Source organism: Ochotona curzoniae, unplaced genomic scaffold, assembly GCF_017591425.1.
Source record: "Ochotona curzoniae isolate NIBS_2020 unplaced genomic scaffold, NIBS_Ocur_1.0 contig_599, whole genome shotgun sequence".
Taxonomy (NCBI): Eukaryota; Metazoa; Chordata; class Mammalia; order Lagomorpha; family Ochotonidae; genus Ochotona; species Ochotona curzoniae.
The window spans coordinates 24,718-96,806 of NW_024466489.1; the positions used below are offsets into that span (position 1 = coordinate 24,718).

The 72,089-nt window shown below is 48.1% G+C and overlaps 1 protein-coding gene, 1 long non-coding RNA gene and 1 pseudogene across 2 annotated transcripts; 2 read left to right on the forward strand and 1 right to left on the reverse strand.

The window, feature by feature from the left end:
- Window positions 1–10,789: 10,789 nt before the first annotated feature.
- Window positions 10,790–17,132, forward strand: LOC121162913 (vomeronasal type-2 receptor 116-like). The gene is made up of 5 exons (XM_040990138.1): window positions 10,790–11,089; window positions 12,655–13,461; window positions 14,515–14,742; window positions 15,045–15,168; window positions 16,219–17,132. Exons 1-5 carry the CDS (start codon window positions 10,790–10,792, stop codon window positions 17,130–17,132), a joined length of 2,373 nt encoding a protein of 790 aa, XP_040846072.1.
- An 8,237-nt stretch (window positions 17,133–25,369) lies between these two features.
- LOC121162914 lies at window positions 25,370–36,656 on the forward strand (annotated as a pseudogene).
- Window positions 36,657–54,601: 17,945 nt separating this feature from the next.
- LOC121162915 lies at window positions 54,602–55,711 on the reverse strand. The gene is made up of 3 exons (XR_005884864.1): window positions 55,684–55,711; window positions 55,204–55,416; window positions 54,602–54,688 (listed from the first exon to the last, which is right to left on the reverse strand). It is a non-coding gene; the product is annotated as an uncharacterized LOC121162915 (long non-coding RNA).
- Window positions 55,712–72,089: the final 16,378 nt, after the last annotated feature.

Below are 72,089 nucleotides of genomic sequence, written 5' to 3' on the forward strand. Positions count from 1 at the left end.
AAAGAAATTTCTGGCTCCTGGCATCAGATTGGCTCTATGCCAGTCATTGTGGCTACTTGGGGAGTGAATCAGTGGGCAGACGATCTTTCTCTCTTTCTTCTCTGTTTTTTCTCTGTAAATCTGCACTTCCAATAAAAATAAAATAAATCTTATTTAAAGAAAGAAGGGAAATAAAGAAGGTATTCCAGTTGTTCATGAACAGTATTGAAAATAACTTTCCAGGGTTTTCCTGGAGCTAACCCAGGTGTTGTTGCACGGTGCTAGTCCTAAGGAGTAGGTCAGTCAGTGATGGGGGTGGGTGGACACAAGATTTTTTCTCTGTTTTTTCATTCTTTTGCATGTGGTCTCATATTCTAGAATCTGAAGAGCCATTTTTTGGACCATGGTGACAAAAGCCACAGTCCACTAAACAGAAGAAGAAAGTCAGTGGTTTGCATTCCTCAGAAGCTTCTCATTAACTAGCAGCTCCAAGTTGCTTCTGTGATTAAGGGCAATGCATCATCGACTTAGTTCAACCCCAAGTAATGTGCGGTTCACTTTTGAGTTGATGTAGCAGTAACTTTCAGCTAAATGGAGTAACCGATAAACCTACTCATTTTATTCATGTTTCATGTTTCTTTGAAAAGAATGCATATTCTCTGCTACTTGGACACAGTATGTGAACACAGCCCAATTGTGTTTTCAAATATAGTTTGTGTATTCAATTTCTTTATTCAGCAATGGAGGCTGTGAAGTTTTCCACTATGGTTACACATTGACATTCTTTCTGTAATTCTGTTCTTTTAAATTTACATACTTTATGTGCTATAAGCACATACAAGATTAGACGTGCTCATGTAATTTGTTCTTCATGAAGGGACCATGATTTTTATAGAGAAAAAGATTACAATATATAAAAAGACATAGTGAAACATTTATACAGCACCTCTCATAAAACAAGCACTCTTGTAATTCTTTATGAGGTTAATGACTACACATCATTGTACTATTGTTATTAATAATTATTATATTTTATAATCTTATATAATAATATGTATGTTCATTATGCCTATTTTATGAATGAGAAAGAGGCTACAGTGTACTCTTCACTGGCTTATAACATACAATCCAAATTTGAAACCATATTTGTCTAATAGCAACATTTAATGCATTTCTGCATGTCAAGCGAAGACCTATCATGAAAACATTTCATCCTAATTATGGTGAGACAGATATTAAAGATTTTTAACATACATATTCTGTAAAACATGAACATGTTTAGAGATAGTTAATGGGGATTGGAAATATAATTTCATATAGAACAGGAAAGGGGCAAAACTCAGTTAAGCACATTTGATCAGAGACCTGAGTGAGTGGTACACTGTACCATGTGAAGTTGTGTACTAAAACCAGTGTTAGCATGCAGAGGGTCAAAACCAGCAACTGTGACTAGAGTAGAAGAGCTGAGGAGGGATAGGTTGTGTTATAGTCAGAGATATGACAGCTCCTAATCTTGCTGGGCCTTATGGATCATTGCAGGGATGTAATTTTCAATGAGTTGGCTGACCAGAGTCCCAGGAGGGAATGGTTGACACCCTCTGACTAGGACAATTCAGGTTGAACTTTCATAAAGGGGTTCTAGAGTTGTGAACAGGATACAGGCAAGTCTCAAAATGTAGTGAAGCACTCGGTGGCTTGTTGATATCCAAACTCTGATGAAATTAGGTGAGGGAACAATTGCCCAAATCTGGAAATGACAGGGTGACATTCCAGGAGTTTATTGGGAGGTCATGTGGCAGCCAGTGCTGGATTTTTCAAGATAGAGTGAAGGCAGACTGCACACTCCATCCTTATGGAGTCAATGCCTGGGCTTCCCCATAGGTAGAACCAAACCAACATCCACGGCCAGAGAGGTAACCTTCCTAGATATGGCAGGGTATAGGAGGTGGACCATTAGTAAACAAGCTGAATCTAACCAGGAGTAGGTACCTTTTTAAAGTCTTAAAATGTATTCTTCTCAATCACCTGGGTGAAAAGTTCCATATACCTCCTGAGGAATTCCTGCCAGCTCATTGGCCATCCTAGGATCCTCTCCAGTGTGTTGATGCTTCCATTTGAAGCCTAAAGCTTTTACAACTAATACCAGTGTTCCTCACACAGGATGGTAAATAAGACTCTAGGAGGAAAATGTAGCATATAAGCCCAAATCATTATATCCAGAGGAGGAACACTTTGACCAGGCAAGCTGTTGGAAGAATTCTGTTGAACTATAAGCTGTCATGGGTTGCCATACTAACATATGTTAATATGCCTTACCAGCATTAGTTAATGTTACCTGAATAAAGTGGGGCTGTTTTTAATTCCTTGGGGGCAGGAGGGAGAATGTTTGATATTCAAATCTTTCCCTAATTAGTTCTCTTGATGTGCTTCATACTTTAAATTTCATGGTAAAGGGAGCAGCAGAGTCCAAAAAAGGCATGGTGAAGATGGCATTGGCTAGGTCTTGGCTCCCACTGAAACACAGGACAACTGAGTCAGGGGTGTGAACCAGGGGTCCCTGGGATGAAACACCCAACAGTAAGAACCAGAATGGTTGTGGGCTGTTTGGGCGTGGCCATTGTTCTTGCCAGGGCAAGAAGTGGACTCAGCCTGGGCCCAGGACACACTATTGTGCTTAAGATCTGTCACTGGGAGGAGAGCTGATAGAGGAGCTTGGGGGAACTCCTTTGTCAGGACTGAGTCCCTAAAGTGAGCAGAAGAATGAAGGCTAGTAGTCCAGACCAGGCCTGGTTACAGTACATGCCAGCATATATGTGGGCATGCAATGTGGGGTTAGTTCATAACACCTACTGGCAGATCTGAGAAGAAGTATGGGGTGCAGGACAGGCCGGTTTGGGCAGCAGCACCCACCAGCAGGAGCTGCGACTGGTGTCAGACCAGGCTGGGTCAGAATAAAGCACCAATAAGCATATTCTGAGCTGAGAAGAGCCAAACAAACCTGGGCTGTAGCACCCACCAGTATGCCTGACACTCTGGGGGAGGGTTGTTGAGAGTAGAGGAGTTCTGAGGAATTCCCTAATTTGGGCCACTGCTCCTGCTGGTGAGTGTGAATTCTGCCACTGGGGCAGACAAGGCTGGCCAGGGCAATACTGCACATGGTCTGCATATGAACTGGTTTAGTGGGAGAGCCAGACTGGATTAATTAACTGTATCTACTGATGGAGGCATGGCATGAACCAGAGTAAGTCCATGGGAACCTGTGGAGCACTTCTGGTACCATAGCAGAGGAAGAAGGGCAGAACAAATTGGTTCACGACCCCAGCGAAGCTTGATGTCAAATCTCTGGGTGAGTGGAGACTCAGAGGTGGACTATGTCAGCTTATGGACCTTAGTGGATTCCCTCATCCTTCGATCTACAAGATGAACTGCACGTCAGAACTACCAAAGTCACTTGAACAGAACCTTCAGAACATGCTCCACATTGGGAACCTTGAGATGATGTCAGGTGACCATTCCCCATACCTGGGTATTGAGGTGGTTGGGAGGCTGGGTGTGGCTTCTGCCCTTATTTCTCCTATTCCCCCAGACACAGGAGGAGTAAAAAGATAATACAGAAATAATGATCTTACCCACACTCCCCTAATCCTCAACCCCTCTTATCCTAATCAACTATTTAAACATCATCAAAAATAAGACTAAAAAGCAAATACATAAAAGCAAAGGTGAAAGGAACCTAAAACTCTCAAAGTATGCATTTTAAAGAACCAGCAACCTTTTAAAGAAGAAGAAATTTCTTTTAAAGAATCAACAGACTAATGATAACTTTGAAAAGAACATGAGGCAATGAGAAGTATTGGAAGGTGTCACAGAGATGCCATGACTACCTAAATTTTTAAAAATCCTGAAAAATATCCTACACAAATGAAGACAAACATATTTTTCAAGAGGACTTTCAAAAACCAAACTGGACACACTCAGCATTGTAACAACACTGGAGAAAGCGCTAGAGTTTGTCACGCTGAAGGAAAATGATATTGTGTGGAGTTCAGGCAACGAAAAAACATAAAACAAATAAATACAAAGGGATATTTACTGTTTAACATAACCTTGTATAGAATTAAAACATTTATTTCTAGGTAAGTGTGGGGACATCTATGCTTTTTCTAAGTGAAATGCTCTGAAAAATACATCAAACTGTTCCTCTCAAAATAGAGAGAAGGCCATTCAAGAGAAACTGAGTCCTTCCTACAAGATGAGCCCTTCCTACAATGTGGGTTATCCCAGCAGAGTGTTATCTGTACCAGTAGGAGAGTTGACAGAGTCCTATCATGGGACTACCAAGCCTCTTCTAAATCAGAGACCACACACCAGTGGATCAGAGCAAGCAAAGCTTCTATCCAGACTAAACCAGGGTTGGGGAGAATTTAAACCAGCACCCAAGTCATGTCTACCATTAGAAATGGTAGATGCACTCCAAAGGGCCTTTTTTAACTGCCTCTCAACTCTGGAGAATGGAGATCTCATAACCCGTCGCCTTCACAATGTATACCAAGTAGGTAACCCAGTGACTGCTAGTCCCCCCAACACCACATAGAATAGAAGCCATTAAAGAGACCCTTCTTGTTCCAGTGGCTAGAGGTTAAACAAAGCCCCACGGAATAACTACCCCAACCTTCTACCATCTTCCCAGACTAGACAGAGGGATAGCCACATCAAGTTAACCTCCAGAGCCACCAAGCCCACTGTGGAGTTGCCAAGGAATGTCTCCATCCTGTGACACATGTAAAAATAGCAGCATAAATAAACTTCCTATTCCCATATATATGTACAATTATATTTTCATATAAATCAGTCTCAGTCTGCACTTTACCCACTGGAGAGATGATGAGGACCACCCCCTGATGTGAATATCCACTGTCATCCTCTGTCAAGAAACCAGTAAAGAAGTCCCTGCATTTCCCATGGAGCCATAAGCTGTGAGCATCTCCACACTGAGGGAGCAAGGCCAATGGTACAGGAGGACTTGAGGCCAACTCTTCTTCACCTCAGCCCTCTCTGGTGAGTAGAGAACCCACAGGGATAGCAAGAACATCCACCCATGTCCCTTTCCCTTCATGTCACTCTGACTTCCTCCACAGTGTTCTTCAGAGAGTGTTAGCTTGGAGCTTCTCTCCCTGCTGTTAGCTCAGAGAGAGTCCAAGTCTACATCTTCATAGAAGCCGATTTCTTGGGATGACGGGACAGAGTATCCTTCCACAATGATGTATTTACTTATTTAACTGAAAAGTAGAGTTAAATTGGAATGGGCTGCTGGAGAGGATATTCTATCTACTAATTCACTATAGGTTTCTCCCACATTTATTTCCATATTATTTGCAAGTCAGAGTTAAGCACAATGCTGAGAGAGAGGATCTGCCATGAGTCACTGTGTTCCCCAAATGGCCCCAGTGGCTCTGCCTGGGCTATGAGGAAGCCAGGAGCCTGGGATTTCTGTTATTTGTTATTTTATTTTGATGATGTTTACATAGTTGATTAGGGCACAATGGTCGAGGGCTACAAGAAAGTGGGTAAGAGCATTGTTTCCACATTCTTCTTTTTCTGTGTCTGGGGTATGGAGGCAGGCAAAAGGCAAAGCCCCACCCATCCTGCCATCCATCCCAGAGTCACTGACATGGGGCATGCTCTGTGGGCACTGTTGAAGTGATTCTTATAGTTCAACAGTTCTGAATTGCTGCCAACCCGGCCATTCCAAGCATGATGAAGTCTCTCCAGAATCCACCTTGGAGTCTCCATTTGCCAATTTTCACTGCCAACACATGGCATGTCCTCCATCCTCAGTTGTGGCACCAGGTGCCCTCTGCAGGTTCAAATGGACTGACATATCCTCCACGTGCACCTGGATATGCTGTCCACTGCTCCGTCGGTGCTTCTGAGGAGGCTCAGGTTTTGACACCTGCACTCCATGGTCAGACCATGGAACCTGCACTTCTCTTCATGGTTGGGGTTCTGATATCAGCAAGTGAGTTGGATGGATCCCAAGGAAACATCGTCTGAGGTGATCACAGACCCGATTCTGGTGTGTGCATGCCAGTACAGGGTCTGGCATCATCTGTCGCCCCATCAGCTTATGACAGGCTTGTATTTGCAATTGCTGGGTCGGTTCTATTTCCAGTTTTATTTTCCACTTGAAAACATGGGGATTGCAGTCTGGCTTGATTCTGCCCACCATACACTTGGCCCTCACTCAAACAGTGGGAACTGTAACTAGAGTGACTACAATAATCCCCACCAGGATTACCACCACCCTAGTTCCTGTGCTTGGCAGTATATATAGCAGTCTGGTCCAGTCTGTCCCACATCCCATTCAGTTCTCATACATGGAAATGGGCATGGAAGCAGAGTCAACTGAGGCATTTTCAGGATCAGAAAATTGGCCTATTATAACCAGCTTAATGATTTCCTTTCTTTTAGAGAGCAATACATTATAAGAACTCCAAAGCCGTCCTTGTAACGCTCAGCATTCTACTTCTTAACAATTCCCCATGGCGTTACATACTTTCATCTTGCATATTTACTCAATATTGGATATATGCATTTGGGCAAACATCACCACTATGTACATCCATAACTATTGCACCACCCCATAGCCTGCCCCTCAGCCAGGATGCAGACCCTGGTGTGTCTATGAGACCACAGTTAAATGCTACCATCTGTCTCCTTCAACTTCTATAGCAAAGAAGCATGAAATGTAAACTTCTCTGCACATGCCTCATAATCTCTGACTCTAAAGACCATTTCCCCAGCAGGCACTAGAGACAAGTGAAAGATGTCAGTCCAAGTCACGAGGACAGGCTGGGGCACACAGAGAGGAAACAATGATTGCCATCAACCCCTCACTCCATATGCAATGATGCATTTGGCTGCTCTGTCCATCCCAGCATCAACTCTTTCACAATTGCCAAACCCACTCAGCAGTCCACTGCCCACACCTCCCCTGGCCCCTGTGCACACAAGTTCACAGAGTTGCTGTCCAAGCCTGAGGTGGTCTCCAGGGCCCTATTGGGCCATGGTGCAATCAAAGAGAGCAGGAGGCAAGGAGAGTCCACAACATGTTTTTCTCAAATGTGAATCCCAGAACGGAATAAGACAGGTGCATAGCTGCAAGGCAGGACAATCCCTGGAGTGTCCCATGTGAGAAATTCAGGGCTGCAAGTGCATGCTAAATACAGGGCCAAAGAGGTGACATTGTAACAGTGCAGATCAGCTAGGCTCTGCCCCAAGAGCAGTGTCCACTCCAGCCAGCCCTCTATTCCTCATGCCTGTGCACACACTCAGTATCTGTGTCACCACAGGGGAATCCTGTCAAGATGTGGTCTGTGAGCATCCTCTTCCTGCCGTTGCCCATGCTGCATGTATCACAGGGCATGACGCATGATGAGTGCTTTACCTTCAATAAGCGGAGTGTGACCAGACATGGGGACCTGATGTTGGGTGGCTTTTTCCCCCTTTTCTACCCAGGAAGAAACAGCAGCAGCACCCAGCTCACACTTTCTTACTCTTCTCAGTCTTGGTAAGTTCAAGTTTTTTGTAATTGTGGTTGTGATTGTGAAGGTATGTGCCAATCTTGGTGTTTAATCCTTTCTGAGAGTGCTGAAACAATGTGCAACTGTCACAGTAATATTTACTAAGGAATGCTCAGGTTCTATCAACATTTGCCTTCCATGCCGTGGCTACTTATTTTGCATTTGCCTCTCTGTGCTGTGGGGGGACAATGGGGTGACACCACAATTTCGGTGTCTGCTGCATTAGACAGATCTTCCAGATGCAATGCTTGGATTATCAGATTTAGAGTGTTGGGACCACACATCCTGTGCTGTCAGCATGCATGGAATGGGCATAGAATTAAGGAGTCAGGATGGGTGTCAGTGCTGATAGGAACGCTGTTGTGTGACTGCTTTAAAGGTTGTGTGTTCCTTGATTCTAGCAGCAACCCAGACTGGGTTCCACCCTATGCAAAATACTGAAAAACTACATCATGAAGGTTTCAAATACTGGACGCAATATGAAAACTGGGTTCATCCTTCTTGAGGGTTTACTAAGACACTGAAGATTGTTTTCTAAAATGACACAGAAGCTGCATTAGTCCTAGGGTTACAACAGCTGTGCAGCCTGTTTCTAGAACTGAGATTCTGCCTCAATGCCTCATGAGGGCATTGGGATGAGCAAGTCTGTGCCTGCATCCTTGTTGGTGGCCACAGTGCAGGTTGCTCAGAAGGCAGTGAGGCCATGAGCTGTTTGTTCAGTTGGCATGTGCCTGCCCTTGCCAGTCTTAGAATTTCCTGCATTTCATCTCAAAACATTGCTATACATTGTGTGGCTGGGGATGAGTCAACTGAGGGAGGAGTTGGTTATCTGTGAAGCTGACTTTCACTGTGTAGCCTGTAATCTCTCCCAGCCTGTGGCTTCACACTCTCCTTGTTCTTTCTCACTGTCTGCTTGAGTCTTCCTCTCTTGTGAGGGTGAAGGAATCTCTCCTCTTAGCTGTGCCATATGGGAATCAGTGAGGACCTGCCTTGCTCATGTTCTCTGTGTGAGATTCTTCAGGCCATGCCACACAGAGACAAGACTTTGCTCTCTGCTTTCGTACCTCAGTTATTAAAGTGTCTGGCTGTCCTTGTTTGTGCAGGTCTAATAGCCTTCACATGCTGTCACACCCCAGAATGGCAGGTGCTTCAATCTCACCTATGCCACATGGATCCTGATTGATAAATTGTCCAAGAGTTGAACTGCAGTGCAGTGAGTGTACCTCCCTCCAAGTTCTGAAGCTCAGCTATAAGCCACACTCATTCAATCCATGTTGGGCACTTTATATGACATTTACTTAGTGTGACCACAACAACCTGGTGATGAAGTTAATTTCATAAGTTTCACAAAGGTTTCAGATTGAGGTAACTTGGGTGAAGTAGTGAGTAATGAGATAGTCTTTAATCAAGATTCTTGAATACCTACCAAATCATTGCTGAGTAACCTGTAGATTTTCCTCATCCTTCCCCAAATACCCACACTCTTTCTCAATGTCTGTCTCCCCTTGCCATGGGACAACCAATGTGCCTATGGCTCTGTGTTCTTGCCTGTGATGGACACTTGGCCTGAAGTCACCTAGGGTGCGAGCTTACAGGCTTTCTCTATGTTCAGTTTGCAGCAACATTTGGTGTGTTTTTCTCAAATATCTTCCTATCTATGTGTGCTTCTGTGTAAGAAACGGTGGTTCACTGCAAGAATGACTCAGCAGGTGTGCAAGATAAGCTCTGTCTACTTAGCCTTTAGGAAAAAAGAGTGAAGGAGGTGAGCCTCCAGCTGGTAGCAAGAGCTAAAAGGACCCCTGGAACAATAAATGTGCAATTCACAACAAATAATGTAAATTAGTAGGACCACATGATGGAAACAAAATAGTATTTCAATAACTTAGATTTATAATTCTATTAATGAAGTTAAAGCTATGGATGGGCAGACTTTCCCAGCCAGATTGATTTTTTCTTCATAGAATATTGTGCAGAATCTGAAAAGCTAATGTGTTTAAGTGTGTATAGAATACTACCATTTACCTAGAGCATACGATGGCATTTCAAATTGCAAATGTATAAATGTAAGATATTGTGTGACAGGATCATGAAATGCTGCTTCACTAAAAGCAACACGCTGTCAATAAGAGATTCTATCATCTCTAAGTGGGGGCAAGAAGACAGAAAAAAAATATTATTCAAAGCAAAACAAACCAACAAAAAGCCCCAAAATTTTGAGTGCAACAGAAACATAAATTTCAGTGCAACTAAAGCACTGGTATATGAATATATTACATTCCTATCATTCATTAACATAAAGACCTCTATTAGCATTCAAATGATGGAGCACATTTAGTAAATTAGACAAATCCAAGAGAAGGTTCATAAAACTACAGCCAAGAATCAATAATCAGAAAACAGACTGTCCGTTCTCTTAGGCACATCAAGTGTGAGAGCCATTCTTACATTCCAAGAAGTCATATTTTCACTTAAGAATCATGGTATGCTTCTAAAGCAAGTTAAAACTACGGTATATCAAATATTAAAAGGAACAAAAAATGGGGCAGATTGAGGGAAGCAAGGAATATGTTCATCCTCTTAGAATGATATCTATGAAAATTTGAAATTAGTTTTTTATATTAATCAATGGTTTAACACATGCAGGAAAAGGAAGAACCATGCAAGAGTAAATGATGACATGCTAGTTGAGAATTCAGTGCAGAAAAGTGAATAAATCAAACTAAGTGAACAGCCTGCATGATGTAACCAAGAGTTTGTCAATCAAATGCTGCTGTCTCAAAGTGAATGAGAAGTAGTACAACTGATCTGATCAAGTGAAGCTTTAAGGTGGGGATTGCAGCAAGACCAGTGGAAAACAGCTCAGGTGCAGCTGCTTACAGAGGCAGGTGTCCTGTGATTTTAGAGTGCCAATGAGTCAGGTGGTTTTCAAGTGACCCCAAAGATCACTGACAACAGAAAGCTTGCACTTGCCTTTTTCCCCAGGTTTGAGCACATTGAGACTTATCTGGAGGATTAGTGAAGGGTCATGAATGAACCACTTCCTTCAGAGGGGTCCAAGGGCCACTCTGACATGCGCTGGAGCTCTGAGAACCTTCCTCTCAGCCACTCCTTGTACCAGGCTTATGACAGCACAGAATGGCACCTGCGTCTATCTATTGCTGCTTCAGGGCTAGACTGTGCTATTGCTCTGAATTCCATGGTCTGATCTTTCTCTCTGATGTTGGCTCATGCTTAGGTGGCTGTGGAAAAACTACCAATATGTGTTGGCCTTTTACTTTGCCATCCAGGAGATCAACAAGGATCCCTACCTGCTCCCCAACCTGACCCTGGGATTCCAGTGGTACAATGCCTTTCCCAGTGAACAGTTCACCTTACTGAACCTCCTGCACTGGTTGACTGGGAATACTAGTACTTTACCTAACTACACCTGCCAGACACAAGGCGTGCAGGTAGCTACCATTGTTGGAGCCACTTCAGCAATGTCCATTGAATTTGGAACCCTTCTGGAGCTCTACAAAACCCCACAGGTCAGTGAGTTTTGAATCTGGAAGAGAGACATGTTTGAATCTTTCTAACCCATTTGGAATGAAGATGGCCCAGTGTACACATCTGACTGTGATGTGGGAAGGATTCAAGCATTTTGGGGGGACATGTAATTATTCCTAGTACAAGCAGAATGGGATAAGGGAAAGAGCAGTGAATATCGAATCTGCCTAGATTCCTGCCTAGTGTCCATTTATGCTACTTCCATGTGCTGGTTACCACTTCTGTTTCGTGTTGACACCTGACAGTTTCTAAATGATGTGCCTGACATGCTGAAGTATCCTGTGGAAGGAGAACACTGTCTTTGGTGCTACCACAAATTATTAGTCCTGGGGATATAGACTTCCACTTCTGGTTGTTTTTTGGAACAGATTGATTCTGAAGGTGTGAAGTCATATTTTAAAAGATACATTTATGTATCTAGTTTTAACTCCAAAGGGAGAGATTATAAGAAAATGCACAGAGAGGTCTTTGATCCACTGGTTCAATGCCCACAGTCCCACAGTGGTTCGGTCTCATCCAGGTACAGCCATGAGGCATGTGTTACTTGAGTTGTCCAATGTGGCAGGAAATTTCCTAGTTCTTCAGTCATACATGACTACCTTGATGGACATATTAGCAGGAAACTGGATCAGAAGCTGATTAGCCTGGATTGGAATGGGTGCTCTGACATTGAAAACCAGCAGATTAACCCACTAACCCATGAGAGTGTTGAGATTATACTGTAGTAGATAAGTATTCTTGAGTATAATCGCAGATTTTCTCAGCATTTTCAGAGAGCATGCCACATACCATCGATGTTTCTGATGCACAATCCTCCCATCTTTGTTTTAGAAGGAGAGAGGCAAACAAAGAGCACCCATCTTCTGGTTACACACAAGCATGACAGATGCGTAGAGCCAGGAACACATGCCAGTGAACACTATGACTACTAAATTAGCTATGTCAACATTACTGCCTCCAGTGAACTATCTAGCATCTCAGAAAGATGTCACCACGGACCCCAACATGAGCCAGAATCAAGACAGGTGTCTGTCAGTCATAGCTTACCTTTTTATTAGAAGGAAATTTGCATTGGAAAATTGCTTTGTCCCTGACCAAACAGGATTTAATGAATATATTTAAATGGAAACATTAATTTCCAGCAGTAAACAGTGAGCTCCAAATATCAGGGATTAACACAGTAGAGATTCCTGTCTGTTCCAGAGTCAATTCCAACAGTTTCTACTCTGCACCACCAACGACAATCCACTAGGACAAGGGAAAGACCATGATCTTGGTCTCAGCACAGGTCACAAAGAGGAAGCAGAAATGGATGTATCTTCTTAAAAGCTATGAATGGAAATTGTATTTATTGACCTGAAGAAATGGGCACCCAGCCATACTCTTCGTTGTGACCAGGACAGTAGGTTGTTTCATTTCCACTGTACAATTCCTCTACATTATATTTTGAATGGCTTAGGTCCACCTTAGAATAATTGTTTTCACTCAAACCCGGATTGTTTACCCAAGGCAGATAGAGGTTGATCTTGATTTTCTCTGCTTTCAGCTGACCTTTGGTCCTTTTGATCCCACGTTAAATGATAAGAAGCAGTTCCAGTCCCTCTATCAGATGGCCAGCAGCGACAGCTCTCTGGGCATTGCAATGCTGTCACTGCTGCTGCATTTTGGCTGGACATGGGTGGCGCTCTTTGTGTCTGATGACATGAAAGGAGAGCAGTTCCTGCAGGACATCCAAGCAGAGATGCTGAAGAGAAGAGTCTGTGTGGCCTTCACAGTGAAGCTCCCTGTCACCAAGAGGCTGTATCAAGAGAGTAATCTGACTTTCATGAGCAGGATTCAAGTTTCGACTGCAAACGTGCACATCCTCTATGGTGATGTAAGGGCTCTCGTTACTGTGGACATTTCAGTGGAATTCTTTCTAACCATGGGGAAGGTGTGGGTGATGGCATCCAAGTGGGACATCGTTGTGTATGAGACAGACCACATGCTGCACTCTTTGCATGGAGGCTTCTCATTTTCCCCCCACAGGGAGGAGATCCCTGGCCTCAACGAGTTTCTCAAGACAGTGGAGCCGTCTCTCTTCCCAGAGGACTTTTACTTCAATATATTATGGCTCTTGCATCTGGAATGCTCACCAGCAGGGTCATTTTGTGGACGCATTGGAAACTGCTCACCAAATGCATCCTTGGAGTTTCTTCCACCATACATTGACCTGATGACTCTCTCTGACTCCAGCTATTTAGTCTACAACGCTGTGTATGCAGTGGCCCATGTCATTCACACAATTCTTATGGAGAAAATGGAGCTGGGATCTCTGGGAGAAGCAGCCCAGCCAATGATTCTTCCCTGGCAGGTAACCCTCCCTCAGATCAGCTCAGGCACTGACCACTTGATGTTCTCAGCTGGTGTTTCTTTGGAATACCACGCCATGAAACCTCTTATACTCAAGCTCTGCAGGATCAGGTATAAGGTAGATGGGATCATTCCATGAGTTACATTTCCACGTGTAGCTGTCTGCCTTTGCTGTACAAACCAGTCATCACACATTTTGAATATTTCTTCTGTTATTTAGGAATTATTTTTAAAATGTTCCAGTGTAAGAGACAATGCTACCAAAGGTCCAGTGCAATATGGGATAAAGTTTAAAAGCTAAAAAGTAATGTATTGCTTTTATGGAAAGTGAAAGTATATAGAAATGTTCACCAAACACTTTTTCCTTTCCTTCAATTTCTCTGTATAAAATTCAAAATCCTAATATTTTGTCATGGTTACATCATATATGGATATTCCATATATCCATATATGTGAATTTTTCTGAAAACTTGTACATTCATATCACAAAATGTGGGATTGCAGATAATGTTCTTATTAAGGGGAATGTATGGAATGTCATTTATAAGGCATGCATAGTGGGCCAACACATTAGCTGTGTGCAATCTTCGTAGGTTATATTCACTGCAAACCGATTGCTAAAAATCAGGTAAACAATATTTCTCCATTTGACTGGTGTATTTCCACCAGTCTAGAGATCCTCAGTTCATCCCATTTTGTTGCAAATGTTGACCCAGTATGACAGCAGAAAGTTTATCTATAGTCAATGTTGAAATTAAACACTTTTGACAGAATAGAAATAAATTGCATACAGTTTTTTGAAATGATCAGATATGGACTATGAGCTATTAGACCCACTTCCCTGCAGAAGTACACAGGGTGTTTCTTACAAATGAGGCACAGGAGTTCAATTCATCTAAACTCAGGAAATGTTTGAGCATTCAGAGAAATGTCATGCCCTATCCCATATGAGAATCTGGATAATGAGCACAACAAAGAAGCCTTGTTCAACACCTGTGCCAAAACACAGCTAACTTGGAAACTCACCCTGTCTCCAATTCTGCCTGTCCTCCAGCTCCACCCAGTTCTGAGGAAACTCCAGTTCAGAAACAGTGCTGGAGATGATGTATCCGTGTGTGAACCAAGACGTGGTGTGGCACGTTATGATATTCAGAATGTTGTGAATTTTCCTGCTGGATTGAGCTTGCTGGAGAAAATTGGAGAGTTTACCTATACCAGTTCACATGAGCAGGGGCTGCTCATCCATGAAGACCTGATAGAATGGCCTGCTGCCTTCAAGGAGGTATGGTTCTGTTTGGATGTATGATACCTCCTGGGAGATCTGAATGGAGCTGTTTGAAAAAATTGTGAGGTGAATACTGCTATGTTCTGTTGTTGTAATTGGGAGAGGCTTAAGGAAGCAGCAATGACCATGATGTCATGCTGCAATGAATGCATGGAAAACACGTCCAATTAGGGGGAGAGGGTTCAGTTGTGACCTTCAAGTGAAAATGAAATGTTTGTTTTGAGAGTGAATTCACTGACATGCTTTGGAGTAACTGATAACGCAGCAAATTGTGCCCATGGTTTCTCTTTCCCCTCTAGACTCCTCAGTCTGTGTGTAGCCAGAGCTGTGGTCCAGGATTCAGGATCTTGCCACAGGAAGGAAGACCCATCTGCTGCTACACCTGTGTGTTCTGTCCAGAGAGAGAAATGTCCAATCAGACAGGTAAAGTGTGTAGAAATTCCAATGCATATAGCTTTATTTTCCTAATTCTTTCTCCATGAAAAGCCAACAGAAGAGTTTTACTGGCAGTGTGGGTGTCAAATGCACCATAGCTTTCAATGCATGTGTTCATGCAATCTATTTGTTTAGATTCATTGTAGCCACTTGTGTATTTATCTGGCATTCCTTAGAGGAATGCCTGCCTCAGCACTCATTCAGAATGGTATCAGTGCCTGCCAGAAAAGAGTCCTCATCTGAATGATGCAGGTAGATAAATTACATTAAAACTAAAAAAATGTCAGTGACATAATCACCAGTTTTCCATGAGCACATGGAAACTTGATTATAGCATGTTTTACATGCCAGTTCAGAAACATGTGGAATAGGTTCAGCTTGTGTGATTATCACATTTACATGAGTCTGGATCAGAATTATATTTTCGGGAATTACCACACACGTAATGTCACTTGGAGTATATAGCAAAATCTTTTAAAGTACTGATATGCCTTAACTTGAAAAATAGAATTATTTCTCCATCAATAACTTGATGAATATCACAAAACACCCAGATATCCTATCATCAAACATCTATATTCAAATCCCAAATGAGGATGCACATGTTTTGCAATTTACAATATGAGAATTGAGAGCATTGGTTTTAGTAAGGTTGCCATAGGTGTTTGGGTCTGCTTACGTATGGTAGAGAAGGCTACAAAATTGATGTGCCTAGGCAATATGCAATGGTGACACAGGACTTGACATGAGGGAGATTTAAAGGGTTGGATGAGGTGAAGGTTGGAAGAACCTATGTCCAATGGATCCTCATCAGGTCACAGTATGAACCTACCTTAGCACATGTCTGTTAAGATCACTTTGAATGTGTTTCTTCCCATCAGCAGATGAGCACTCTGCCCTAGCAACAGGCTATAGTGTGCCCTAGTGCACAACACAACTCATCTGTATTTAAGTCACACTGCAGAGCTGACCCATTTCACAACAGAGAATGATTCTGAATTTTAAAAATGGACACCCTGACTCTATCTCTTCCTATAGATGCAGAACAGTGTATCCAGTGCCCAGAGCAGGAGTACCCAAACTTGAACAGGACTCACTGCCTCCCCAAAATGGTGACATTCTTGGCCTTTGATGATTCTCTGGGGATGGCTCTAGCCTGCACGGCTCTGGCCCTCACTCTCCTCACTGTTATGGTGTTGGGGCTCTTTGTGAAGCACCGAGACACACCCATCGTCAAGGCCAATAACCGCAACCTCAGCTACATCCTGCTCATCTCACTCCTCCTCTGCTTCCTCTGTTCCTTCCTCTTCATTGGCCGTCCCAACACAGCCACCTGCCTCCTAAGACAAATCACATTTGCCCTGGTGTTCACAGTGGCTGTTTCTGCCGTGCTGGCCAAAACCATCACTGTGGTTCTGGCCTTCAAGGCCATGAAACCTGGAAGGACCATGAGGCGATTGCTGGTGTCAGGAGCCCCAAACGCTGTCATTCCCATCTGCTTCCTCATACAACTGACTCTCTGTGCCATCTGGCTGGCAACATCTCCTCCCTTTGTGGACACAGATGCATACTCTGAGCATGGACACATCATCCTTTTGTGCAACGAGGGCTCCATCACTGCCTTCTACTGTGTGCTGGGCTTCCTGGGCTCGTTGGCCCTGGGCACCTTCACTGTGGCTTTCCTTGCCAGGAAGCTGCCTGACACGTTCAATGAAGCCAAGTACCTGACATTCAGCATGCTGGTGTTCTGCAGTGTGTGGGTGACCTTCCTGCCTGTGTACCAGAGCACCAAGGGGAAGGTGATGGTGGCCGTGGAGGTCTTCTCCATCTTGGCCTCTGGTGCTGGGCTCCTGGGCTGCATCTTTGCCCCTAAATGCTACATCATTCTCCTAAGACCTGAGAGGAATTGTTTGGAAGGTTTCAAGAAAAGAACATGCTCTAGGGGATTCTAATGCATATTTTTTTCTTGTTCTGCTGTCATATTGTGAGAGGTACGACCCTACAATCATTACTGAACTTACATGCACAGCATACATATTAATAAGTAAAATCATTTGCTTAAGAGATTGTATATACAGCATTTAGCCGAGTAATCTGAGTTAATGACATCATCTTTGGTCTCTGGCTCCTTGTCTGTACTTCTGACCCCTTGGGTCCCTGGAAGCAAGTGCTGAAGGCTCATGTGCCCTGGTTCTTGTCACCCAAGTGAGGATACAAAGTTTTCTCCTTGTTGGTTGTGGTCACAGCCCTGATGAGGCATTGGAATGCATAGATGTGGGGTGTACAATGGGAGACATCTCTGTCTCCATCAATAGCTTTCTGTTGCCTCCATCTCAGAAGAAGTGATGAAGATTGGAAAAGCATTTATATTCAGTAAAATTAAGTCCTGTGGTAAGTGACATTGCATTTGCCCATCAAGGCTACCACAGTCATGTCATTTATAGCTACAATGAAGATAAAATATAAAGACTGAATTGCATTCTGTTCAGCTGTCATGTGCAAATAATGTAATTGTTCATATTTTCTATGACATCCAAGTCACACAGATTTTATATTTTGTACCCCTGGCTTGTGCACTGCAAGTTATGTGTGATTTCTTTGCCAGTGACACGAGGCTTTTTGTGATGTAGTGTTACTGCGTGGGGACACTGGATTGACTAAACGCATCTTAATAAATACTCATTATCAATCTATGTTGGAATGTCTGCATTCTTGTATAGGGGATCTTCCATGGTACAAGATACTGATTCTACACTTGTATGTCCATGAGCCAATGCATTGCTTTATCTTCTGATTTTACTTTAATTTTCTTCTTCCCATTACTTGATCTTGATCTTGATCTTGATGTATGTTGTATTTTGATGGATGTTGAATACTCAACTGTATCTTGATGCATGTTGAATACTCTAGCTATGATGAACCTTTCTATGCTGGGTTAGTGCAGGCTCATTGACAATGCGCATTTCAAGTGGATATAATTTGGCCATTCAGCCTCAAGTTATCTAGAAAAACACTTCTATGTATGCACCAAACCAATTTTTATCCCCTGACAGAATAACTACAATAGATTTCAGCATTACAGCCTATGCTTCTGGACATATTCTTTTTTTTTTTTCCAGTGATGTGTTTTTATTTGAACAACAGAAGGGAGAGGGACTTCTAGATGCATGTAGAGACAAAAGAAGACAGATATCTGTTCTCTGGCTAACTGCAAAATTCCCACCACAGAAAGACAGCAGCTTCAAACCAAATTTTAGCATCTCATGCCATCAGCAGTACTGGTGCCATCACTGGCTTCCTGCCACAGTTAGCATTAGCAAAGAGCTACTGAAATCCAAAGCTGCGACTTTGACCTAGGCATGCCAAAATGGGATAAAGACATTCAAATGATGTTGTAAATACTGGAGCAAATTCTAGCCCTTGTATCTGAGGATGTTTTTTATATAAGTGCTTTTTACCTAGAATACATCTAAAGCATAGTGTTTAATGAAATATTTATAGTATATAAACACAAATTTTAAGCCAAATTGAACAGTTAAAAATGATTGGCATTTAACCTAACACACATTTTCTGAGCAGCTTTTGACGTATTAGGTTACATTGTTGAAGCAAACACAGGTGGGAGACCTCTGTGACAGGTTGTCAAACAGGTTCCAGAGACGGAATGGACAATCAGGATAATTTGCTGGTGGGATCAACTGAGTTACTGCCAAAGAGACTGAGCCTGATTAATGATAGACTACATGATGTTAAAATGAAATAATAAGATATTGAATTATTACATTTTCAGTCAGAGTCACATGCACAAAACACTGTGGGTATAACATAAGCATCTCTTGCCAAGTATGTGACTTTAAGATTGACAGTTTACTCTGATTATAGACATTGCTTTGTTCTAGGTTTTTAGCATTCATCCTGCATGCTTGTTTATGTGCTATGAACTCAGGCTTGATATTGCTCATGTCATGCCAAATGAAATCCAAAGATAGAAAGTAAGCACACAAGAGTCTGGTTTTGTTAGGTAGAGATGAGAGTGAGTGGCCCACTAACAATATCTCAGACTTCCTCAGTATCAAGGGACCAGTCTTTATTCCTTAGGGCCAGTGTCTCTCCGATTGAGAATGCATTAGTACAAGATTGATCCTCTTGGTCCAATAAAGCATTGAGATAATTTGAGGTTAATTTGCTGTCTTTGTGAGAACCACTGGAGTGATTGCTTTTTTTGTACATGCTGTAAAATGTCAGAGTTCTCCAAAAAACAAAAGCATGGGTTGTTTACCACTATTCTTCCTTGGCTGGTTTTGGTCCTGTTTTTATCTTCTCGCTACCTTTAAAGAGTGAAGAAGCACTCTGCTCTATTTTGTAACTTCCTAGTTGCTGCTTTTGCTTTCCTCGTTTTTAAAAACTTTTGGCCTTTAGGCTTCTTATCTGGAAGTGTCGTCTAATGTCTTGAAGGTAAAAGTGACATATGAAAAATGGTTTGCTTGTCTTAAATTCCTTTCTTTTTTCAATCTCAGCCCCCTCATGTCCTAACTACCTTGCTAATCCTGAACTACAATTTTTGTCTTCTCAGCCTCAAGAGCTTGTCAAAAGTTCTGAGCTTTTCATTTATGATCTTGCTCTCAACCAACTTAAAAAAAAAAAGGCAAACACTTTGAACAGAAAAACCCTTCAAAAAGTGGGACTCAATGTGTTTTTTGAGAACTTGGATTATTAAATCTTGGCTTGTCTGGTTATGGTCTTCATGTAGTTTTTGTATCTTATCCAGTTTTGTACATATAGTAGGAAGTTTAACTTTGGTAAAAGTTGCTTTATTACAGGCAGAAGTATAAGGCTAATTTCAGTGATGTACATTACTAGAAAGTCTCATTAGTTTCTTGCTGAGGTGACTAAGGAAGACTAAAGGCTGCTTAGGCAGAGGTTGTATCAATGGGTGTTGAATATTGAGGTTACTATTATAATTAAGATTTTCTTTCTTTTGAACTGAACTTTAAATATTTTCATGGAGTTGGTCATGTGTTTCCTTGTAACACAAATCGATGAGAAAGGAGAAAGTTAGATTGTTCACTTTATAGATACTTTTGCAAACATATTGAGTATATGTTTTTTGTATTCTTTGGTTAGAACGATTGCTGTATTTTCTTTTTTTTTTTTATTTTTAGTAACATTGTATTATGTGAAACAGTTTTGTAGGTACTGGGATTCCCCGCACCCCTCCCACAAACCTCCATCCATGGTGGATTCCTCCACCTTGTTGCATAACCACAGTTCAAGTTCAGTTGAGATTCCTTCATTGCAAGCATACTCCCAGCAAAGAGTCCAGCATCCTATTGTCCAGACAAGCCCAGTGGCCATTTGGGGCAACCCTCCCTGGTCTGAGGACTGAGGTAACAGAGTAAAGTTCTGGTCAGTTAAAAGCCCCAACAAAACATCAGCAACAATACACAGTGTCATGGAATTAATTGACATAGTATTGAGTAGACAATATGTTAGAAATAATGCAAGTTCAATTTTTCAAAACACATGGGTTGAGACAGTATCAATGACAGGTTCAAAAACAAACAGACAAACAAACAAAAAAAAAAGAAAAATTATACAGGTTAGATTAAAGCAAACATGTGGTATCTAACCTTTTGGGATTCACTCATTTCCCTTAGCATTATAGTTTCCAGTTGGGCCCATTTAGCCACAAAGAACTGCATTTTGTTTTTTTTTTAATAGCTGAGTAGTATTCCATGGAGTAGATGAACCAAAGCTTTCTTATCCAATCTTCTGCTGATGGGCATTTCAGTTGCTTCCATGTTTTTGCAATTACTGATTGTGCTGCAGTGAACATAGGGATGCATGTTTGTTTGTCATAAAACAGGTGTTTTGGATATATTCCTAGGAGTGCTATTGCTGGGTCATATGGTATGCAGATTTTGAGTTGTTTGAGTGTTCTCCAGACTGATTTCCATAAAGGCTGTATTAACCTGCATTCCCACCAGCAGTGCAGTAGTGTTCCCTTTTCCCCATAGCCTCGCCAACAAGTGTCATTGGTGTTCTTGTTTATGTGGGCCAATCTTACTGGTGTTAGGTGGTACCTCATCAGTGTCTTAATTTGGATTTCCCTTATTGCCAGGGAACTGGAGCATTTTTTCATATGTTTGTTTGCCATTTGGGCTTGTTCCTTCGTGAAATGTTTGCCCATTTCCCATGCCCATTTCTTGAGTGGCTTGTTTGTTTTGGTGTTTTGGTTGTTTTGAAGTTCTTTGTATATCCTGGGGATTAGCCCTCTATCCCCTACATAGTGCGCAAAGATCTTCTCCCATTCTGTGGGCTGCTTTTTTACTTTGTTGATTGTTTCCCTGGCTGTACAGAAGCTTCTTAGTTTGATGAGGTATAACTTGTTTATTCTATTCTCAACTGCTATTGCTTTTGGTGTCCTTCTTAAAAAGTCAGGACCTACTCCTAGGTCTTGCAGGGTATTTCCTACAATTTCTTCCAAGAATTTGAGAGTTTCTTGTTGTAGGTTTAGGTCTTTTTTCCATGTAGATTGGATCTTAGTGTATGGTGATAGATGTGGGTCTATCTTTTTGTTTCTGCAGGCTATAAGCCAGTTATCCCAACAACATTTACTGAAGAGGCCTTCCCATTTACTTGGACTGTCATTGGTCATTTTGTCAAAGATTGTTTGGCTGTGTCTGTGTGGGTTCCCTTTTGGTGTTTCTATTCTGTTCCATTGATCTTCCTCTCTATCTTTGTGCCAGTACCAGGCTGTTTTGATAACCACTGCTCTATGGTATGTCCATAGGTCCGGAAGTGTGAAATCCTTGCTAACTTCTTGTTCTTTAGGATGGTTCTAGCTATTCGTGATCTTTTTTTTTTTTTTTAACATTTTTCAATATATATATTTTTATTGAAAAGTCAGATATAGAAAGGAGTAGAGATAGACAGAAAGATTTTCTGTCTACTGATTTACTTCCCAAGTGACCACAACAGCTGGAGCTGAGCTGAAACCAGGAGCCAAGAGTTTCTTTCGGTTCTCATGCAAGGGTGCAGCCTTCCAAGGCTTTTGGCTGTCCTTGACTGCTCTCCCAGGCCACAGGCAGGGAGCTAATGGCAACTGGGGCTGTTGGGATTAGAACCAGCATCCACGTAGTAACTCAGTGTGTGCAAGGCGAGGATTTAGCTACTAGGCTGCTACACCTGCCCTTCAGAACATCTTCTATGCTACAGTCTAGAATATTCCAGATTGGATCCAACAGTCCCTCACTGCTTCTATGCAGAGGATCAGAATGCCTCCCACTTGAGCACATGGCAATCACTGACAGAATACTACAGTATCTTGTTTAGTGCACTCAACCCTCTTCTTGCCATTTGGATCTTCTCATTTGCATATATTCCTTCCACCTTCATTCACTTCCAAGGAAATTGAGATACAAGCAGCACTGGAGAGCACATATGTCAGGTGAAAGAAGAAAGCAAAGGCTCAGTAAGATTCCCAAGGTGGGGTGAATTCTCCTGTGGTCTTGGGTTCCTTGTGAACCTTGGAGAATTTTCTTCCAAGAGTCCACCTGGCTGAGATTTGCTCTTGAATGAAGTCAGGAGTGACTTGTTCCTTTCATTTAAGGAGGCATGATTCATTTTCTGTACAAGGGGGTTCTGAGAGGAGTTCTGAATAGATTAGGTGTGTCTTCTCCAGGTCAGCCCGAAATTCCCCTTTCAGATATTGGCTGTGAGTGAGGGGAATCTGCTTCCACGTCTGAGCTCTGTTTCCTTAACTCTAAGGGGCAGGTGCTTTCTTGGGGTCCAACAATCTGAGCCATCTTCCCTCTAGAACATTGTCCCGTAATGGTAACCTTTGCACAATCTAGGCTTTGCTCGTAACACAACACTTCAACTTGAAAACATGAAAGTGTTTTTGTATTCATAGTAGAAGTTCCTCCCTGTTCTTTTGTTTTATAGCAAATGACAACCTACACTATTCTTTGGGATTGAAATGAGATTTTTCGTTCTCTCTTTAGACTGAAGAACAAACTACTGTGTATGTGGTGACCACATTCACATTGTCCACTCATCCATTGATATATACATAGTGCAGTTAATTCCATAATGATAGGAACAAGAGTATAAAATCATATCATATATATGCTATGTTAGTTTCATTCCATCACCATGATGTTCCATTAATGTGAACTCATATCAATATGCTTTCCATGGATTTCATGTGTTTATCTTCTCATTTTTCACAGAGTAACTGAACCTCAGAAAATTCTATACAGCAAGGTCAATGTCATAAGCTTCGTACTCTCGAACTGCTACTAAAGAGTTGGTTGCTGTGTTATTAGCTTCAGTTTCATCACCACAGCATGCTTCTTGAAAATGAAGAGATGTGAATAGTCAGCAGTCAACATTGCCTGTAGGTGTGATAGATAGATTGTCCTAAGGAATCTAGGCAGGAGCCCCTCCCCCCCACCCTGCCATCCATCCCAGGTCCCTGACATGCAGCATGCTCTGAGGGCATTATTAAAGAGATTTTGATAGTTCAACAGTTCTGAATTTCTGCCAACCCGGCCATTCCAAGCATGATGAAGTCTAACCAGAATCCACCTTGGAGTCTCCATTTGCCAATTTTCACTGCCAACACATGGCATGTCCTCCATCCTCAGTTGTGGCACCAGATGCCCTCTGCAGGTTCAAATGGACTGCCATATATTCCATGGGCACCTGGATATGCTGTCCACTGCTCTGACTGAGCTTTTGAGAAGGCTTAGCTTTTGACACCTGCACTCCATGGTCAGACCATGGAACCTGCACTTCTCTTCAAGGTTGGGGTTCTGATATTAGCAAGTGAGTTTGATGGATCCCAAGGAAACATCGTCTGAGGTGATCCCAGGCCCAATTCTGGTGTGTGCATGCCAGTAGAGGGTCTGGCACCATCTGTCACCCAATCAGCTTATGCACATGCTAGTGATTGTAATTGCTGGGTGAATTCTATTTCCAAACTTATCTTTCATGTGAACCCATGGGCATTGCAGTCTAGCTTGATTCTGCCCACCATACACTTGGCCCTCACTCAAAACATTGGGAATTGTAACTAGTCAGAGTGACCGCAACAACACCCACCAAGCTTCCCCCATGCCCCAGTTCCCATGCTTGCCAGTATGTGTAGCAGACTGGTGCAGTCTGTCCCACATCCCATTCAGTTCTCATACATGGAAATGGGCATTGAAGTCTAGTCGAGTTAGACATTTTCAGATCAGAAAATTGGCCTATCATTGCCAGCTTAATGATTTCCTTTCTTTTAGAGAGAAATACATTATAAGAACTCCAAAGTCATGCTTGTAACATTCAGCATTCTATTCCTAAGCAATTCACTGAGGAGTTTCAGACTTTCATTTTGTATATTCACGCAATTGGATATTTATGCATTTGAGCACAAATCACTGCTATGTACATCCATAACTATTGCACCACCCCATAGCCTGCCCCTCACCCATGAAGCAGGCCCTGGTGTGTCCATGAGACCACAGGTAAATGCTACCATCTGTTGCCTTCAACTTCTACAGAGAAGAAGCATGAAATGTCAACTTCTCTGCACATGCCTCATAATCTCTGACTCTAAAAACCATTTCCCCAGCAGGCACTACAGACAAGTGAAAGATGCCAGTCAAAATCATGAGGGCAGGCTGGGGCACACAGAGAGGAAACAATGGTTGCCATCAACCCCTCACTCCATATGCAATGATGCATTTGGCTGCTCTGTCCATCCCAGCATCAACTCTTTCACAATTGCCAAACCCACTCAGAAGTCCACTGCCCACACCTCCCCTGGTCCCTGTGCACACAAGTTCACAGAGTTGCTGTCCAAGCCTGAGGTGGTCTCCAGGGCCCTATTGGGCCATGGTGCAATCAAAGAGAGCAGGAGGCAAGGAGAGTCCACAACATGTTTTTCTCAAGTGTGAATCCCAGAACGGATGATGACAGGTGCATAGCTTCAAGGCAGGACAATCCCTGGAGTGTCCCATGTGAGAAATTCAGGGCTGCAAGTGCATGCTAAATACAGGGCCAAAGAGGTGACATTGTAACAGTGCAGATCAGCTAGGCTCTGCCCCAAGAGTAGTGTCCACTCCAGCCAGCCCTCTATTCCTCATGCCTGTGCACACACTCAGTATCTGTGTCTCCACCACAGGGGAATCCTGTCAAGATGTGGTCTGTGAGCATCCTCTTCCTGCAGTTGCCCATGCTGCATGTATCTCAAGGCATGACGTATGATGATTGTCTTACAATCACGAAGTCGCATGTGACCAGACATGGGGACCTGATGTTGGGTGGCTTTTTCCCCCTTTTTTACCCGGGAAGAAACAGCAGCAGCACCCAGCTCATACTCTCTTACTCTTCTTTGTCTTGGTAAGTTCATGTTTTTTGTAATTGTGGTTGTGACTGTGAGTGTGTGTGGCATTGGTGTTTAATCCTTTCTGAGAGTGCTGAAACAATGTGCAACTGTCACAGTAATATTTACTAAGGAAGTCCCAGGTTCTATCCACATTTGTTCCTTCCATGCCTTGGCTACTTATTTTGCATTTGCCTCTCTGTGCTGTGGGGGGGACAATGGAGTGACACCACCATTTCTGTGTCTGCTGTATTGGTTAGATCTCCAAGATGCAATGCTGGGAATCTCGGAGTTAGAGTGTTGGGACCACACATCCTATGCAGTCAGCATGCATGGAATGGGCATAGAATTAAGGAGTCAGGATAGGTGTCAGTTCTGAAGGAATGCTGTTGTGTGGCTGCTGGTAAGGTTGTATGTTCCTTAATTCAACCAGCAACCCAGACTGGGTTCTACCCTATGCAAAATACTGAAAAACTACATGATGAAGGTTTCAAATGCTGGACACAATACCAAAAAGCGCTTCATCCTTTTTGAGGGTTTAATAAGACCCTGAAGATTCTTTACTAAAAATGACACGAAAGCTGCATTACTCCTGGGTTTAGCACATCTGTGCAGCCTGTGTTTCTAGAACTGAGATTTTGCATCAATGCCTAACGAGGGCATTGGGATGAGCAAGTCTGTGCCTGCATCCTTGTTGGTAGCCACAGTGCAGGATGCTCAGAAGGCAGTGAGGCCATGAACTGTTTGTTCAGTTGGCATGTGCCTGCCCTTGCCAGTGTTAGGATTTCCTGCATTTCATCTCAAAACATTGCTATACATTGTGTGGCTGGGGATGAGTCAACTGAGGGAGGAGTTGGTTATCTGTGAAGCTGACTTTCACTGTGTAGCCTGTAATCTTTCCCAGCCTGTGGCTTCACACTCCCCTTGTTCTTTCTCACTGTCTGCTTGAGTCTTCCTCTCTTGTGAGGGTGAAGGAATCTCTCCTCTTAGCTGTGTCATATGGGAATCAGTGAGGACCTGCCTTGCTCATTTTCTCTATGTGAGATTCTTCAGGCCGTGCCACACAGAGACAAGACTTTGCTCTCTACTTTCATATCTCAGGTACAAACGTGTCTGGCTGTCCTTGCTTGTGCAGGTCTAATAGCCTTCATGTGCTGTCACACCCCAGAATGGCAGGTGCTTCAATTTCATCTAGGCCATATGGATCCTGATTGATAAATTCTCCAAGAGGTGAACTCCAGTGCAGTGAGTGTACCTCTCTCCAAGTTCTGGAGCTCAGCTATAAGCCACACTCATTGAATCCATGCTGGGCACTAGATATGATATTTACTTAGTGTGACCACAGCAGCCTGGTGATGAAGTTAATTTCATAATTTTCACAAAGCTCTCAGATTGAGGTAACTGGGGTGAAGTAGTGAGTAATGTGATAGCCTTTAATCAAGATTCTTGAATACCTACCAAATCATTGCTGATTAACCTGTAGATTTTCCTCATCCTTCCTCAAATTCCCACACTCTTTCTCAATGTCTGTCTCCCCTTGCCATGGGACAACCAATGTGCCTATGGCTCTGTGTTCTTGCCTGTGATGGACACTTGGCCTGAAGTCACCTAGGGTGCGAGCTTACAGGCTTTCTCTATGTTCAGTTTGCAGCAACATTTGGTGTGTTTTTCTCAAATATCTTCCTATCTATGTGTGCTTCTGTGTAAGAAATGGTGATTGACCTCAAGAATGACTCTGCAGGTGTGCAAGTTAAACTCCTTCAACTTAGCCTTTAGGAAAAAAGAGTTAAGTTGGTGAGCCTCCAGCTGGTAGCAAGGGCTAAAAATAATCCCGGGAACAAAAAATGTGCAATTCAAACAAATAATGTAAATTAGTAGGACCACATGAAGAAAAGGAAATAGTATGTCAATAACTCAGATGCATAGTTCTATTAATCAAGTTGAAGCTATGGATGGGCAGAATCTCCAGGCCAGATTGATTTTTTCTTCAAGGAATCTTTTACAGAAACTGAAAAACTAATGTGTTTAAGTGTATATAGAATACTACCATTTACCGAAAGCATATGATGGCATTGCAAATTGCAAATGTATAAATGTAAGATGTTGTGTGAAAGGATCGTGAAATGCTGCTTCAGTAAAAGCAAAACGCTGTCAATTATAGATTCTATCATCTCTAAGTGGGGACAAGAAAAGAAAATAACTTATTCAAGCAAAGGAAACAAACAAAAAGTCCCATAATTTTCAGTGAAACTAAAACATTTTCAATGCAACTAAGGACTTGTTATATTAATATGTTACTTTCCTATCATTCATTAACATAAAGACTTCTCTTAGCATTCAAATGATGCAACATGTTTCAGGAAACTAGAGCCAACAACCCATAGTGAGAAAACAGATCTTCTGTTCTCTTAGTTCCATCAAGTGTGAGAGCCATTCTTACATTCCCAGAAGTCATATTTTCACTTAAGAAACATGGTATGCTTGTAAAGAAAATTGAAACCACGGTAGATCAAACATTAAAAGGAAAAAGAATGGGGCAGAATGAGGGTAGGAGGGAATATGTTCATCTTCTTAGAATGATTTCTATGAAAATGTGAAATTGGTTTTTTACATTAATCAATGTTTTGACACATGCAGGAAAAGGAAGAACCATGCAAGAGTAAATGATGACATGCTAGTTGAGAATTCAGTACAGAAAAGTGAATAAATCAAACTAAGTGAACAGCCTGCATGATGTAACCAAGAGTTTGTCAATCAAATTCTGCTGTCTTAAGGAGAATGAGAAGTAGTACAAATGGTCTGACCAAGTGAAGATTTGAGGTGGGGATTGCAGCAAGACCAGTGGGAAACAGCCCAGGTGCAACTGCTTACAGAGGAACGTGTCCTGTGATTTTAGAGTGCCAATGAGTCAGGTGGTTTTGAAGTGATCCCAAAGATCACTGACAACAGAAAGCTTTCACTTGCCTTCTTCCCCAGGTTTAAACACATTGAGACTTATCTGGAGAATTAGTGAAGGGTCATGAATACTGGAACCACTTCCTTCAGAGGGGTCCAAAGGCCCACTGACATGCGCTGGAGCTCTGGGAACCTTCCTCTCAGCCACTCCATGTGCCAGGGCTGTGCCAGCACAGAATGGCACCTGTGTCTATCTGTCTGATGCTGCTTCAGGGCTAGACTGTGCTATTGCTCTGAATTCCATGGTCTGATCTTTCTCTCTGTTGTTGGCTCTTGTTTAGGTGGCTGTGGAAGAACTACCAATATGTGTTGGCCTTTTACTTTGCCATCCAGGAGATCAACAAGGATCCCCACCTGCTCCCCAACCTGACCCTGGGATTCCAGTGGTACAATGCCTTTTCCAATGAACAGTACACCTTATGGTGCCTCCTGCACTGGTTGACTGGGAACACTGGTCTTTACCTTACTACAACTGCCAGACACAAGGCTTGCCGGTGGCCACCATTGTCGGAACCACTTCAGCATTGTCCACTGAATTTGGAACCCTTCTGGAGCTCTACAAAACCCCACAGGTCAGTGAGTTTTGAATCTGGAGGAGACATGTTTGAATCTTTCTAACACATTTGGAATGAAGGTGTCCCAGTGTACACATCTGACTGTGATGTGGGAAGGATTCAAGCATTTACGGATATATGCAATTTTAACTAGTACAAGCAGAATGGGATAAGGGAAAGAGCTGTGAATATTGAGACTGCCTAGATTCCTGCCTAGTGTCCAATTATGCTACTTCCATGTGCTTGTTAGTACTTCTGTTTCATGTTGACACCTGATAGATTCTAAATGATGTGCCCAGCATGCTGAAGTATCCTGTGGAAGGAGAACATTGTCATAAGATGCCACCCAAAACCTTTAGAGCTGGGGATATGTAGTCCTCATATTGCTCCATTTTGGAAAAGACTGGTTCTGAAGGTGTAAAGGCTTGTTTTAAAAGACACATTTTTGGGCCACAATCCCCGCCGCTATGTTGGGGCAGAGGCCTCGGCCTTCTCCTTTCCCAGGAGCACCTAAATCCCCTCATGGGTGAATACCCGTAAGAGATAACTGGGAGCTGGGGTATATTCCTTGTTCTTTTCTGGCTCCGGAAGCCAAATGCTGGTGGCAGGACAGGTTGGGTGGGTCCCAGTCTCAGGGCAAGTGTCAGGCTTAATCCCACCCCCCATGGTGGCACTTGTCTGGGGCACTCCTGCGGGACAGAACCCCTTTGGGGTCTCGGCCATATTCCCCGCAGCAAGGCAGGGGCAGAGGCCTTGGCCTTGGGCAGCCAGTGCACCAACTGGTGCCAGTCTCTGCCTTCTATCTGCCCAGCGGCAAGCTCTGGGGTTTTTATGATATGAAAAACCTGCTAAGGGACACCCATAAGTAAGACCAGCATTTTGTAGGTTAGGCACGGATTTCTGGTGATTCCCAGGAACAGGGACATGAAACCTTAATGCAAGTATGGGACTGAGACCTGAAGGTTTGGACTAAGCAAACTTTAGCCCACAAGCATGATGGAACACAGGGTGGAGCTCAGGACATGCCCAGCTAGGTTTTGGTACCAACTGGTCCACATTAACCACAGAGTTAAGCCATGGTGTCTAAGGCAGTAGTTTTGACAGGTGGAAGGGGCTGCGGTTGGGTCTGGATACAGTTGTCTCCCTTGGCACAAGTGTGGACTGGAACAAGACATACTGGGCAGGGCCAGACCGCAACACCTTCTGGTGCTTTGGAGGACCAGGGTAGATGTGGGACAGACTAGGCTAGGTCTCAACCCCAACTGAGACATATACAAGTTATATGGGGTTTGGACGAGTTGTGACTGGGCTGAAACATCCTACAGCAAGAACCAGAATGGGATGAAGGCCAGTTAGGAAAGGCCACTGTTCCTGCTAGGACAGGAGGCGAACTGTCACTTGGACCCATTGGTATGCACGAAACCTGGCACTTGGACGGGTTCTGATGGAAGAGCCCAGGCAACTCCTCTGGCAGGACACAGACCCTGCAGGTCAGCGCAAGAAATATGGAAGGTAACAGCCAGGAGGTCATGGAAAGTGTCCCACTGGCATGCATTTGACATGGTTTGGGGGCAGACCAGACTGAATCTGTTCACATCATCCAGTGGTAAATCTGAATGCCAGAACAGAGTATGGGTCGAACCAGGTCCGGGTTGTGACAAAAGCAATACACAATTTGGAATGCCAAGATGAAGTATCATGAGCCGAATGCAGCCACAGTGCCCAACCAACACACGGGTCTTAGGGTGGGTGGGAAAGTGGGTGGGGCTTCTACCTCTATATCCCCCTTTACCTAAGATATATGAAGGAAGTGGTATGAAATTGATGGTCTTGCCCACTCCCCTTTAGCCCTTGAAGCTTTTTTACCCTAATACAATATGTAATGATTGTCAAATATAATAAAAATATGTATCTGTTTAAAAAAAGATACATTTATGTGTCCACTTGAAACCCCAAACAAGGGAAAAGTGAGAGCAGGGGCTAGGCATATATAAGAGCAATCAAGGGTCTTTGATCCACTCTTTCAACGCCCACAGTCCCACAGCAGGTAGGTCTGATCCAGGCACAGCCATGAGGCATGTGTCACTTGAGTTGTCCAATATGGCAGCAAAATCTTAGTTCTTGAGTCATACTTGACTATCTTGATGGACATATTAGCAGGAAACTGGGTCAGAAGCTGATTAGCCTGGATTGGAATGGGTGCTCTGACATGGAATCCTAGTATGAAAACTAGCAGATTAACTCACAAGCCTATGGGAGTGTTGAGATTATATTGGAGCAATTTGTATTCTTGAGTGCAATGGCAGATTTTCTCAGCCTTTTCACTGACCATGGCACATACCCATGCATTCAGACATACTTCAGTCCATCTTTGTTTGAGGAGAGAGGCAAACAAAGAGCACCCATCTTCTGGTTTACACACATGCATGACACATGTGTAGAGCCAGGAACTCATTCCAGTGACCAACGTGACTCACTTAATTAAGTCACCATTACTGCCTTCCCAGACTTACCTAGCATCTCAGAAAGATGTCACCAGGGACCCCCAACCTGAGTAAGAACCAAGACGTGTGGATTTCAGACATAGGCTACCTTGTTATCACAAGCAAATTTGTATGGGAAAATTTCTCTGTCCCCAATCAAACTGGGTTTAATCAGTATATTTGAACAGATACAATAATTTCTATCACTGATCAGTTATCTCCAAATAACAGGAGTTAATACAGTAGAGATTTCTGTCTGAAATATAGTCGATTCCAAGAGTGGCTGCTCTGTTCTATCAATGACAATCCACTAGGAGATGGGAAGCAGAAGGATCTTGGTACCAGCACAGGTCACTGAGAAGAAAGAAGAATGGATGTACTTTCTTTAAAGCTATGAATGTAGCTTCTATGTATTGTCTGGAAGCAAGGATCACCTGAACCATGGTCTTGTGTGTGACCAGGAGGGTAGGAAGTTTTATCTCTATTGCACACTTCCTTTTCAATAAAAAAAAAGTGAATGATTCAAGTCCACCCTGGGATAATTGTTTTCATTCAAGTATATTTCGCATACTCAACAATCACATGGGTTGATTTGATTTTTTTCTTTTTTCAGTTGACCTATGGCCCTTTTGATCCCATGCTAAATGATAAGAAGCAGTTCCCATCCCTCTATCAGATGGCCAGCAGTGACAGCTCTCTGGGCATTGCAATGCTGTCACTGCTGCTGCATTTTGGCTGGACATGGGTGGCGCTCTTTGTGTCTGATGACATGAAAGGAGAGCAGTTCCTGCAGGACATCCAAGCAGAGATGCTGAAGAGAGGAGTCTGTGTGGCCCTGACAGTGAAGCTCCCTGTCACCAAGAGGCTGTATCAAGAGAGTGATCTGACTTTCATGAGCAGGATTCAAGCTTCAACTGCAAATGTGCACATCCTCTATGGTGATGTAAGGGCCCTCATTACTGTGGACATTTCAGTGGAATTCTTTCTAACCATGGGGAAGGTGTGGGTGATGGCATCCAAGTGGGACATCGTTGTGTATGAGACAGACCACATGCTGCACTCTTTGCATGGAGGCTTCTCATTTTCCCCCCACAGGGAGGAGATCCCTGGCCTCAGTGTGTTTCTCAAGACAGTGGAGCCTTCTCTCTTCCCAGAGGACTTTTACTTCAATATATTATGGCTCTTGCATCTGGACTGCTCACCAGCAGGGTCATTTTATGGACACATTGGAAACTGCTCAGCAAATGCATCCTTGGAGTTTCTTCCACCATACATTGACCTGATGACCTTCTCTGACTCCAGCTATTTAGTCTATAACGCTGTGTATGCAGTGGCCCATGTAATCCATGCTATTCTTATGGAGAAAATGGAGCTGGGATCTCTGGGAGAAGCAGCCCAGCCAATGATTCTTCCCTGGCAGGTAACCCTCCCTCAGATCAACTTAGGCATTGACCACTTGATGTACTCAGCTGGTGTTTCTTTGGAATACAACACCATGACACTTCTTTTACATCTAAGTCAGCAGGATCAGGTATAAGGAAGATGGGATCATTTCATGAGTTGCATTTCCATCTGTTGTTGTCTGCTATGCCTGGAGAACCCATTCATTGCAGATCTTGTGTATTAGCTTTGTAATTAGAAAATTATTTAAAATATTCTAGTGTAGGATGCAGTGCTACCAAAGATCCAGTGAAATCTGGGATGAAGTTTAAAAGAAAAAAAATTGTCACACCAAAGCCAAGCATTGCTTTATCAAAGTTAAAATATCGAGAGATGTTGACCAAACATTTTTTCCTTTCCTTAAAATTGTGATATTTGTGACTGATTAATCATATGCAGGTATTCTATACATCCACAAATATGAATGTTCTTGGAAACTTGTACATTCATATCATAAAGAGTTGGATTGCAGATAATGTTCTTATTAAGGGGAAGTAGGGTAATGTCATTTATAAGGCAGGCACAGTGGCTCAATACATTACCTGAGTGTCATTCTCATAGTTTATACACAGTGCAAACCAATTCTAAAAATCAGGGAAATGATATTTATCTGGTTGGCTGGTGTATTTCTGCCAGTCCAGAGATCCCCAGCTCATTACATTTTGTTGCAAATGTTGACCCAGTATGACAGAAGTAATAGACCATGATGAAATGAGATACATTTGTGAGCATAGAAATGAATTGCCTACAGTTTCTTTGAATGATAGAATATGGATTTGAGCTATTAGAAGCAATTCCCTGCTAAATACAGAAGGCATTTCTTACAAGTGAGGAACAGGAGTTCAATTCATCTGAACTCAGGAAATGTTTGAGCATCCAGAGAAAAGTCATGTCTTATCAAATAAGAGAATCTGCATACTGAGCACAACAAAGAAGACTTATTCAGAACCTGTGCCAAACCACAGCTAACTTGGATACTCTTCTTGTCTCCAATTCTGCCTGTCCTCCAGCTCCACCCAGTTCTGAGGAAACTCCAGTTCAGAAACAGTGCTGGAGATGATGTACCCATGCGTGAACCAAGACGTGGCGAGGCACGTTATGATATCCAGAATGTTGTGAATTTTCCTGCGGGATTGAGCTTGCTGGAGAAAATTGGAGAGTTTTCTTCCACCAGTTCACATGAGCAGGGGCTGCTCATCCTTGAAAATCTGATAGAATGGCCTACTGCCTTCAAGGAGGTAAGGTTCTGTTTGGATGTATGATACCTCCTGGGAGATCTAACTGGAGCTGACTGAAAAAAAAATTGTGCGGTGACTACTACTAGGTAATGTTGTTGTAATTGAGAGAGGCTTCAGGAAGCAGAAATGCCCATGATGTGATGCTGCAATGAATGAATAGGGAACACCTGCAATTACAGGGGGAGAGGATTCAGTTGTGACCTTCAAGTGAAAGTGAAATGTATGTTGTGAGAGTGAATACACTGACATGATTTGGAGTAGCTGATAATGCAGCAAATCATGCCCACGGTTTCTCTTTCCCCTGCAGACTCCTCAGTCTGTGTGTAGCCAGAGCTGTGGTCCAACATTCAGGATCTTGCCACAGGAAGGAAGACCCATCTGCTGCTACACCTGTGTGTTCTGTCCAGAGAGAGAAATGTCCAATCAGACAGTTAAATTTGCAGAAATTTCAATGCATATAGCTTTACTTTCCTAATCCTTTCTCCATGAAAAACCAACAGAACAGGTTTACTGGCAGTGTGGGTGTCAAGTGCACCATAGTTTTCAATGCACAGATGCATTTGTTCATGCAATCTATCTGTTTAGATTCATTATAGCCACTTGTGTATTTATCTGGCATTCCTTAGAGGAATGCCTGCCTCAGCACTCATTCAGAATGGTATCAGTGGCTGCCAGAAAAGAGTCCTCATCTGAATGATGCAGCTAAATTACATTAAAACTAACACGTGTCAGTGACATAATCACCAGTTTTCCATGAGCACATGGAAACTTGATTACAACATGTTTTACATCCCAGTTCAGAAACATATGGAATAGGTTCAGCTTGTGTGAATATCACATTTACATGAGAATGGATCAGAATTATGTTTAGGGGAATTACCACACACCTAAGGGCACTTTGAGTATATAGTAAAATCTTTTAAAGGTACTGATATGCCTTAACTTGAAAAATAGAATTGTTTTTTCATCAATGACTTGATGAATATCACAAAACACCCAGATTTTCTATCGTCAAAACATCTATACTCAAATCGCAAAGAAAGATGCACATGTTCTGCAATTTACAATGTGAGAATTGAGAGCATTGGTTTTAGTAAGGTTGCCATAGGTCTTTGGGTCTGCTTACGTCTCACAGAGAAGGATCTAATGTTTATGTCCCTAGGCAATACGCAATGGATACACAGGACTTGACATGAGGGAGACTTATAGTGATGGATAAGGTGAAGGCTGGAAGCATCCATGTCCAAGGGATCCTCATCAGGTCACAGAATGAACCCATCTTAGCCCATGTCTGATAAGATCTCTTTGAATATGTTTCTTCCCTTCAGCAGATGAGAACTCTGCCCTTGTCACAAAGGTAGAAATAGGCTATAGTGTGCCTTAGTACACATCACAACTGATCCGTATTTTAGTCGCACTGCAGAGCTGACACATTTTCACAATGATTCTGAATTTCCAAAATGGACGCCTTGACTCTATGTCTTCCTATAGATGCAGAGCAGTGCAACCAGTGCCCAGAGCAGGAGTACCCAAACTTGAACAGGACTCACTGCCTCCTCAAGCTGGTGACATTCCTGACCTTTGAGGATCCCCTGAGGATGGGTCTCTTTTGCATGGCTCTGGCCCTCACTCTCCTCACTGTTATGGTGTTGGGGGTCTTTGTGAAGCACCAAGACACACCCATCGTCAAGGCCAATAACCGCAACCTCAGCTACATCCTGCTCATCTCACTCCTCCTCTGCTTCCTCTGCTCCTTCCTCTTCATTGGCCGTCCCAACACTGCCACCTGCCTCCTAAGACAAATCACATTTGCCCTGGTGTTCACAGTGGCTGTTTCTGCCGTGCTGGCCAAAACCATCACTGTGGTTCTGGCCTTCAAGGCCATGAAGCCTGGAAGGACCATGAGGCGATTGCTGGTGTCAGGAGCCCCAAACGCTGTCATTCCCATCTGCTTCCTCATCCAATTGACTCTCTGTGCCATCTGGCTGGCAACATCTCCTCCCTTTGTGGACACAGATGCATACTCTGAGCATGGACACATCATCCTCTTGTGCAACGAGGGCTCCATCACTGCCTTCTACTGTGTGCTGGGCTTCCTGGGCTCATTGGCCCTGGGCACCTTCACTGTGGCTTTCCTTGCCAGGAAGCTGCCTGACACGTTCAATGAAGCCAAGTTCCTGACATTCAGCATGCTGGTGTTCTGCAGTGTGTGGGTGACCTTCCTGCCTGTGTACCAGAGCACCAAGGGGAAGGTGATGGTGGCCGTGGAGGTCTTCTCCATCTTGGCCTCTGGCGCTGGGCTCCTGGGCTGCATCTTTGCCCCCAAGTGCTACATTATTCTCATAAAGCCCGAGAGGAATTTGTTCAAAAGCTTCAAGAAAACAACAGGTTCCAAGGGAGTCTGACAGTTTTCTTAGGAGTTTTTGACTGAATTACATTCAGATGCGAAAAATATCAGGAGTGACTTTCTCTCTTGATACTACTTGTGCAAAGTACAATTAGCCTAGCTGCTGCATAGAATGAACGTCCACCTCTGGCTCTGACCTGCTCTCTGATCTCTGTTTGGGTATCCTGGTTCCAGACCCATGAATTGGTTTGACTCCTCTTGTTGGTTCTTGTCACAACCCTGAAATAAATATTGCAATGGAGAGATGTGATATAGAGTGGGAAGGGTTTCATTTTGTCACGATTCTCTGTGTCAGTCTCTCTCAAAATTAGTAATAGGCTTTAGAAAAATTTCTAGGTTGAGTAAAAATATTTATGATGTAAATCAAATCTGAGGTCATGTACCAGATACAAAAGCCCGTCACTTTATGTTACATGTTTTTTTCTGCGATGCCAGAGATTGAATTAATTTGGATTATTTAGTAATGTGGGGTCAATATTTTATATTTGGTAAGTCAATTAATACTCACTGGTTTTATGGTCTGCACCCCTGACTTGCTGAGTGTCAGTTTTTGACCTACATGCATTTTAAGGGAGTTTTTTTTCCAGGATACAGAATTCACTTAGTCATGCACACACTGTATGAGCACCATATGAACACTGGATTGGCCCAAAGCATCTTGATCAATGCTGCCTAGAACACTGTTCTAGAACATTCTCCTTATCACTTTGAATGGATTGTCCATGTCTACAAGGTACTGATACCATAATTGTATGTTCTTCATTCCGTACAACTTTTTGGCAATACCTCTGTTTACAAGTTTTCTCTTCAATTGCACATGTGCACACCATGTTGTTTTGATTCATATTAAAATCTCACATCCACAATGAACAGTTTTAGGTTGGACGCACGTGTGGCAGGCAAGTATCGCCACACTCCTGGGACACATCCTGATTTGGTACAGTTTGCTCATATGTTTGCATAAGAATCTCCTCTCTGAGGACTGAATGTAGTTTCATTACTCTGTAAACAAACAACATACACTCTCCAATGCCCTTGGCCTCAGTTTATGCAACCAACCCTCTCCTTCACTTTCTAATTCATCACACTGCCCATTATTTGGCTTCTTCGAGGAACTAAGGACAAGAGCAGATATTAATTAGATTAATGGAAGAAATCAAATGAACTCTTGACAACAGGAAGTAGGTATATGTTTCATTGTTTCTATTTTTTTACCCACAAAAAATATTTGGTAGGTCTTACATTCCCAAGTACAGTCAACCATTAGAAATACAATTGCAGTAGGCAAAGAGTTGCAATGATGTAACTATGAATTTTGCAAATGCCAAGTCTTCAAGCTTCTGAAGACTTACAGAACAGTTGTCTAAACAATGGAATATCACTTATGTCCTGTAGAATGCACATGTGACCCAGAAGACAAGGTCTTCTGTCGCTGTCCCGCAGCGACGGACTTGGTGCACGGAGCCGATAATAACACTCGTGGACCCTGACTGATGGTCACAGCCGAAGTTTATTAGGGGCATCAGACTTTATACTCTGAAAGTCCGTATTGGGTAGGGGAGGAAGTATTGAGCTTATAAACAAAACCATCAACTGTTTTCACACTCTAGATTGGAATTCCTTTAGTCTTTACATCATGCTAGGTGTTCTCATTTACATGCTGTTTACTCGACCCGTGGGAACTAACTCCCAACAGGTATGCAAGAGGTAGCCATTTGGTTGTCTCCATGCAAATACTGCCCAATGAACTGCAAACCTGTGCTCGCTGGCCTTACAGGCTCACAATGTCCTCCTACAGGTACCTAAAGAATACTTTCTATTTCTTTCATTGCGGTCTGGGCTGCTATTCACACTACGCAGAACATTCTGACTAAGTTGTGAAGGGATCGGGACCTGCATTACTTCGCTGCAGCAAAGATGCAACAAGTGGACAAACCGAGGACTTTCCAACCACAGAGTATTTGTGAAGGTCAAAGAGTGAGTGTTCACAACCTTGTGCACGGGCGACCCCAGGTCACCGCTTTGAGAAAGTTTTTATAGCACCAGTAAAGGGAGGAAACGGCAGGTGGAGTCCCATGAGGTCACTGAATCGAGGGAACCAAGTCAAGCATTTATAGATTTAGAGGCACATCAGATGCATGTGGATCCAGAGCCAGGAATTCAAGGGTGGGATAAGGAATCATTCTAAAAATAATGATGGTGGGCTAGGACTCTACTGTTGCTGGTTTTTTGTTTGTTTGTTTGGGTTTTTTTTTTTTTTTTCTTTTTTGGTATGAGTGCTGATTCAAGTTGCAAGTGTTTCACTTCTTATCCAGCTCTTATTTTTTTTTTTTTTAAGATTTATTTATTTATTGGAAAGTCAGATACACAGAAAGGAGGAGAGACAGAGAGGAAGATCTTCCATCCAATAATTCACTCCCCAAGTGGGCGCAATGGCCAATGCTATGCCGATCTGAAGCCAGGAGCCAGGAACTTCTTCCGGGTCTCCCACATGGGTGCAGAGTACCAAGGCTTTGGGCCGTCCTCGACTGCTTTCCCAGGCCAGAAGCAGGGAGCTGGATGGGAAGTGGAGCTGCCGGGATTAGAACCGGCACCTATATGGGATCCCAGCACGTTCAAGGCAAGGACTTAAGCCACTAGGCCACGCCGCTGAGCCCATCCAGTTTTTTTCTTTTTTCTTTTTTTTTTTTTTTGAAACTTACAAACTGGTCTTTTTTTTTTTTTGGCAATGTTCCATTTAACCATTTTTGACCATAGTTGACTATAGATGATAGAAGCTCCAAAGCCAAAACTATGGGTAAAGGAAAACTACCATTGTTTCAAACTTATATCACAAGTGACAAAGCTTTGTAATTCATTTTAGTCTACAAGATGGAGCTGAAGGAAATGAAAAAAAGAAATTCACCATAAGCCAAGCATCTACAGTGCTGGCTTCCACACCACAAAGGAAAAACTGAGTAGATGCAACAGAACAATCCAAAGGCTAAAATATTTCCTTGCTGGTTCCTTACAGAAAATTGATGACTTCTATTCGGCCACCTTCCCTTCCATCCTACTTTCCCATGCTTCATCTCCTAAGAGATGATGTGATAAAGGCACTATTTTGTCATCATATTAATCATTAATCTAGTGGCAGCACATTGGTAATAGCTTATTAACACAGATGCCTTACCACGTATCTACTTGCTCTGACTCTGTGTCAACGACATACGTTGTAGTGTTCACTGGGAGACTTGGCCTTAGTTTTTCATCAACCAATAAGGCTTGTGAAAGGCTTGGCCCTGGAGTCGTTGTCTTTGCTCCTAAACTGGATTGGTCCTGAGGATCATAATAATTCTCTGTAGTCACGAAAATAACTGCCAATCCAATTTCTGCTTCAGGAATAGGTCGAAGACCCTGTCTTTCCATTCATGGTTGTTTCTTGGACTGAACTGCTCTGGGAAATTCAGTAAAATACTCTGGCTTTACAACAGGGCATCCACAAATGAGTGCACAAATCGTCTAAAAGGTGTATAATAGCTTCTTCTAGAGAAAACTTTGTTATAAACTATAAACATGCCTTTCTAATAATTGTTTTCTTTCCTTTTCTTAAGTTGATAAATGAAGTCACAATTTTCATGGTGACTTTCACCGACATCATGACAAGATGAGTACATTCTTTTGTCCAACTGTTTCCAGTGAGTTCCCCAACTAGCAAAACAGCTTGATTCAGAGCAGTTTTCCCAGACACATCTAAACAAGAATCTCAAGCAAACAAAGATTCATACTCTACCCAACTTGGTCACAGCAAAGTTAGCAGTTAACACTGCATGATTTCAACTGACTGACTGATCATCTTCAATTAGTACAGCACAGTTTCTCCTTCCAACGACGTACTCAGTGCCAGTCAAAAGTCTGTACGGTTCTTCCCTGCTGGTCCATCTTCCCCATCCAGTTTTTTTCTAATGAACCTATAAAGGTAGCAAAAACTAGTTCAACTGCTTGAGTCTGTGTGCCAAAGAGAACATAAGTTCCAGGCTGCTGGCTTTGCAGTGAACCAACAAATGCTTTCTGCCTCTCCCTCTTTTCCTCTATAAACTTGCTTTGGAATAAATAAATATATATATGTATTTAAAATTGACTATGATATATTCAGACTTCTCTCCGAAACTCATAGACTTGATTGTAGTTTGACCTTGGCAATTCACTTCCCTGGTAAGATATAGCATGATAATACTACTTTGGTGACTTTATGACACAGTAGCCTAAGTTTATTGAGTATTAAATCAGGCCATTTGTCAGTTACTATCAAAGTTTTTGATGTAAATAATATAAACAATGATGTGCTAAACATGAATCTTATAAGAACAGCATTCAAAATAATGTTAATTTTATGCTTAAAGTATAAGACACTCTTAATATTCGGATAATATTGAGGAGAAAAGTTTAGAAAAAATCTCCTTAAATTCTTTTATAAACTATATTTTTATTTTGAATTTTGAATTATGTGGTATAATTTCATATAGGCTGGGATTCTCCCCCCCCCCCGCAAACTCCCACTCCCCATCAGATTTTCCCCATTTTGTTACAATAGTGTAGGCATTCATGAGGAATCATAATTCTGTCTCTTCTTTAAGTGTACCCCGATATTGTTGGTACAGACAATGTCAGACAGTCCAGCATCCCATTGTCTACAGATGCTCAACAGCTTCATTGGGAATCCATCTTTCGTCTGGAAGCAGGAAAAAAATCCCCTTCAATTCTTCTTTCTACTGTAGTAACCGGAGAGATGAGGAATATTTTCTAAGAATTATTTAACTTTTTCTAAGGATCCAGGAACATTTTGAGGGTTCTTCGAAAAGCTCCGCTAACAGGGAAAAGCTTCCAGGCTGTATTTGTTTAAATACAAATACTTGTATTGCAAATTTGTAGAGGTTTATTAGTTACCTTACTATTATATCAAACTGTACATAGAGTTGAATCCTTTAGATCTGAAATTGAATGGGTGCTCAAACGCATGCAATTTGCTTAATTATAGACACTCGCTGACTTTGTGGTTAATCAGACTTATTTAACATAACATCAACAATGCTTGTTTGAGGATTCCAGAAATGGGCGTTGAAGGAATTGGCAGAAAACAAGCACTGTAATTCAGAACAGCTGCTTATTGCTTGGCCAGAGAGCAGTATGCCCTTTACTTTTTTTTATTAGTAATTTTTAAAATTTTTATTTTTCACTGTACAGTTCCATAGGTTCAGGGATATCCCCTTTACCCTCGCCATTCCCTTTCTCTCAACTGTTCTTCCTTACATCATTACAATAGCACAGCCCTAAATAAATAGTCACAAGTCCATCATTCCAGTATGTGAGTGTACCAAGACACTGTAAGGATAAAAATGATAAACGATGATAAAAGACCAGCATTCTAGTGTCAAATTCTACTTAACAGTTCCGTTGGTAGTCCATCTTTTATTCAGGAGTCAAGATGCATATTGCACTGTATATTCACTTCTTGGTATAATAGTCTCCCTTATATAATTCCTCTAGATAAATGTATGTATATACAGGCTTACTTATATAGATATTGAGCTTGTATTTTGCATGAAGAGTGCCTTATATCAGAGAGAACGTGTGATATTTGTCCTTTTGAGATTGGCTTATTTCACTGAGCATGATGGTCTCTAGTTGGCACCACTTTGTTGCAAATGGTAACATTTCGTTCTTTTTAATGGATGAGTAGTATTCCAAAGAGTAGATGTGCCATAATTTCTCTCTCTATTCCTTTTTTGACGGGCATCTTGGTTGTTTCCATGTCTTCTCTATCGTAGGATTACTGAATCCTTATTGTTGACTCTGCTTTCTCTCCATTTTTTTCCTTCTTTCAGAAATTCTGCTGAATCGTGAATTTGAGATGATCTTTCTGAGAGAGGTGCTCACCCTCTCCTCAAGATTGCTGGCCTCTTGAATCTTTCATCAATTTTTATCTATTGATCACCTTTCATCACCTTTCACCTGATGAGTAGTCCTGATCTCATTTTCAGTGACAAAATATTTATTATCAGATCTGTGGTGAATCATGGTGGTAGTGTACATAACCCAGAGAAAAAAAAAATCCATACATGATAAACACAGCCCTTGCTCATTGCTCGTAATGACACAGCCAGATGGCCACTGGGTGATTTTATCTGATGCAGCTCTCACTAACCCAGTCTTTACACATTCAATTTTGTGATGGGTTCTAATCCCTGTGTCAACATAAGGGAGTCTACTTTGCAATGATATTGACATTCCGTCTTTAGTTCTAAATGAGTCAAATGGTCAGATAAAATGTTGAAGTTCTTTTTGTAAGGGTAAGGAGGTATTTGAACATTTTTGTTTCTTAATGATTAGACAGAGATATAGAGGTCCTCCGTTCACTGGTTCATTCCCCCAAATGGGCTTGAACCCAGGAGCTCATTCTGAATCCCTTATGTGAAGGTATTTGCAGCCTTCCCAGGTCCTAAGCATGGAGCTAAATTGGAGGTGGAGCAGGAAGTATGAAGTAAAACACCTATCTATACAATATCAACTCTATTGTTCTTAACAGGATTGGGGCCTCGTTACACAATGCGCTTAAATTTAGGCATCGTGGTAACTTTGAAAAGTTACATCTAAACGGGAGCTAAAATAATCTTAGTTTGTCTTCGCCACTTTTTGTAGACATCTAAGAGGATGCAGAGAGAAAGATGAGTCTAATTAAGACTGCTGCTTCCAAACAATGTTTTTTGATAGCAGGGTAAAGGTGAACGGGTTAGATCTTTGGTCTACTTTCTGACAGAAAACTGATAATTACATTACTGTTAACTTTTTGACCATTTCTTCCTTCTAATTCAAAGGGGCAGTGGGAAGTAGCTTTCAGTAATGGTTTGTTTGTAGCATCTTTCAGTTGTTCTTTGTTTTGCTGTTGGCGCATCATTAGACACTAGCCCTCCATTAGCCACTACCCACCATTAGACACATCCTTGCTGGGCACAAAGTGGTCTTAGTCCAACAGATTCCCCGAAGAGACTTATTCCTTCCTGGGGAGAAAAAGCTCCCCACCATATAGTTCCCAGTGGTTAAGAATTCTTTTCTGCAGGGGAAGTCCCGGTGCCTGAGGAACTGTACCATAGAATGGTGATAATAATTGACTTATTAAAAATTAATTGACTTAATTTTTAAAAAATTTCTCCTTTTCCTACTTTGTCCTTCCCTCTAACAGCAGAATTCCTGTTCCCTACAACCTCATCAGCAGGTGTTCTTGGTAGTTTTCTGTATGTGGGTCATTCTTTGTGGAGTTAAGCGGAACCTTACTTGAATGTCATTCTAATAGCAGAATACAATTAAGTGCATTGATATCCTGTAATCTTGTTACTTGTCTTAGTGAGACAGAGAGAGAGAGAGAGAGACTTTATGGGGAAAAGAAGTTCTTTAAAATGTCTGTGGTCTGTGGCTTTTTTCTTCTATGCATTAGTTCCTACCACCACATGCCAAGGGGCTATTGCCTGGCACATTCACATTGCTGGGATCATTGGAGGAGGGTACTGAAGCTCACCACTGTCCTTTGATTTTTAGATTTTTTTTTTCAATTTTGGCATGAGTAGTCAATAAATTGCATCTCATCTTTGATACAGGGTAATAATAAACAAACATTTTTATTTCTTTTTCATTTTTTAAATCCAATTTAGTCGGTGCTGGTGTCTCCCCTCCCACAAGCTCCCTCCCCTCCCTTCTCTTCTGTTCTCCCATCCAGTCTCACAATGGGTGTCTTTTGTGAATTTTCCCAAGTCCGTCATGCTGCCACTGGGGTGTCTCCAAACTGTGTAGGAGACTTCAGTCATTTCTTTGTGAGTTCATTTTTGTATCCCGGGGGCCAGGGTGGAGGGCTCTTCCAGTAGCCTGGCAGCTGTTGGGAGTACCCAAGCCAGGTCGCACTCAATGCTAGGGGCCCTGGCCACACCCATCATTGCCACGTGGTGAACAAGTCCTGGGTCCAAGAGGCTTCCTTCTTCATGGTAAACACACTATGAAGAGGAGTCTTGGGAGCAAAGACAGGCCCCAGACTCCACCCTCCACCACCTTCTTGCGGCATCAGGGACCTAGGGGAGTTTGAATTCAGGGCCTGGGTGGAGGGAACTTCAAGCAGACAGGTGGCTGCTGGGAGTACCCCAACCAGGTCAGACTCAATGTTAGGGGCCCTGACAACAGCCACCGCTGGGCTTTGGGTTGGCCACCTGGCGACAAACTCTGAGATCTTACGGGTGTGGCATTGACATCCATGAATGAGGCCTCTGTGTGTTGATGAGGAATCAGTTTGGAGGGACTCCCAACAATGCAATCACCTTATCTGCAGGTAAGCGAGGGGACTGAGAAGTAGTGGTTTGGAGGAGAGAGGCTGGACAATCTGTATGGGTCAGACTGATATATCAGCCTACATGTGAGTCCTGTGTAGGGCTTGCTATCACTGAACATTATTGATCACCACACACCAGTCCATGCGAAAGCCAGGGCTGGGGTCCCATCTAGTAGGGCTAGGTCCTACTGCCTGACAGAATGTCAAAACAGGGGACAGGTCACATAAGGCAGGGCCATGACACTAACAAGCACGTGAGAAAACCAGGTTCGGGGATTGATTCTGTGGGGGATAAACGGGTCCAACCATGTTAAAATACAAATTCCATTGGTTGGCTCAAGAGTTGAGGTGGTGATGAGTGTGACCATAGAACCTGCCATCACTCACAGGCAAAGGAACCAATAACAGTCTGGGCAAGTTCAGGCTGCAGCATCGACAAGTGCGTCCTACAACAGGGTGTGGGGTGGGCTGGACCACAACATTCACCAGCTCATACAAGGCCAAGATGGACAGGGAGACTGTGCCGGGCAAGGACCTAACACCAGCTGTCATGTATGAGCTCTGGGTCTTGGAGTGGGCTAAGTGGGGGAACATGGGAAATTCCCCTAGTGGGTCACAACTCCTGTTGGTGATTACATAGTCCAGACCTGGGAGTTGGGTAGGCTGGGTGAGGTAGCTCCAACTGTTGACTAATGTGTGGGTTGGTTATGCAGGTGGAAGACCCTGCATGGAAAAGCCAGTCTTAGCTCACCAGCAAGAACAGAAATCAGGCTGGAGCACAGGTCATGCCAAGTTAGGCTCTTACATCTACTGGTTTACATTAGCCAGATGTGGGAGCAGACTAAGCAGGACCAGGTTCCATCATCCACCAGTGATTTCAGGATAGGGGCAGGACGGGTCAGGCCTGAGTACAGCATCTAAAGCAAAGGCCAAGGTAGGTGAGGGCCTATACCAAGCTGGGTCAGAGCAACCAACGACATGCACGTGATCTATGGATGGGAAGAGGCCTGGTGGGTGAGCAAAGAGGATACCATGGCCGGGTTGAGGTTCCCACTAGTATGTGTGGGAGCCAGAGTGGGAGCTGCATTCTGGTCTGGATATGGCTGCAGTGTCCCTTGGCATCAGGGTGGGCTGGGTCTGTGATGCGCCAGACTGTGCTAGACTGCAACCATCTAGTGCTCCGGAGAACCAGAGGAGCTGTAGGACAGCCCAGGTTAGGTCTCTGCTCCTACTGAGCCATGTGTGAGCTTTGTCTAGATGTAGACCAGGCTTGCCTGGGCTGAAACAGCCAATATTAAGAACTGGAATGGGTTGAAGGCCAGTCAGAAAAGGCCACTGTTCCTGCCAGGCCAGGAGGTAGACTGAGTAGGTGTGGGTGAGATCTGACACTGGGAGAGATTCTGATGGATGAGCTTAGGAAACTCCAGTCAAGACACATTCCCTGAACGTGAGTGGAAGAACCATGATAGGTATCAGGCCAGGCCAGGCCAGGGAATGGTACCCAACAGCATATATTTGGCACAGGTCAGGGGCAGACCAGGATGAAACAGTTCAAATCACCCGCTGGCGAATCTGAGCACCAAATGGAGTGTGGGTCTGGCCAGGTTTGGTCACAACACATGCCAGTACACATTATGGCTGAGGCTAGGTGCCCATTGAGCTGGGCTAGCCTGTAACTAATGCCCACCAGTGTGAGTTGGAATTTGGGGTGGCCCGGGCCCGGCCAGGCTACAGCACCCACTTGGCAAAAACTGAGGCAAGGTGGGTAATGCCAGACTGGGCCAAAGTACACAACCAGCACAAGTAGAAACTGTGGGAAGAAGGGACAAAGCTGGTAGGGGCAATATGGAGGGCTCCCCTGCAGGATGACCATTCCCACTGGAGAAGCTTGAATTGGGATGGGGGTAAATATGACCCAGGAGGGCTACAACACCTGTTGACCTCATGTGAGCTAGATCAGGGAAAAGCAGGCTGGGATGACTGTTCCTACGGTACAAGCAGAGATCAGAGTAGGTGAGAATCGGTTGGGTTTTGCTGCAGCATCAGCTGACAGATGCTGGCACTGTAGACTAATTCTGCCAAGCCATACTGTAGAACCACCTGGAGAGTGCATGATTTGGGAGTGGGCCCAGTAGGGGAGCAGCGGACACCTACCACTGCAGAGAATTAAAAGCAGAACTGGGACAGGCACGGCTAGACAAAGGCAGGTGTGTGGGCTGGATAGTGGGGCTGGATGGGTAGCACTAGGCTGCAATGCCCACTGACATGCATGGGAGCTGAATGGGATGTGAGACAGAGTGGACCAATCTCCTGCACATACTGGCAAGCATGTTAACCAGGACAGGGGACTGGTGAGGGTTATTGTGGGTCACTCCAACTAGGCTGCAGCTCCAGCTGGTTTGCATGAGAGCTGATGTGTGATGGGCAGAATTGGACACTAGACTCCAACACCCATTGCTTCATGTAGAAGACAGGGTGGGAAACAAAACTGACTCAGCAACTGCAACCACCAGCATATGCATCAGCTGATTGGGGATGACTCAGGAGTCCAACAAACCTGGCTTCCCCCATATTATTTCCTCTTTGTTTGCAGATTTCTGTATTCTCCTTTTGGTCCACACACATGAATTCCTGGTGTTATTTGTGTGTCCAAGTTTTTCTGTTTTTGAAGAAACCTTTTAGATTATATTGATTCAACCCGATAGACACAATCCACTTTGACCTATGTCAAGACAAAGCCACATTACGAGATCTTAGGATTATTTGTCAACATTTACATGTCTGTAACGCATGGCTATTACTTTATTTTCAGAAATAACTTAATGCGTAAGTACTGGGGTTCAGCCATGAGCTCTAGCTGTTAATTGTGGCTTCCTGCCAAGCCAGATCATGAGAAGGCAGAATAGAATTGCCTCACTGGTATGGGAGAGGGTGGGAGGTGTAGGGTCAAGGAGAACAGGTGGAAGGATTCTCAGAGTGCGTTCAGGGATTCAGCAGTCAAGCCCCAGGACACAGCCTGGTTAGGGGGAGAACAAGATTTGCATGTCAGCTTGGAAGGGGCTTTAATCCAGCTGAATCACTCTCCCTGAAGTCAGTGCACACCTCGTGATTGAGGACAAGCAACGGCCATTCCTTTAGGCTGATGGGAGAGGGACAGGAGTCTGGGTCTCACTTTAGCATGGTGGGGGCTCTGTTTCAATCTGTGCTGGATACCACTCGGTTCAGAGCAAACTTCCTGCCCAGGAGCTTTCTGAAACAGAGACCCAGACACAGTTCAGCCAGCAAGCAGGTAGCCCGATCTGCACTTGCTGCACACTGCGCCTGCCCTAAAACGACTCTTTCCTTCTGTCTCCACTCCCTAGACCCTCAAACTCCATGCCAACTGAAGCCAAGGCCTCGCGAGACTTGAGAATTGTTTAGACACATGCACTATCTTGGCTTCTGCTGTCAGCGCCCTCTTGGCTTGCAAGTGTCTGATAGATACTGTGGCCACTAGATGGCGCACAGACACCACGATTGGATTTTTGAACCTCCATGCACCTTGGGGTGTGGAGTGAGTTTGGGATGGGGAAGATGAAGGATGGGGAAGGATGAAGGGGCAGCAGAAAGAGCAAAACCAAGAAGCAACAACCACAACAACGCTGAGTCTCGCGACTCATTGGCCCAGGGGTCAAACTCAGATTAACCCTTTAGGCCAGGTTTTCCAGGCCCAGGTCCCAGCTCTCCTGGGGAACTTCATCCAGTAATGAGACAGAGAGAGACAGATCAAAGAGAGAGAGAATGCCTCACAAGAATCAAGAACCTGGTTCAGTTCATTCCAATGTTCTCAACCACGCTGGCATAGCAAAGACATCCTATACACACAGCTAAAACCCAGCCAGCGCCTCACCCCAAGTCCGTTCCCACAATATGTGCCGGGGGAAGGGAGACCTTTCCTCCATCCCTGTCTCCTGGATGGCCCTCCCTAGGCGGTAGTGTCACAAAGTATGGATGGTCTTTCTCCCTCCTGTGTCACAGCAGCTGAGGCCAGCCTAGGCCAAAGCCAGCAGCCAGGAACGAGCTCAAATCGGTGTTTCCATATGGCAGGCCAGTGTCTCCCCTAACAGGCTGCTTAGCGCATGTGCGGTGCCACAATGCCAGTATCTCCCATTGTCTTGCTTCACTTTCTTTTTTTCCCCATTCAGTTTGACTTACTTTTGTTGGGAAGCCAGATTTATAGGGAGAAGGAGACACAGAGAGAGAAAGATTTCCATCCACCAGTGCACTCCCCAAATGGTCAAAACCATGGCCAGAGCAGACCCGATCCGATCCGATCCAGGAGCCGGAGCTTCTTCCAGGCCTCCCACATAGGTGCAGGGTCCCATACACTTGGGTCACCCTCCACTGTTTTCCCAGGCCACAGATGTATCCAGAAATGCCCAGTGGGTTCTTTCTTCAGCTTAGTATAGAAATAAAAAACCAGGAATCTGTTGCAGAAAGAAAAGTTGATTTGCAATGGACAGGAAAGGGAGATGGGAAGGGGAAAGCACTCCTGGAGAGAAAGCCAGGAGGTGGTGCGTCTCATAAGAGGAGGGACAGAGAGACACCAAAGGTTTGAGGAAGGGTCTTGGGATTTTAAGCATTCTCTGACCCTTCCTTGTTAGTCTGGGAACCTACAGGTAAGATTGGTGGTCCCCATTGGTGGTCTCTTAGGAACTGGGTGGGCGATGCTGGTGCTGCCCACCTGAAGGTGTGGCCAAGACCTCAGCAGGCCTGGATGGTCTCAGTCCCCCCTCTTGAAATCCCACATCCTACTTCTGTAGGGGTAAAAGGGCGCTGATGTCTTCTGGCTACTTCCTGATGAAAAGGGGCGTCATTTGGGTAAATGGGCCCCCTGGGTGTGTGGGATACACAGAGACAGTCTGGGTTCTCCATAGGCTAATTTTCTCCAATTAATAGCTCAAAGCAGGCATGTAGGCTGCGGTGTAGCAAGTTCTGCTGCTCAGAAGAATCCCAGTATCTAAGGTGGCAGAGATAGAAATGTCTCAGTTCAGCACCCCCATTTCCTACACCTGGTAGTTCTGGGACTCCTGCCAGTTCAAGTATGTCCTGGTTTTGCACTTGGACACACTCTTAAGAAGAGCATGTACTGGGAGTACTGAAATGATATGTATGGCTAGGCCATGGAATCCAGGTGTGCACTGATGACCACAGAGGAAGGAGGTGGGTGTGAGTTCAGTACACTTCACTCATGCTCGACCTTCCTTGCCTTTGGGATTGTCTCTGTTAGAACAACATCCTGCTAGCTACAATGATGGTACTGAGTGACAAGATGTGGGGGAGGAACACATAGAAAGCACGTATCTGTGAGGTGCCTTCCTGAAAAGCGGCTTTAAATCCTCCAGTCCCTCCCAGGTTGGTTCTGCAGAATCTGCTTGACAGTGGGTGCTGACCCTAAGCTGTAGACTCGATATGTACCTCAGGAGAAAACGGCCTTGCACATCAGGTGCTAAGATTAAGCCTATAAGAACCTTCACCAATATAAGGTCCAGATGAGGAAAAGGAGAAAGGGACCAGCGAGGATGGGTTTGACTCTTGGTCTCTCTCTCTCTCTCAGATCCAGGAGACGTGCCTCACACAGCTTTCTCTTTCCAATGTATGAACAGAAGTGGTTGCATGTGGAGCTGTTTCTAGGCAGGATCCAGAATATGGGGGGGGGGGAACTAGGTGTCAGGCAAGGACCCCTGTGAGGCCTTCATTTTGGGGTATTGTCATCTAAGTCCCAATCAACCACAGAGAAATCCATTGGCATCATGAATGCAGAAAGGTGCATAGGCCAGCCCCTAATTCCTCCTGCTCTGGCTTGACACTAGGATGCTGGACTCTTTGCCAATGTCTATGCCAGCAATTATGGACATATGACTGTGTAAGAACTATACTGTAGTAGTGATATAGGGGTGAGCAAGGAGGGAATTGGGAAGGGAATAGGGGAAACCCAGGGCCTAATGAAACTGCAGCATAAAATGATAATGATAAAAAGAAGTGAAATTAAAAAAAAAAAAGGAAATGATGATCTGACCCTCCAACTATTCCTTTCACACCCCACCCACCAAGCCTCATGGTTCATCAAGGAATCACCAGGAAAAGACAAGGGGTTGGTGGGGCACACACACACACACACCACACACACACCACCCTTCCACGCATTAGTTATTTCCCAAATGCCTGCAAAAGCCTAGGCTGTGTTGGCCAAGCTCTGGAGCCCAGAACTTAATGTAAGCCTCCCATGTGGGCTAGCAGGGACCCAAGTAGCTGAGCCATCACTGCTGCCTCCCCAGGTATACATATCCAGGAAGCTGGACTTGGAAACAGAGCCAAGTTCAAATACAGGCACTCTGACATTCAGTATGGGAAGCTCAAGTGGTGCCTAGTTCCGTTGATTTCATGTTCAGTTTAAAACTCAATCAATTTTTTCCATAGAATGTATCTGGAATTGACTTTGCTTTTCTATCTAATCACATAAAGCCATCATATTTTAGGGAACATGGAAGCTATTTCCATGTAAATTTCAAAATGTCTTTCATGTGGACACATGTGCCCAGTTAGCCTAGTTTTTGATATTACTCCTAGTTAATATGTGATCAAAGTGTAGGTAAAGAACGAACAGTAAGAGAATGTAGAGAGAGGGTTAAGACTTCCAATCAAGACCCTAGCAGAGGCCAGCACGGTGCTGCAGCTCTCACTGTGGCACTGGCATCCATCCCGGACTGTTGGAGTGTCCCTGTGAGCGTCCACTTCTCGGCTTCTGATCCAGCTCCCGGCTGTGTGTGTTTGGGAAAGCAGACGATGGTCCAAGTATTTGGCCCTCAGCCACCTGTATGGGAGACCTGGATCCTCTTTCTGGTCTGGCCTAGGCCTAACTGTTGCTGTCTTTTGGAAAATGGATGAGGACATAGAAGATTAGCTTAGAAACTTTTGGCCTCTGGCACACTTGACCTGATCACAAAACCATCATAGCTTTACTCTGGCACATTGTCAGGGCAGCCCTGTGGACATCATACCATCTCACCAGTGTGATTTTGCTACACGTGCATTCTTTAAAAAAAAAAAACACACAAAAAAACGATTTATTTATTTTCTTTTTTTTGTTTGGTTTGTTGCTTACATTGTATTATGTACTACAGTTTTATAGGCACTGGGGATTCCCCCCACCCCTCCCATACCCCTCCCCCCATGGTGGATTCCTCCACCTTGTTGCATAACCATAGTTCAAGTTCAGTTGAGATTCATTCCTTGCAAACACTTGCCTAGCATAAAGTTCAGCATCTTATTGTCCAGATAAGTTCAGTGGCCTCTTGAGGATACCTTCTATGGTCTGAAGATAGGTCTAACAGAGTAAAGTTCCGGTCAGTTAAAAGCCCCAACAAGGCCTCAGTATCAATATACAACATTATGGAATTAATTGACATAGTATTGGGTAAACAATATGTTAAAAATAATGCAAGTTCCCTTCTTCGAAACATCTGGGTTGAGACAGTATCAATGACAGGTTCAAAAAATAACAAACAACCAAACAAAAAATTACAGGTTAAATCAAGGCAAACATGTGGTATCTAATCTTTTGGGATTCGCTCATTTCCCTTAGCATTATAGTTTCCAGTTGTGCCCATTTAGCCACAAAGAACTGCATTTTGTTTTTTTTAATAGCTGAGTAGTATTCCATGGAGTAGATGAACCAAAGCTTTCTTATCCAATCTTCTGCTGATGGGCATTTCGGTTGCTTCCATGTTTTTGCAATTACTGATTGTGCTGCAATGAACATAGGGATGCATGTTGGTTTGTCGTAAAACAGGTGTTTTGGATATATTCCTAGGAGTGCTATTGCTGGGTCATATGGTATGCAGATTTTGAGTTGTTTGAGTGTTCTCCAGACTGATTTCCATAAAGGCTGTACCAATTTCATTGGAGCCATACTCAAGCTCCAGGCACAAGCAGGGAGCTTGATGGGAAGTGGTGCTGCTAGCATTAGAACTGGCGCCCATGTGGGATCCCAGCTCATTCAAGACAAGAATTTTAGCTGCTAGGACACCGCGCCAGGCACTATACATACAATCTTAACACAGCTGTAAATGTACAGGGGCCTTCATCCCACCAACAGGCATTTACTGCACAGCTGGCATTCCTCTAAACACCACAGGTGTGAACAGAACTGTCAAATCCAGAGCTCCGACATCAGGTGGAAAGACAGACCAGTCAGTGGACAGAACATGATCTCCCTCTCTATTTTCAAACAAATGAAATGAAGAAATAAAAACATCTTTGTTATTTATTTATACTCATGATTTGCAGCTTCAAGAGCTTTTTGTGAAGCCGTTATATGAATATAGGTATAAAGTGAGACTAGAGCACCGATTCCACATGCCGCCTCAAAGGGAGGGGTGTGATGTCAGTCCCCATCAGTCAGCTGATCTGGAATCTGAAGCAGCGTGTTAAGGAGCAGAACATGAGTTGAAAGGAATGTCAGAGGACACAGCGCCGTGTAAGGACCGTGTCCTATGTAGAGGAGGCAGCTAACAGGGCTACTGTTTATGACCTACATACCGGAGGGATTCCTGTCACAGGGTCAAGTTCAAAATGGCTACTTGAATGTGAGCACCAGTTTTTGGTCAAGGGACCCAGGGTCTCTGGCCAAGAGGGTTCTAGAGATGCTGTGTGTAGCACACAGGGAATGCCACAGCTGCCCATGGAGGCAGTGATGATCCCTGTGTGGGTGGCAGGACAGGTGTGTTCAAAGCAAAGGGGAGTGAGCCAAGGTGAGGCGACTCTCATGTTTTCTGCAAAGTCTTTCTTCTGTCAGGATCCTGTTCAGAGCTGGACCACACAACTGGGGGATGGAGGTGGGCTGTCTGCCCCTCATCCTTTTCTGTGGGAACAAAGGCAAGTGGCACTAGTCGTGTGCATTGCAATCTTGTCATTGCTGCACATCACCACCTTCCTGTACACTCATTTCTCCCACTCCTCATCCTCCCTTGAACATCTCCTGGGGTCTTCCCACACCCCCAAAAAGCAGCAGCTGTGCCAAGTCAGAGTGTCATTTCCTGTCTGGTTAATCACTATTCCTATCACCTTGACTTTTTCTCTCTGTACATGGCTGTGTGTCTTCCCGTAAGTTTATCAGGCATTTGGAACCTTTTCTTGGGCATGCAGAAAAAGGTGAGTGTAGCAATCTCAGGCCACAGGCTGTGGGTTCCACCCCATCTCTGGATTTCTGTGCTAAGATGGATGGAAGCTTCTGGAAGCCACAACCTGTTCAGCTCACCGTCATATCCAGGACACAGAGGCAGCACTGCCTGCATCCACTCTTCCCCCAGGGCCCACAAAATGCCAGGGAGTAGTGGTCAGTATTCCTCTGTCATGGTCTCCACCCTCACATGTGCTTGTTCATTCCAGTGAGATGTATACTAATGTTTCCAGACTTTGACCCCGGGGTACAATAGAGTCATGGCCTTTCTTGTTTGAGTGTCTCAGGGCATAGAACCAAACCTGTCTACAGGTTTCAGAAGAAAACCCGAATCCCAGGTTCTTGTGCATTTTTGCCTCTATGCATTTTTGACAATAAACAACAGACAACAAAATAGATCATCTATATATTTGATGAGATTCAATTTATTAAAATATTGGGTTTTCCAGTATATATTGGGTTTTCACCATATCTGGTTCTGGGGACCTGAGAGGGAAAGAGAGAAATCAAATGAGAATCTTGGTCAGGTCCTGCTGACAGCTGAGTCTGAAGGGCCTGCTGGTAGTGGCAGAGGCTAGGGCCAATATGAGCTCCTTCAGACTGCCATCTGAGTTACTAACAAGAAACAGATGCTACTGAAGAATTCTAAGTCAGGCATCCTGCAAATGCTCTCACTGAAGAGTCCATCCATGATATGGATAGATCTTTGTATGATGTATCATATTTTATGGGATGCAGGTATATTTTTCCAGGAGCCTCAAATGAGAAATGGACAACTAAGATGGAAATAACGTGTTCAATGACAAATGTTTGAAAGGAAACCCAAGGTCTAGGGGCAGATCTGGTCCCTCATCCCAAGTTCTCATCCATGTCCCCACATAAGAGCGATGGGACATTCAATGTGACCCTGGGAGGACATGAGGGAGAAAGTCTTGGTCATTCACAACACCACAGCAATCAATACACACATCACTCGTTCCAGTACACCAGACCTTTCCTACCTTCATAAACGATCGATAGCACTTTACATAAAATTCTGGTGGATGATAAGAGCCACCCTCTGCTACCACATGTCTGAGTGGGTGGCTTCTCAATAGAATCACTCTGAGGGTGGACGCTGCCACATGATGGCGTATTGTGAAGGGAACACTTCGAAAGCTGGTAGGAAGTTACACTTCCTATGAAGCTAGGGCAACGGTTTTTCACGACAAAACCTGAAAAGAGGAAAACATCCCTAAGAAGGCTCACAAGTGCCAAGGCCATGAGCAGGGTCTAAGGGGCACCCAGGCAAGCAGTGGTACTCTAGGGAGCTACCGTGGCAAACCTACACTATCCTCAATACACAAAGATGCTTCTACAAGCTCTACCTGGAGAAACAGGAGAATTCATAAAGGAGAGGCATGGGTACCGTGGGCCAATGGCTATTGGAATCTGCCTGAAACATCCAGAGCAGGTAAGTGAACTACCCAGCAAATACTCACTTCCAAGAAGCGCATCAGAAAAGAAGTATTGATGTTTATTAAAGATCATGGGCCGTGCACATGGGCGATCAATATCCTGGTAACAAGCTTCACGAAGTGCGCACCACTTAGGCCCCTTCACAGAGATATCACAGGAGGACATAGTGGATTTATTCAAGGCAGTCTTCTGGGATGCTCTGTGGAGGGACAAAGGGAAGGGACGTTACTAAGGACAGATGCAAGGTTTCCCTAGCGTTAACAGCACATTGGAGAACAACAAAACAAAACAAAACAAAAATGGCACACCAGAGAAGAGCCCCTTGATCTCACCACCACAGTGCCCCGGGGTCCAGACCAGGCCCTGTCAGGTTGAACTAGAGGAAACAAGGTTGGCGGCTGAGACAGGACTCAGCCTCTTGTTGTGGAGACAACACAGAATCTGTGAGGTCAGAAATGCTACAGGAGGGGGCATGCATCCTGGGCCACCAAGGGCAGTGGTCCAAGGAGGAGGGCTGAGACACGGAGGGCCCTATGCCAGGCTAGAGAGTAGGGGATTCTCAGAGATGTGGGTGTCCTGGGATAGGCTGGAATAGGGACCTCCTGGGCCCATGGTGGATGACAATACCCACATCACACCCTAACCCAATACACCAATGTCAACATGCACACCCCTGCCTTTGGTGAGCCCTAACTATACAGAAGTGTACATCTAGATGGCAGCCACAGACACGCTTGCATACTTACCCATTTTGGACATCACTACAATCTCCAGATACTTCCCCCTCCTCCACAACCGCCTCCTCATCAAGCAGTGCTTCGCTCGAGGTGTCACCTTCCTGCTTTGCCTCCTTATCTGCCTTAGGGCTGCAGGGCTCAGCTGCTGCAAGAAGCACACATGGGGCAAGGTCAGGACAAGAAGAAAAATGGAAGCAAAGCTCTCACCATTTGTTCTGCACCCTCTGGCCTAGACCTGGCCTGGTATGTGACTGTGAAGTAACACCTGCCAGGGGAGAGCCTTCTTCCATGGCCAGCCTCATGCCTCTGCCAACCATCAGAGGGCCCCATATTGGACCTTGCACAACCTACCTCTCAAGCAGAATCTCATGTCAAAGAGGCCTGACACTCAGGGAGAAACTAGGACCCAGGAGGCTAGATGTCTGACCCAACAGGGTTGCCCTCGATTGACCAGCTGGTTGAAGGGGCTCACGGACTTGGGAACCAGGCCTTGGTGAGGCAAAAACCATGCACCATGGAAGACTTGCCTGCAATGGTTGACCTGCAGAGGACAGGTCAGCCTTGGCTGGAGATAGTCATACCCACAACTGGGCGAGCCTTCCAACATGACTAGTCTCATGAACTCTGTTAGCCTTCAGATTCCAAAGTCACCACACTGGGTTTACACTCGAAGGCTGGATAGCGGCCTGGGGTTGGTGACAATCAAGGAAAAATAAACCAGGCATCTGAGGCAAAAGCTGCTCTAAACATCGCAACGGGGGATAGAGGTTCAGGCACCAGGCCTTGGAATGCAGAGAAAGCCCTTTGAGGCCAGCCAAGTTTGTAGCTAAGCATTGAAACTCGGTGAATGACACGACACCAGGGAGACAGGGCTGCCAGGAAGGGTGAGCAAAACCACAAGATACCTAGATTGTCTCACAGAGTTGGGCTTTAACCACGCACATGAGCAGTAACAGCCAAAATAGGGTGACTGCACCAGGAAACTGGACAACAAAGGCCATTAGAAAAAGAAAAACAACAAAGGAAATCATGACGAAACAGAATTTTGCACCAGGGAAGAAATTCAGAGAGGTTAAGGTGGAAGGGGAGTAATGCACACAGTAAAACCATAGGGTGGTGAGAAAAGCAGAAAATAGACCTCCTGTGCAAATATTCCAAAACAATTTGCAAAACAGTGCATTTCAAACAGGAAAAAAAAAAAACCAAGAAACTGGGGGGATGAAAAAAAATGGCTGAATATATTTATACACTCCCCAAAAAGACTCATCGAAACAGAAATACTAAAATATGGTAGGAAAGGGTGGGAACACAAAGAACAGACACAGAGAAGAAGAAAAGAAAAAAACGAGTGAAACATAAAGAAAAAAATAAAAGAAGGTAAAATGACTCACCTTCGAAGGCCTCGGCCCGGAGGAAAGGCGCCTCCACACGGCTCTTCGGGCTGATAACAATGCCCAGGCTGGCAGCCCACTCTTGCAAAGCCCAGTGGGCCAGGGCCTCGGGTCTCCTATTGGTAAATCTGGTCACGTCCAGGTAGTGTGGGGCCGAGCCCGGCCTGAGGAAAGAGGCCAGGGGGAAGAGAGCTGAGCGCTGCTGGATCCAGGGGCATGGCTTGGGACCCGGCTGCCCCAGGAACCACCACCGCCAGCGCTCGGCCACCCTCTTGGGCCCAAGCGGCTGGCCTCCCAAGGAAAAGCACTGTGACAGTGGCAACCCATGCCAGCGGGGACCCGAGCGAGCCAGCACCGTGGCACCACTGCACCTATGGGTGCAAGCTGACACAAGGGGCCTGGGACACCCTGCTGGCCGTGGTCCAGGTGGGGGTGGTGTTTGTGTTGCGTGGGCACGGCCAAGAGGTAGGCTCTGAAGCACAGCATCCCACGTCACCCCCGAGCCCCAAGGCCCTGGCTCCCTCACGCTTGGGCACGCACCAGGTCGAGCCAGAAGCAAGCCCAAGGAGCCTGGGCAACGCCAACAGTCCCACTTGAGCTGGCCGGGGACATGCCCATGCGCCCGACTCCGGCAGGACCCAGGAACACACACGCTAGGGCTCCCTGCGGCCACCTGGCCCTCTGCTCCGTGTGCGTGCCGCATGCCGGCCACACCAGCTACTCACTCGCGCAATGACATCATTCACCCACACTTTCCTGGGGCACTCACACACAGACTGTTACGGGCTTCAGTGCCTACTACTCGCACGCAACACGTGGAGATGGGACGGCACGGATACCCCACAAGGGGTCCTGATCCTCCGGTCCCTTGCGACACAGGGAAGGCCCCAGGGGGCTTCACCACTGCAGCTGACGGCCAGGGACGCGGCTCTCAGGGAGGCACACTGCCAAGAGCGCTCTGCAGACCAGCAGTGCCCCACCAGAGCGGTGGTGCCGTGCAGGGCTAGAAAGGGGCCTTCCTGGCACAAGGCCGGCCTTCCACAGCTCACCCCACGGCCCCTCCCCCGGCAACACAGACACACCCCACATTCCACTCAGGCCTGGCAGCCATGTCCAACAGCCACTGTCACACGCACACACTTACCCCGAGTCCACGTCGGTCCTGCCAGTGGGAATGGCCAGTGCTTTGTCATTATCTGGGGTGGGTGGTCCTACAAAGGGGGCGGTGGCGTCCACTGCAACGGAGGGGCAGGGGAACTCCCGTGAGACCAAAGCACGCGAGGGTCCCCAGCGTGCCAGCTCCGCAGCCAGGGGAGGGCCGTGGCCTCAGCTCACGCCACCGCCTGGCTGGGCAGCCGCCCTGCATGCCGCAGGACCTGGCACGCGTGGCCTCTGCCAGCCCTCTGTGCTCTTCTTCCCTCCCTCCTACCCTCACTGCCTCCCCCCCTCCACCCATCTCTCCCTCTCTGCATGGGCAAGCCCACTCTGCCAGCAGCCCTCTGCCCTCGGGGAGCACACGTGTGCACTGCCCCTGGGGCCTGACACACACTGACAGCTCAGGGTTTCTAACCTATGGCAGGACCCTTCCACCACCACCACACAGCCAGGACTTCAGGCAGGCGCTGGCCACACTTGTCAAGGTTGCAACCCAGCCCCGTAGCGCCCATGCAAACACTACTGCGTCCAGCCATCCTACGGGCTGCGCATTCTACCCTGGACCTCAGGGGGAAAGGGGCTGTGCGAGAGGGAGGGAAGCGTGGGCACGACTCCCAGCCTGCAGAAGCAACAGCAGCAGCAGCAGCACCAAGAGGCTCTGCCTGGGCTCACGGCAACCTCACGTTGTGTCCCGGGGCTCTGGCAGCAGCACCAGGAGACAAACGCCAACTACACTGACGGCCAGCTCACCCTGTGGGAGTTGCATCCCGCGACTCACCCTCGACGGCCTCTAACTGGAGGCTCTTCGGGCTGACAATAATGCCCAGGCTGGCAGCCCACTCTTGCAAAGCCCAGTGGGCCAGGGCCTCGGGTCTCCTATTGGTAAATCTGGTCACGTCCAGGTAGTGTGGGGCCGAGCCCAGCCTGAGGAAAGAGGCCAAGGGGAAGAGAGCTGAGCGCTGCTGGATCCAGGGGCATGGCTTGGGACCCGGCTGCCCCAGGAACCACCACCGCCAGCGCTCGGCCACCCTCTTGGGCCCAAGCGGCCGGCCTCCCAAGGAAAAGCACTGTGACAGTGGCAACCCATGCCAGCGGGGACCCGAGCGAGCCAGCACCCGTGGCACCACTGCACCTATGGGTGCAAGCTGACACAAGGGGCCTGGGACGCCCTGCTGGCCGTGGTCCAGGTGGGGGTGGTGTTTGTGTTGCGTGGGCACGGCCAAGAGGTGGGCTCTGAAGCACAGCATCCCACGTCACCCCCGAGCCCCAAGGCCCTGGCTCCCTCACGCTTGGGCACGCACCAGGTCGAGCCAGAAGCAAGCCCAAGGAGCCTGGGCAACGCCAACAGTCCCACTTGAGCTGGCCGGGGACATGCCCATGCGCCCGACTCCGGCAGGACCCAGGAACACACACGCTAGGGCTCCCTGCGGCCACCTGGCCCTCTGCTCCGTGTGCGTGCCGCATGCCGGCCACACCAGCTACTCACTCGCGCAATGACATCATTCACCCACACTTTCCTGGGGCACTCACACACACTATTACGGGCTTCAGTGCCTACTACTCGCACGCAACATGTGGAGATGGGACGGCACGGATACCCCACAAGGGGTCCTGATCCTCCGGTCCCTTGCGACACAGGGAAGGCCCCAGGGGGCTTCACCACTGCAGCTGACGGCCAGGGACGCGGCTCTCAGGGAGGCACACTGCCAAGAGCGCTCTGCAGACCAGCACTGCCCCACCAGAGCAGTGGTGCCGTGGAGGGCTAGAAAGGGGCCTTCCTGGCACAAGGCCGGCCTTCCACAGCTCACCCCACGGCCCCTCCCCCGGCAACACAGACACACCCCACATTCCACTCAGGTCTGGCAGCCATGTCCAACAGCCACTGTCACACGCACACACTTACCCCGAGTCCACGTCGGTCCTGCCAGTGGGAATGGCCAGTGCTTTGTCATTATCTGGGGTGGATGGTCCTACAAAGGGGGCAGTGGCGTCCACTGCAACGGAGGGGCAGGGGAACTCCCGTGAGACCAAAGCACGCGAGGGTCCCCAGTGTGCCAGCTCCGCAGCCAGGGGAGGGCCGTGGCCTCAGCTCACGCCACCGCCTGGCTGGGCAGCCGCCCTGCATGCCGCAGGACCTGGCACGCGTGGCCTCTGCCAGCCCTCTGTGCTCTTCTTCCCTCCCTCCTACCCTCACTGCCTCCCCCCCTCCACCCATCTCTCCCTCTCTGCATGGGCAAGCCCACTCTGCCAGCAGCCCTCTGCCCTCGGGGAGCACACGTGTGCACTGCCCCTGGGGCCTGACACACACTGACAGCTCAGGGTTTCTAACCTATGGCAGGACCCTTCCACCACCACCACACAGCCAGGACTTCAGGCAGGCGCTGGCCACACTTGTCAAGGTTGCAACCCAGCCCCGTAGCGCCCATGCAAACACTACTGCGTCCAGCCATCCTACGGGCTGCGCATTCTACCCTGGACCTCAGGGGGAAAGGGGCTGTGCGAGAGGGAGGGAAGCGTGGGCACGACTCCCAGCCTGCAGAAGCAACAGCAGCAGCAGCAGCACCAAGAGGCTCTGCCTGGGCTCACGGCAACCTCACGTTGTGTCCCGGGGCTCTGGCAGCAGCACCAGGAGACAAACGCCAACTACACTGACGGCCAGCTCACCCTGCGGGAGTTGCATCCCGCGACTCACCCTCGACGGCCTCTAACTGGAGGCTCTTCGGGCTGACAATAATGCCCAGGCTGGCAGCCCACTCTTGCAAAGCCCAGTGGGCCAGGGCCTCGGGTCTCCTATTGGTAAATCTGGTCACGTCCAGGTAGTGTGGGGCCGAGCCCAGCCTGAGGAAAGAGGCCAAGGGGAAGAGAGCTGAGCGCTGCTGGATCCAGGGGCATGGCTTGGGACCCGGCTGCCCCAGGAACCACCACCGCCAGCGCTCGGCCACCCTCTTGGGCCCAAGCGGCCGGCCTCCCAAGGCAAAGCACTGTGACAGTGGCAATCCATGCCAGCGGGGACCCGAGCGAGCCAGCACCCGTGGCACCACTGCACCTATGGGTGCAAGCTGACACAAGGGGCCTGGGACGCCCTGCTGGCCGTGGTCCAGGTGGGGGTGGTGTTTGTGTTGCGTGGGCACGGCCAAGAGGTGGGCTCTGAAGCACAGCATCCCACGTCATCCCCGAGCCCCAAGGCCCTGGCTCCCTCACGCTTGGGCACGCACCAGGTCGAGCCAGAAGCAAGCCCAAGGAGCCTGGGCAACGCCAACAGTCCCACTTGAGCTGGCCGGGGACATGCCCAAGCGCCCGACTCCGGCAGGACCCAGGAACACACACGCTAGGGCTCCCTGCGGCCACCTGGCCCTCTGCTCCGTGTGCGTGCCGCATGCCGGCCACACCAGCTACTCACTCGCGCAATGACATCATTCACCCACACTTTCCTGGGGCACTCACACACACTATTACGGGCTTCAGTGCCTATTACTCGCATGCAACACGTGGAGATGGGACGGCACGGATACCCCACAAGGGGTCCTGATCCTCCGGTCCCTTGCGACACAGGGAAGGCCCCAGGGGGCTTCACCACTGCAGCTGACGGCCAGGGACGCGGCTCTCAGGGAGGCACACTGCCAAGAGCGCTCTGCAGACCAGCACTGCCCCACCAGAGCAGTGGTGCCGTGCAGGGCTAGAAAGGGGCCTTCCTGGCACACGGCCGGCCTTCCACAGCTCACCCCACGGCCCCTCCCCCGGCAACACAGACACACCCCACATTCCACTCAGGCCTGGCAGCCATGTCCAACAGCCACTGTCACACGCACACACTTACCCCGAGTCCACGTCGGTCCTGCCAGTGGGAATGGCCAGTGCTTTGTCATTATCTGGTGTGGGTGGTCCTACAAAGGGGGCGGTGGCGTCCACTGCAACGGAGGGGCAGGGGAACTCCCGTGAGACCAAAGCACGCGAGGGTCCCCAGCGTGCCAGCTCCGCAGCCAGGGGAGGGCCGTGGCCTCAGCTCACGCCACCGCCTGGCTGGGCAGCCGCCCTGCATGCCGCAGGACCTGGCACGCGTGGCCTCTGCCAGCCCTCTGTGCTCTTCTTCCCTCCCTCCTACCCTCACTGCCTCCCCCCCTCCACCCATCTCTCCCTCTCTGCATGGGCAAGCCCACTCTGCCAGCAGCCCTCTGCCCTCGGGGAGCACACGTGTGCACTGCCCCTGGGGCCTGACACACACTGACAGCTCAGGGTTTCTAACCTATGGCAGGACCCTTCCACCACCACCACACAGCCAGGACTTCAGGCAGGCGCTGGCCACACTTGTCAAGGTTGCAACCCAGCCCCGTAGCGCCCATGCAAACACTACTGCGTCCAGCCATCCTACGGGCTGCGCATTCTACCCTGGACCTCAGGGGGAAAGGGGCTGTGCGAGAGGGAGGGAAGCGTGGGCACGACTCCCAGCCTGCAGAAGCAACAGCAGCAGCAGCAGCACCAAGAGGCTCTGCCTGGGCTCACGGCAACCTCACGTTGTGTCCCGGGGCTCTGGCAGCAGCACCAGGAGACAAACGCCAACTACACTGACGGCCAGCTCACCCTGTGGAAGTTGCATCCCGCGACTCACCCTCGACGGCCTCTAACTGGAGGCTCTTCGGGCTGACAATAATGCCCAGGCTGGCAGCCCACTCTTGCAAAGCCCAGTGGGCCAGGGCCTCGGGTCTCCTATTGGTAAATCTGGTCACGTCCAGGTAGTGTGGGGCCGAGCCCAGCCTGAGGAAAGAGGCCAAGGGGAAGAGAGCTGAGCGCTGCTGGATCCAGGGGCATGGCTTGGGACCCGGCTGCCCCAGGAACCACCACCGCCAGCGCTCGGCCACCCTCTTGGGCCCAAGCAGCCGGCCTCCCAAGGCAAAGCACTTTGACAGTGGCAATCCATGCCAGCGGGGACCCGAGCGAGCCAGCACCCGTGGCACCACTGCACCTATGGGTGCAAGCTGACACAAGGGGCCTGGGACGCCCTGCTGGCCGTGGTCCAGGTGGGGGTGGTGTTTGTGTTGCGTGGGCACGGCCAAGAGGTGGGCTCTGAAGCACAGCATCCCACGTCATCCCCGAGCCCCAAGGCCCTGGCTCCCTCACGCTTGGGCACGCACCAGGTCGAGCCAGAAGCAAGCCCAAGGAGCCTGGGCAACGCCAACAGTCCCACTTGAGCTGGCCGGGGACATGCCCAAGCGCCCGACTCCGGCAGGACCCAGGAACACACACGCTAGGGCTCCCTGCGGCCACCTGGCCCTCTGCTCCGTGTGCGTGCCGCATGCCGGCCACACCAGCTACTCACTCGCGCAATGACATCATTCACCCACACTTTCCTGGGGCACTCACACACACTATTACGGGCTTCAGTGCCTACTACTCGCACGCAACACGTGGAGATGGGACGGCACGGATACCCCACAAGGGGTCCTGATCCTCCGGTCCCTTGCGACACAGGGAAGGCCCCAGGGGGCTTCACCACTGCAGCTGACGGCCAGGGACGCGGCTCTCAGGGAGGCACACTGCCAAGAGCGCTCTGCAGACCAGCACTGCCCCACCAGAGCAGTGGTGCCGTGCAGGGCTAGAAAGGGGCCTTCCTGGCACACGGCCGGCCTTCCACAGCTCACCCCACGGCCCCTCCCCCGGCAACACAGACACACCCCACATTCCACTCAGGCCTGGCAGCCATGTCCAACAGCCACTGTCACACGCACACACTTACCCCGAGTCCACGTCGGTCCTGCCAGTGGGAATGGCCAGTGCTTTGTCATTATCTGGGGTGGGTGGTCCTACAAAGGGGGCGGTGGCGTCCACTGCAACGGAGGGGCAGGGGAACTCCCGTGAGACCAAAGCACGCGAGGGTCCCCAGCGTGCCAGCTCCGCAGCCAGGGGAGGGCCGTGGCCTCAGCTCACGCCACCGCCTGGGTGGGCAGCCGCCCTGCATGCCGCAGGACCTGGCACGCGTGGCCTCTGCCAGCCCTCTGTGCTCTTCTTCCCTCCCTCCTACCCTCACTGCCTCCCCCCCTCCACCCATCTCTCCCTCTCTGCATGGGCAAGCCCACTCTGCCAGCAGCCCTCTGCCCTCGGGGAGCACACGTGTGCACTGCCCCTGGGGCCTGACACACACTGACAGCTCAGGGTTTCTAACCTATGGCAGGACCCTTCCACCACCACCACACAGCCAGGACTTCAGGCAGGCGCTGGCCACACTTGTCAAGGTTGCAACCCAGCCCCGTAGCGCCCATGCAAACACTACTGCGTCCAGCCATCCTACGGGCTGCGCATTCTACCCTGGACCTCAGGGGGAAAGGGGCTGTGCGAGAGGGAGGGAAGCGTGGGCACGACTCCCAGCCTGCAGAAGCAACAGCAGCAGCAGCAGCACCAAGAGGCTCTGCCTGGGCTCACGGCAACCTCACGTTGTGTCCCGGGGCTCTGGCAGCAGCACCAGGAGACAAACGCCAACTACACTGACGGCCAGCTCACCCTGCGGGAGTTGCATCCCGCGACTCACCCTCGACGGCCTCTAACTGGAGGCTCTTCGGGCTGACAATAATGCCCAGGCTGGCAGCCCACTCTTGCAAAGCCCAGTGGGCCAGGGCCTCGGGTCTCCTATTGGTAAATCTGGTCACGTCCAGGTAGTGTGGGGCCGAGCCCAGCCTGAGGAAAGAGGCCAAGGGGAAGAGAGCTGAGCGCTGCTGGATCCAGGGGCATGGCTTGGGACCCGGCTGCCCCAGGAACCACCACCGCCAGCGCTCGGCCACCCTCTTGGGCCCAGGCGGCCGGCCTCCCAAGGCAAAGCACTTTGACAGTGGCAATCCATGCCAGCGGGGACCCGAGCGAGCCAGCACCCGTGGCACCACTGCACCTATGGGTGCAAGCTGACACAAGGGGCCTGGGACGCCCTGCTGGCCGTGGTCCAGGTGGGGGTGGTGTTTGTGTTGCGTGGGCACGGCCAAGAGGTGGGCTCTGAAGCACAGCATCCCACGTCATCCCCGAGCCCCAAGGCCCTGGCTCCCTCACGCTTGGGCACGCACCAGGTCGAGCCAGAAGCAAGCCCAAGGAGCCTGGGCAACGCCAACAGTCCCACTTGAGCTGGCCGGGGACATGCCCAAGCGCCCGACTCCGGCAGGACCCAGGAACACACACGCTAGGGCTCCCTGCGGCCACCTGGCCCTCTGCTCCGTGTGCGTGCCGCATGCCGGCCACACCAGCTACTCACTCGCGCAATGACATCATTCACCCACACTTTCCTGGGGCACTCACACACACTATTACGGGCTTCAGTGCCTACTACTCGCACGCAACACGTGGAGATGGGACGGCACGGATACCCCACAAGGGGTCCTGATCCTCCGGTCCCTTGCGACACAGGGAAGGCCCCAGGGGGCTTCACCACTGCAGCTGACGGCCAGGGACGCGGCTCTCAGGGAGGCACACTGCCAAGAGCGCTCTGCAGACCAGCACTGCCCCACCAGAGCGGTGGTGCCGTGCAGGGCTAGAAAGGGGCCTTCCTGGCACAAGGCCGGCCTTCCACAGCTCACCCCACGGCCCCTCCCCAGGCAACACAGACACACCCCACATTCCACTCAGGTCTGGCAGCCATGTCCAACAGCCACTGTCACACGCACACACTTACCCCGAGTCCACGTCGGTCCTGCCAGTGGGAATGGCCAGTGCTTTGTCATTATCTGGTGTGGGTGGTCCTACAAAGGGGGCGGTGGCGTCCACTGCAACGGAGGGGCAGGGGAACTCCCGTGAGACCAAAGCACGCGAGGGTCCCCAGCGTGCCAGCTCCGCAGCCAGGGGAGGGCCGTGGCCTCAGCTCACGCCACCGCCTGGCTGGGCAGCCGCCCTGCATGCCGCAGGACCTGGCACGCGTGGCCTCTGCCAGCCCTCTGTGCTCTTCTTCCCTCCCTCCTACCCTCACTGCCTCCCCCCCTCCACCCATCTCTCCCTCTCTGCATGGGCAAGCCCACTCTGCCAGCAGCCCTCTGCCCTCGGGGAGCACACGTGTGCACTGCCCCTGGGGCCTGACACACACTGACAGCTCAGGGTTTCTAACCTATGGCAGGACCCTTCCACCACCACCACACAGCCAGGACTTCAGGCAGGCGCTGGCCACACTTGTCAAGGTTGCAACCCAGCCCCGTAGCGCCCATGCAAACACTACTGCGTCCAGCCATCCTACGGGCTGCGCATTCTACCCTGGACCTCAGGGGGAAAGGGGCTGTGCGAGAGGGAGGGAAGCGTGGGCACGACTCCCAGCCTGCAGAAGCAACAGCAGCAGCAGCAGCACCAAGAGGCTCTGCCTGGGCTCACGGCAACCTCACGTTGTGTCCCGGGGCTCTGGCAGCAGCACCAGGAGACAAACGCCAACTACACTGACGGCCAGCTCACCCTGCGGGAGTTGCATCCCGCGACTCACCCTCGACGGCCTCTAACTGGAGGCTCTTCGGGCTGACAATAATGCCCAGGCTGGCAGCCCACTCTTGCAAAGCCCAGTGGGCCAGGGCCTCGGGTCTCCTATTGGTAAATCTGGTCACGTCCAGGTAGTGTGGGGCCGAGCCCAGCCTGAGGAAAGAGGCCAAGGGGAAGAGAGCTGAGCGCTGCTGGATCCAGGGGCATGGCTTGGGACCCGGCTGCCCCAGGAACCACCACCGCCAGCGCTCGGCCACCCTCTTGGGCCCAGGCGGCCGGCCTCCCAAGGCAAAGCACTTTGACAGTGGCAATCCATGCCAGCGGGGACCCGAGCGAGCCAGCACCCGTGGCACCACTGCACCTATGGGTGCAAGCTGACACAAGGGGCCTGGGACGCCCTGCTGGCCGTGGTCCAGGTGGGGGTGGTGTTTGTGTTGCGTGGGCACGGCCAAGAGGTGGGCTCTGAAGCACAGCATCCCACATCATCCCCGAGCCCCAAGGCCCTGGCTCCCTCACGCTTGGGCACGCACCAGGTCGAGCCAGAAGCAAGCCCAAGGAGCCTGGGCAACGCCAACAGTCCCACTTGAGCTGGCCGGGGACATGCCCAAGCGCCCGACTCCGGCAGGACCCAGGAACACACACGCTAGGGCTCCCTGCGGCCACCTGGCCCTCTGCTCCGTGTGCGTGCCGCATGCCGGCCACACCAGCTACTCACTCGCGCAATGACATCATTCACCCACACTTTCCTGGGGCACTCACACACACTATTACGGGCTTCAGTGCCTACTACTCGCACGCAACACGTGGAGATGGGACGGCACGGATACCCCACAAGGGGTCCTGATCCTCCGGTCCCTTGCGACACAGGGAAGGCCCCAGGGGGCTTCACCACTGCAGCTGACGGCCAGGGACGCGGCTCTCAGGGAGGCACACTGCCAAGAGCGCTCTGCAGACCAGCACTGCCCCACCAGAGCGGTGGTGCCGTGCAGGGCTAGAAAGGGGCCTTCCTGGCACAAGGCCGGCCTTCCACAGCTCACCCCACGGCCCCTCCCCAGGCAACACAGACACACCCCACATTCCACTCAGGTCTGGCAGCCATGTCCAACAGCCACTGTCACACGCACACACTTACCCCGAGTCCACGTCGGTCCTGCCAGTGGGAATGGCCAGTGCTTTGTCATTATCTGGTGTGGGTGGTCCTACAAAGGGGGCGGTGGAGTCCACTGCAACGGAGGGGCAGGGGAACTCCCGTGAGACCAAAGCACGCGAGGGTCCCCAGCGTGCCAGCTCCGCAGCCAGGGGAGGGCCGTGGCCTCAGCTCACGCCACCGCCTGGCTGGGCAGCCGCCCTGCATGCCGCAGGACCTGGCACGCGTGGCCTCTGCCAGCCCTCTGTGCTCTTCTTCCCTCCCTCCTACCCTCACTGCCTCCCCCCCTCCACCCATCTCTCCCTCTCTGCATGGGCAAGCCCATTCTGCCAGCAGCCCTCTGCACTCGGGGAGCACACGTGTGCACTGCCCCTGGGGCCTGACACACACTGACAGCTCAGGGTTTCTAACCTATGGCAGGACCCTTCCACCACCACCACACAGCCAGGACTTCAGGCAGGCGCTGGCCACACTTGTCAAGGTTGCAACCCAGCCCCGTAGCGCCCATGCAAACACTACTGCGTCCAGCCATCCTACGGGCTGCGCATTCTACCCTGGACCTCAGGGGGAAAGGGGCTGTGCGAGAGGGAGGGAAGCGTGGGCACGACTCCCAGCCTGCAGAAGCAACAGCAGCAGCAGCAGCACCAAGAGGCTCTGCCTGGGCTCACGGCAACCTCACGTTGTGTCCCGGGGCTCTGGCAGCAGCACCAGGAGACAAACGCCAACTACACTGACAGCCAGCTCACCCTGCGGGAGTTGCATCCCGCGACTCACCCTCGACGGCCTCTAACTGGAGGCTCTTCGGGCTGACAATAATGCCCAGGCTGGCAGCCCACTCTTGCAAAGCCCAGTGGGCCAGGGCCTCGGGTCTCCTATTGGTAAATCTGGTCACGTCCAGGTAGTGTGGGGCCGAGCCCAGCCTGAGGAAAGAGGCCAAGGGGAAGAGAGCTGAGCGCTGCTGGATCCAGGGGCATGGCTTGGGACCCGGCTGCCCCAGGAACCACCACCGCCAGCGCTCGGCCACCCTCTTGGGCCCAGGCGGCCGGCCTCCCAAGGCAAAGCACTGTGACAGTGGCAACCCATGCCAGCGGGGACCCAAGCGAGCCAGCACCTGTGGCACCACTGCACCTATGGGTGCAAGCTGACACAAGGGGCCTGGGACGCCCTGCTGGCCGTGGTCCAGGTGGGGGTGGTGTTTGTGTTGCGTGGGCACGGCCAAGAGGTGGGCTCTGAAGCACAGCATCCCACATCATCCCCGAGCCCCAAGGCCCTGGCTCCCTCACGCTTGGGCACGCAGCAGGTCGAGCCAGAAGCAAGCCCAAGGAGCCTGGGCAACGCCAACAGTCCCACTTGAGCTGGCCGGGGACATGCCCAAGCGCCCGACTCCGGCAGGACCCAGGAACACACACGCTAGGGCTCCCTGCGGCCACCTGGCCCTCTGCTCCGTGTGCGTGCCGCATGCCGGCCACACCAGCTACTCACTCGCGCAATGACATCATTCACCCACACTTTCCTGGGGCACTCACACACACTATTACGGGCTTCAGTGCCTACTACTCGCACGCAACATGTGGAGATGGGACGGCACGGATACCCCACAAGGGGTCCTGATCCTCCGGTCCCTTGCGACACAGGGAAGGCCCCAGGGGGCTTCACCACTGCAGCTGACGGCCAGGGACGCGGCTCTCAGGGAGGCACACTGCCAAGAGCGCTCTGCAGACCAGCACTGCCCCACCAGAGCGGTGGTGCCGTGCAGGGCTAGAAAGGGGCCTTCCTGGCACAAGGCCGGCCTTCCACAGCTCACCCCACGGCCCCTCCCCAGGCAACACAGACACACCCCACATTCCACTCAGGTCTGGCAGCCATGTCCAACAGCCACTGTCACACGCACACACTTACCCCGAGTCCACGTCGGTCCTGCCAGTGGGAATGGCCAGTGCTTTGTCATTATCTGGTGTGGGTGGTCCTACAAAGGGGGCGGTGGCGTCCACTGCAACGGAGGGGCAGGGGAACTCCCGTGAGACCAAAGCACGCGAGGGTCCCCAGCGTGCCAGCTCCGCAGCCAGGGGAGGGCCGTGGCCTCAGCTCACGCCACCGCCTGGCTGGGCAGCCGCCCTGCATGCCGCAGGACCTGGCACGCGTGGCCTCTGCCAGCCCTCTGTGCTCTTCTTCCCTCCCTCCTACCCTCACTGCCTCCCCCCCTCCACCCATCTCTCCCTCTCTGCATGGGCAAGCCCACTCTGCCAGCAGCCCTCTGCACTCGGGGAGCACACGTGTGCACTGCCCCTGGGGCCTGACACACACTGACAGCTCAGGGTTTCTAACCTATGGCAGGACCCTTCCACCACCACCACACAGCCAGGACTTCAGGCAGGCGCTGGCCACACTTGTCAAGGTTGCAACCCAGCCCCGTAGCGCCCATGCAAACACTACTGCGTCCAGCCATCCTACGGGCTGCGCATTCTACCCTGGACCTCAGGGGGAAAGGGGCTGTGCGAGAGGGAGGGAAGCGTGGGCACGACTCCCAGCCTGCAGAAGCAACAGCAGCAGCAGCAGCACCAAGAGGCTCTGCCTGGGCTCACGGCAACCTCACGTTGTGTCCCGGGGCTCTGGCAGCAGCACCAGGAGACAAACGCCAACTACACTGACGGCCAGCTCACCCTGCGGGAGTTGCATCCCGCGACTCACCCTCGACGGCCTCTAACTGGAGGCTCTTCGGGCTGACAATAATGCCCAGGCTGGCAGCCCACTCTTGCAAAGCCCAGTGGGCCAGGGCCTCGGGTCTCCTATTGGTAAATCTGGTCACGTCCAGGTAGTGTGGGGCCGAGCCCAGCCTGAGGAAAGAGGCCAAGGGGAAGAGAGCTGAGCGCTGCTGGATCCAGGGGCATGGCTTGGGACCCGGCTGCCCCAGGAACCACCACCGCCAGCGCTCGGCCACCCTCTTGGGCCCAGGCGGCCGGCCTCCCAAGGCAAAGCACTTTGACAGTGGCAATCCATGCCAGCGGGGACCCGAGCGAGCCAGCACCCGTGGCACCACTGCACCTATGGGTGCAAGCTGACACAAGGGGCCTGGGACGCCCTGCTGGCCGTGGTCCAGGTGGGGGTGGTGTTTGTGTTGCGTGGGCACGGCCAAGAGGTGGGCTCTGAAGCACAGCATCCCACGTCATCCCCGAGCCCCAAGGCCCTGGCTCCCTCACGCTTGGGCACGCACCAGGTCGAGCCAGAAGCAAGCCCAAGGAGCCTGGGCAACGCCAACAGTCCCACTTGAGCTGGCCGGGGACATGCCCAAGCGCCCGACTCCGGCAGGACCCAGGAACACACACGCTAGGGCTCCCTGCGGCCACCTGGCCCTCTGCTCCGTGTGCGTGCCGCATGCCGGCCACACCAGCTACTCACTCGCGCAATGACATCATTCACCCACACTTTCCTGGGGCACTCACACACACTATTACGGGCTTCAGTGCCTACTACTCGCACGCAACATGTGGAGATGGGACGGCACGGATACCCCACAAGGGGTCCTGATCCTCCGGTCCCTTGCGACACAGGGAAGGCCCCAGGGGGCTTCACCA

Coding starts and splice junctions, on each gene's coding strand:
- LOC121162913 (XM_040990138.1), top strand. CDS start 10,790: ATGCTTAGGTGGCTGTGGAAAAACTACCAATATGTGTTGGCCTTTTAC. Junction 13,462..14,514: donor CAATGATTCTTCCCTGGCAG/GTAACCCTCCCT, acceptor CCTGTCCTCCAG/CTCCACCCAGTTCTGAGGAA. Junction 15,169..16,218: donor AGAAATGTCCAATCAGACAG/GTAAAGTGTGTA, acceptor CTCTTCCTATAG/ATGCAGAACAGTGTATCCAG.